General features: G+C 44.2%; 1 protein-coding gene and 1 long non-coding RNA gene across 5 annotated transcripts; one reads left to right on the top strand and one right to left on the bottom strand.

Moving 5' to 3' along the window:
• Window positions 1-18,605: 18,605 nt before the first annotated feature.
• On the top strand, window positions 18,606-35,814 carry si:dkey-8e10.3 (serine/threonine-protein kinase SBK1). 3 transcript variants are annotated; one of them, XM_046343810.1, is made up of 4 exons: window positions 18,606-18,791; window positions 22,024-22,209; window positions 33,528-33,730; window positions 33,954-35,814. In XM_046343810.1, the coding sequence occupies exons 2-4, from the start codon at window positions 22,047-22,049 to the stop codon at window positions 34,617-34,619; spliced, it is 1,032 nt and encodes a 343-aa protein (XP_046199766.1). In that variant the 5' UTR covers window positions 18,606-18,791; window positions 22,024-22,046; the 3' UTR covers window positions 34,620-35,814. The 3 variants fall into 3 exon arrangements, with proteins under 3 accessions (XP_046199766.1, XP_046199765.1, XP_046199764.1); XM_046343809.1 differs by having other exon boundaries at window positions 18,607-18,796; XM_046343808.1 differs by lacking the exon at window positions 18,606-18,791 and adding an exon at window positions 18,807-18,980.
• A 9,287-nt stretch (window positions 35,815-45,101) lies between these two features.
• On the bottom strand, window positions 45,102-47,461 carry LOC124022064. Of its 2 annotated transcripts, XR_006836342.1 has the most exons (4): window positions 47,393-47,461; window positions 46,751-46,917; window positions 46,470-46,647; window positions 45,102-46,175 (listed from the first exon to the last, which is right to left on the bottom strand). It is a non-coding gene; the product is annotated as an uncharacterized LOC124022064 (long non-coding RNA). The 2 variants fall into 2 exon arrangements; XR_006836338.1 differs by lacking the exon at window positions 47,393-47,461 and having other exon boundaries at window positions 46,751-47,054.
• Between the last annotated feature and the right edge of the window lie 13,487 nt (window positions 47,462-60,948).

A 60,948-nucleotide genomic window follows, 5' to 3' on the forward strand; every position in this document is an offset into this window, starting at 1 on the left:
ATGACCTGTCCGTCAAGGCTGAGAAATGCATGTTCTTTCAACAGTCTGTCTCCTTCCTAGGGTATCACATTTCCACGTCAGGGGTGGAGATGGAGAGTAACCGCATTGCAGCTGTGAGTAATTTGCCGACTTCCACCACGGTAAAGGAGGTGCAGCGATTCTTAGGGTTTGCCAACTACTACCGGAGGTTTATTACATTTACATTTACATTTAAGTCATTTAGCAGACGCTCTTATCCAGAGCGACTTACAAATTGGTGCATTCACCTTATGACATCCAGTGGAACAGTCACTTTACAATAGTGCATCTAAATCTTAAAGGGGGGGGTGAGAGGGAATAATTATCCTATCCTAGGTATTCCTTAAAGAGGTGGGGTTTCAGGTGTCTCCGGAAGGTGGTGATTGACTCCGCTGTCCTGGCGTCGTGAGGGAATTTGTTCCACCATTGGGGGGCCAGAGCAGCGAACAGTTTTGACTGGGCTGAGCGGGAGCTGTACTTCCTCAGTGGTAGGGAGGCGAGCAGGCCAGAGGTGGATGAACGCAGTGCCCTTGTTTGGGTGTAGGGCCTGATCAGAGCCTGGAGGTACTGAGGTGCCGTTCCCCTCACAGCTCCGTAGGCAAGCACCATGGTCTTGTAGCGGATGCGAGCTTCAACTGGAAGCCAGTGGAGAGAACGGAGGAGCGGGGTGACGTGAGAGAACTTGGGAAGGTTGAACACCAGACGGGCTGCAGCGTTCTGGATGAGTTGAAGGGGTTTAATGGCACAGGCAGGGAGCCCAGCCAACAGCGAGTTGCAGTAATCCAGACGGGAGATGACAAGTGCCTGGATTAGGACCTGTGCCGCTTCCTGTGTGAGGCAGGGTCGTACTCTGCGGATGTTGTAGAGCATGAACCTACAGGAACGGGCCACCGCCTTGATGTTGGTTGAGAACGACAGGGTGTTGTCCAGGATCACACCAAGGTTCTTAGCGCTCTGGGAGGAGGACACAATGGAGTTGTCAACCGTGATGGCGAGATCATGGAACGGGCAGTCCTTCCCCGGGAGGAAGAGCAGCTCCGTCTTGCCGAGATTCAGCTTGAGGTGGTGATCCGTCATCCACACTGATATGTCTGCCAGGCATGCAGAGATGCATCTGGGCTTTTGGTCATGTAGCAGCTCTCATTACTTCACTGCAGAAGGGGGCCCGGTGCGCTTGCAGTGGACAGGTGAGGCAGACAGGGCTTTCAGTCATCTGAGGGCTTTGTTTACCTTGGCTCCCGTGCTGGCCCATCCGGATCCCTCTTTGGCGTTCATAGTGGAGGTGGACAAGTCCGAGGCTTGGATAGGAGCTGTGCTCTTTCAGAGCTTGGGTACGCCACCAAAGCTCAGCCCGGCGGAGGGAAACTATGACATGGGGGACGGGGAGCTGTTGGCTGTCGTCAAGGCCCTGAAGGCGTGGATACATTGGCTTGTGGGTGGACCACCGCAATCTGGAGTACATCCGGGTGGCGTGGAGACTGAACCCTCCAGGCAAGGTGGGCCATGTTTTTCACCCGTTTTGTGTTTACCCTTTCTTACAGACTAGGCTCCCAGAACGTTAAGGCAAACGCATTGTCCCTGCACAATGACACAGAGGAGCGGCCCATGGATCCCACTCCCATACTCCCCGCCTCTTGTTTGGTGGCGCCGGTAGTGTGGGAGCTGGACGCGGACATTGAGCAGGCATCACGTGCAGAGCCCGCTCCCCCTCAGTGTCCAGCTAGGCGTCTGTACGTTCCGTCTGCTGTCCGTGACCGACTGATCTATTGGGCCCACACGTCACCCTCCTCTGGTCATCCTGGGATTGGTCGGATGGTGTGCTGTCTTATTGGGATGTACTGGTGGCCCACTTTAGCTAAGGATGTGAGGGTTTATGTTTCCTCCTGCTCGGTGTGTGCCCAGTGCAAGGCTCATAGACACCTGCCTGGGGGACAGGGTCTGGCTCTCGACCCGAAAACTGCCCCTCCGCCTTCCCTGACGGAAGCTGGGTCCGCGGTTTGTGGGGCCATTTAATATCCTTAGGAGAGGGAACAGGGTATGTTATAGGTTACAGCTTCCCCCTGATTACCGCATTAGCCCCTCGTTCCATCTCTCTTCAGGCCGGTGGTGGCTGGCCCACTCCAGGAGTCTGAGGTGTGGGAGGTTTCTCCATCCCCTCTGGACATCGAGGGGGCCCGGGCGTACTCTGTTCGTTCCATGCTGGATTCGAGAAGTCAATGAGGGGCCTTCAGTACCTCGTGGACTGGGAGGGGTATGGTCCGGAGGAGAGATGCTGGGTTCCGGTGAAGGACGTGTTGGATCCTTCTATGCTGCGAGATTTCCACCGTTTCCATCCGGATCGCCCTGTGCCTTGCCCTCCGGGTCGTCCCGGAGGTCGGTGCCGACGCGCAGCTGGATCCGCACGTCAGGGGGGAAGGGGGGTACTATCACGACTTCCGCCAAAGTCGGTCCCTCTCCTTGTTCGGGTGGTGTTCGGCGGTCGACGTCACCGACCTTCTAGCCATCATTGATACATTTTTCATTTTCCATTAGATTTGTCTTGTCTTCCTACACACCTGGTTCCAATCCCATTCATTACATGTTGTGTATTTAACCCTCTGTTTCCCCTCATGCCCTTGTCAGAGATTGTTTGTTGCATAGGGGTGTGTATTTTTTGCTAGTGTGCGTCGGGTTTTGCACCCGATTATGTTATTTTTGTATACTTTGGTTTTCTGAGTTAAAAAAAGTTTATTAAACAGCTCCGTTTTTACCAAGTTCATTCTCCTGCACCTGACTTCCCTGCCCTCCACCCACCGCATTACACAACGTCAACAGTGAAGACGCAACTCCGGGATGCTGGCCTTCTAGTTTCTCTGTCCAGCGTCTGTGTTCTTTTGCCCATTTTAATCTTTCCTCTTCATTGGCCAGCATCCCGCATTCTTTGTTCTCATACACTGCTGCATAAAGGATGTAATATGCCAGGGAGAGACGTATACTGTAGCTAAGAAATTAATGCTAAGTGTATGTTGTGTAGTAAGCTGTTTGTTGCCCATGTGCCTCACCCTAATACTTTTGTCTATTTTCAACTCTTAATTTCGCCTAACGTTACTGTTCTGTCTCGATGGTGCACATGTAGCCTATAACCTGTTTTTGAGAAATGTCATCATCTAATATTGTAAGAGCTTTCTTTGTCTGCTTATATACCCCCTTTATTTATCCTACGTTTCTGACTTGTTGTACAGGGCAAATACTGTCAGAGCAGCCCATGTTCTGTATTCTTTCGTTGTCCATTTCAAATGTGCTCAACACACATATATATTGACTGCGTCCATCTTAGCTTGCTCATTAATGTCTTAATCGAAATTACAGAATGCCTCTTATCCGGGCATCATTCCATTACACCATAGTTTGTACATCTCAATTATCAGTAGAAGCTACATTTGTTTAAGCAAGTCAGCCATATCAGCTATGTTTTTTAATAAGGCAGGAAAACGAGGCTGAATGAATTGTTTCGCTGCCAGACAAGGCTCCGCTGATAGCCAGGTGTACTGTGGTAAGGATTCACCCCATGGTGCTGAAATGAAAGCTCTGCTGTTGGGACAGCTTTATGTAGGCCCTAACAGTTTGTGGGAACCGCTTGTTGCCATTATAGTGCAATTAATGTATTATTTAGTGTTGTGTTGTTTTGTGGCTTTGCTGGCATGCATCTAAAAAAAATAATGTTTTGTTTGCCTCACCAAGATTTGCTCACCAGACTTTGTTTGCTGAAATTAATAAAAGGTAGCAGTGGAGTGGTTTAAAGAGAAGGTTGTAAAGAGAAGATCAACTCTTGTGAAAACTTCCTAGTTCACTTCCTTGGCTGTGACCCTGTTGAATCCCACCCACAATGCCTTGTTGGAATGCCTGACGGGTGGGCGGAACTCTGCTGCCGGCAGCATTCCTTGGTTGGGATGGTTAGGCAGGCAGCCCTGAGAGATGAAAGGTGTAGGGGGAGGTGCTTCTGGGCTGGGTTTCATACATCTTCTCATGGCCTCTCTGGACACGGGAGCCCACCAGGCCCCACACTCACACGCATTGGGGAGACCATCCGTCACTACCCATTACTGGTGATGGGGGGTTCCCAAAGAAAGCTAGATTGCAGGATGAAATTGGGGTCACAGCGAATTTAGAAGCATGTGGTGAAGGCCATGAGGTTATGGAGTATATTGTAGTGCACAAGACTACTGGATACTGTTGTCTGTCTATTGCAATGGCACTTGTAACGAAACCTTGCGCTGTAGCATATGAATTAGCTTGACAACATTATATTTCAGATGAAGCATTTTGAAAAGGAGCTTTTTTTAAAAGGCTTTGGTACATCGCTTCCATGAAGCTTAGCACAGTAAGTTCAGTTTATTTCCTAAAATACAAATGATATCAGAATCGGAAGGCTGTTATTTTTTTAAGCCCTTAGAAAGCAAAGCCAGCAGAGGAGAAAGACATGTGTCTTAGGCGCAGGTAGGGTAAGGGGGGCCTCCTGCACGTGGGGGCGACCATGTGGCTGCTATCTTCTTCCCCGCAGAGCATGGCTGCAGACTTGAGGAGACTTCAAGAAGCTCTCCAGAAGAGACAGGCCTTACAAAAGAGCAAAGCTCGCATTCAAACGGAATACCAAATCATCCTTAGCGTTACACATTTTTAAGATCTCAGAGGCACTGTGATGTTTTTAGAATGGTAATAGATTAGTAATAGGGTGTATTGTGGTATGCTATAGCACTAAGGCAGTCCCAGAAACTACAGTGTTTCTGGGCAATTAATGCTCAGTCGACGCAGGGGACTTTCCCTGCTATGGGCCTCACTCACAAGGTTACAAAAGGTTGTGAAACCACAATGCACAATCTGGCCATCAATGCTTTAAATTAGACGTCCAAGTTCATGTTTGTAGCCAAAACCTTGCACCATTCCATGCATCATCTATCCATAGATAGCAGAAACAGAACCCATGACAGAAGTCCACAAGGTGGTTACATTAATTAAACATTCACAATGAAGAGAAGATATGTTATATAATTTGTACTTTTGAATTCCTTTACTCAGGCAGTGGCACCACTACTGTAGGCTTGGTAAAACATGTTTTATTTTGGGCTGTCCATATTCAAAATGAATTAATGATGCTAACTCACACTGCGTGGCATACTGACTCCAGCTATGGCATCAGCAGCACACAACCCCACAACCCCAGACCTTCATTGCCCCAGATATTATAATTACTCCCTGTGCCCACTACATTATTTTATATTATATAAATTATGATGTCTGGACCACACAAGATGAGAAGAATGCATAAGGTGTGTGTGTGTGTGTGTGTGTGTGTGTGTGTGTGTGTGTGTGTGTGTGTGTGTGTGTGTGTGTGTGTGTGTGTGTGTGTGTGTGTGTGTGTGTGTGTGTGTGTGTGTGTGTGTGTGTGTGTGTGTGTGTGTGTGTGTGTGTGTGTGTGTGTGTGTGTGTGTGTGTGTGTGTGTGTGTGTGTGTGTTTGATAATGGATGTGAATGTGTTACGTTGAAGTAAAGTGTGTGGGGATATATTTAGGCTGGTTTCTATGCAGTGACACTCTGCACTGCAGGGTCTGGTTTCAAGCCAAACTCCTCTGTTACCTTGGAAACATGCTGAAGCATGGCATCAGTGGAGATCAACCCAATTTTAAATAAAATGTGAGTTTGTCTCTGACTCCAAAGCACATCACAGAGCACTCTCCCTACTACACAGCCAATCCTATTAGTACTGCTCTGCTTACCTTACAAATCAAAGTATGTCATTATGTCATTGTAAGTGGATCAATTCAACAAATCAATTCCTTGCTAATTTCCTTAATTTTTAATCCTTTGCCACTCCCCCCTTAACCGCTTGTACCTACAATGGAATGTGTTATTTTGTCCATGGGGATGCACATTGGAAACAAGTTTTCAATTAATAAGGGAACAGACTTCTATGTAAAGACAACTGACTTGGAGAAGACTACCATATAAATTGTATTTTATAGATCAGGAAGTTCTGTCTCCACCAAAACACCCCGGATCTCAGTGCAGAAAAAGAGTTAACATTATCAGTGTTAACGATACAGACAACTGAGTTGCAGACATTATAGTTTTTAGTTCAAAGCCCTGTGGCAAAATGTATGGTCAGAATGAGTTCCTAGAAAAGAATGTGACCAGTCCTATGGCTAAATAGGAAGCACAATGCTGAACTTTTAAACAACAGTGACTGCTGTAGCCACTGAATGAGTGATAAGAGGCAAGTTGTAAGGACAGTGGTGTTCCTGACTTCCACAACATGACAGAAAGAGTGGATCACAATATAAGTGGATAGAATCAAATCATATGATGTCCTCAATAAGTCTGCTATTGTAATGGTTTTGATTAAAATGTTGATGATTATGTTACATTCATGGGGTGTATTTTGTAAGGGGGAGACCAATTACACCTCTGACTGCACACTGGTTTATGTTGTTAATGAATGATCTATTAATGCCCCCTACTGGCTACATTTGACTTCCACACAGCCCCACACTTGCATAGCATTTTCTTCTTGATCATACAAATGTTTGATAGAGGAAATCCTACTGAAAGTTATTCTGGTCTTTGGTTTTATGAATGTACTAAGTACAAGAAAATAACAAAAAAAGAGGCACTATGAGGAAGCAGGCAGACCCTTTCCAGTAACCGGCTCCAGGACTTCCTCATTCTTGTTAAGACAACCCCTCATATTTCACTTTCCAAACATGAGCAACCTACTTCCTATTTTTACAATGTCTCACGCAAAAACACACACACGCACACACACACACACACACACACACACACACACACACACACACACACACACACACACACACACACACACACACACACACACACACACACACACACACACACACACACACACACACACACACACACACACACACACACACACACACACACACACACACACACACACACACACACACACACACACACACACACACACACACACACACACACACACACACACACACACACACACACACACACACGGAAGGTCAGTACAGGTTAACTGTTAAAGATGATTGTGGTGAGGTGATAGTGGCAAAAGCTGCACCGCCCATAAAGCTTTCACACCGTAGTCCATGTGTCAGGGAACTGAATGATAGTCCATGTGTCAGGGAACTGAATGATAGTCCATGTGTCAGGGAACTGAATGATAGTCCATGTGCCAGGGAACTGAATGACAGTCCATGTGCCAGGGAACTGAATGATAGTCCATGTGCCAGGGAACTGAATGACAGTCCATGTGCCAGGGAACTGAATGATAGTCCATGTGTCAGGGAACTGAATGATAGTCCATGTGCCAGGGAACTGAATGACAGTCCATGTGCCAGGGAACTGAATGATAGTCCATGTGTCAGGGAACTGAATGATAGTCCATGTGCCAGGGAACTGAATGACAGTCCATGTGTCAGGGAACTGAATGATAGTCCATGTGTCAGGGAACTGAATGATAGTCCATGTGTCAGGGAACTGAATGATAGTCCATGTGCCAGGGAACTGAATGACAGTCCATGTGCCAGGGAACTGAATGATAGTCCATGTGTCAGGGAACTGAATGACAGTCCATGTGTCAGGGAACTGAATGACAGTCCATGTGCCAGGGAACTGAATGACAGGAGCGTCTGCTAAATGACTTAAATGTAAATGTAATGTGTCAGGGAACTGAATGACAGTCCATGTGTCAGGGAACTGAATGACAGTCCATGTGTCAGGGAACTGAATGATAGTCCATGTGTCAGGGAACTGAATGATAGTCCATGTGTCAGGGAACTGAATGATAGTCCATGTGTCAGGGAACTGAATGACAGTCCATGTGTCAGGGAACTGAATGATAGTCCATGTGTCAGGGAACTGAATGATAGTCCATGTGTCAGGGAACTGAATGATAGTCCATGTGCCAGGGAACTGAATGATAGTCCATGTGTCAGGGAACTGAATGATAGTCCATGTGCCAGGGAACTGAATGATAGTCCATGTGTCAGGGAACTGAATGATAGTCCATGTGTCAGGGAACTGAATGATAGTCCATGTGCCAGGGAACTGAATGATAGTCCATGTGTCAGGGAACTGAATGACAGTCCATGTGCCAGGGAACTGAATGATAGTCCATGTGCCAGGGAACTGAATGAAAATCTGTGTCAGGGTGGGCCTCAGTGAGCCAGTCTTTACCTCTGATCCTCACATCAGAAGACACAATCAGGGACTAGTCTCAAGCCAGAGCAGAAAAGCTGTTGTTTCACGGGACATTGCCTCAATCATCTCAGAATGGAACTCAAGAGCCACTCAGTCACCTGAGCGGAGATGGGATTGTCAAGGAGAAAGGTCTCAAGCAGAGGTGTCGTTGCTGGAGGCAGGGCAAGGCAGCAGGCCGTGTCACTCCCATCACTGTGACTCCTTTTGATTGAGCTGAATATGGGCACCAGCCAACAGACACATGCTGGCACAACTTCAATTTACCAACTAGGATGGTCCTTCCAGGGCCCCCTGCCTAGACCTCACTCAGCATGGGGCCTATAGTTTATCATAAGGCTCACTGGAGGTATGTATGACCTCAGCAACATCAGGGCCAGACAAGTGACAGGTCAAAACAGTGGAGTGATTTTTTTTCTTATTTTTTATTTTTTTATTGAACCTTTATTTAACTAGGCAAGTAAGTTAAGAACAAATTCTTATTTACAATGGCGGCCTACCCCGGCCAAACCCGGTCGACACTGTGCGCCGCCCTATGGGACTCCCAATCGCGTCCGAATGTGAAAAAGCCTGGATACGAACCAGGGACTGTGATAAACAGCATATGTCCACTTTTGATTAACACATAATAAATCAAGATAACATACATCAGAGATGTTATAAGCCATGCAGAGCAAAACATCAAATGTACTTGTACCTAGCACAACAGCCACCTTTTTCAAAGTAAGAAACTATAATTACAGTGTGTAAACTGGTGATTTTTAGGGAATTCAAAGCTGTGGAATGCAGCTGACGAAACAAGAGAATGTCGTTGAGCACATCATCACTGGTCATGGAAATAGAGCAGCTAGATTGAAATGTAGACCTATAAGCATAGAACAAAACACACACATAGGCCTACTGAATGTACTGTAGGCATAGGCTTCCTGCTTGTTCAGAAGAACATTTTGCTAGGGAACAAGACACTTTTTCAATCTTCAGTTTTTGGACCTCTTGATTCTTGAAGAATAAAACATAGAAATGCCTAATGAACTAAGTAAACTGTGGTCCAATCAGAACACAACATATAAGCTTGTTTTAATCCAATGTTTGTAAACTAAATAAATGTACACAAACACTATATGGTTAAAACGATCATTTTGACACATGAATTTGAGAGTGATTACATCCTTCCAGCCCCACCCCTCAGTTTTTTTACCAAAACAGGGGCAGAAATTGTGCTTTGTTATTGTTTCGATGCGGATTGACCCTTTAAGAAATCTCTTTCCACAAATTGGAAAAATATGATATTACCTGCTTAGGTCAAGATTCCGTGCCCTGAATCAGTTCAGGCCTAATCAGCTCATTTTATCACTGGGAAGTAGCCTAGCCAATTGAGCCAACGCATATAACCTACACATTGATTTATCAACCAAAAAAACGGAGCATGAATGCACCCTAAATCATAGGTAGCCTATACGTTTATTTGGAGCCAATGATGAATTTAAACTTTGACATTGATCTCTATGATACTCTTGTCTCATACTGTGTTGGAGGGTCAGAGAGTGGAACCTCAATTATAATCAAAATGATGACTAAACAGAGGCTGAATACAGGAGCTCATAAAACGTGACTTTGTTCTCTTGAAGAAGTACAATTGCAAACAGTTCACGTGACATGCAGGAATTTATAGACACAGGTCAGACATTAGCCTACCAAATCAATGGTCATCAACTCCAATTTCCACATCATAAAATCCTGTATAGATAGATAGGTCGGTAGCTAAATATCCTACCCACACACCAAATGCTGAGTGCCTGTTATGTGAAAAAGGGTTATATTAGCAGGAAAAATATTAGTGTAGCACAATCTCATGATCAAAACATTTCACAGGGTGAGATGATAATCCCTTTAAAAGTGTCCATAACGACACAAATCTTAATGCTACAGCAGAAGTTTTTTTTAAATATATTGCATTGTTATATTGTTATAATGCATTGCCGTGTTCAACACGTTAGGGAGTGTAAGAATAGCACACCAACTGCTCCCGTTAAAATCATATCACTGTAGTCTTTAAATCAAGGATAGGTTCAATCAAGGGCCTCAAGGGACTAGGGTCAACCAATGATGTATATAAAACAGGGGAGAGTGACTGTTCCCTCTCACTGAAGCCACTGAAGTTCAATGCCGACCACAGTACTGCAGGCATTGATTTGAAAAACATGATCTCCCATTACAGTGAATGGAAAAATATCCATGTTCATTGGCCATTCTTTGTGTAAATGTCTTGTTTTTTTGAAGACAATCATGGTACCAATAATTGCTTTTAATACACCAGATGTATGTCCTTTATCTGATTATTTTACAATCACATAGAAGAACTTATGAAGATAATTTTGTGGCAGCCTGCAGTACCCCGCTTGGCCTTCAACTTGATTTACTTAGTAAGAAGGGGCAGCACTGAGCTAGCATGCAATTTGCTAGAGTAGATCAAACTGCAGATGTTATGTCTCCATGAGACACCATCTTAACTGACTTTTTGACATTTGGCTTCAATGCGCTATTGAGTCTTCACATAGGAATGCATGGTGTCATGTGATAGGCAACTACACATCTGCCACGCTGATTCTCAACACGGGGGCAGCTCAGGGGTGCGTGCTTAGTCCCCTCCTATACTCCCTGTTAACCCACGACCAAGCACGACTCCAACACCATCATTAAGTTTGTCAACGTCAAAATGGTGGTAGGCTTGATCACCGACAACGATGAGACAGCCTATAGGATGAAGATCAGAGACTTGGCAGTGTGGTGCCAGGACAACAGATCCTCAAAAAGCTATACAGCTGCACCATCGAGAGCATCCTGACTGGTTGTATCCCCGCCTGGTATGGCAACCGCTCAGACTCAGACCTCAAGGCGCTACAAAGGGTAGTGTGTATGGCCCAGGGCCAAGCTTCCTGCCATCCAAGATCTCTATACTAGGCGGTGTCAGAGGAAGGCCCTAAAAATTGCCAAAGACTCCAGCTACCATAGTCATAGACTGTTCTCTCTGCTACCGCACGACAAGCAGTACTGAGGGCCAAGTCTATGGCCAAAAGGCTTCTTAACAGCTTCTACCCCCAAGCCATAAGACTGCTGAAAAGCTAATCAACTGGCTACCCAGACTATTTGCATTGACCCCCCCCCCCCCATTTGTACACTGCTGCTCCTCGCTGTTTGTTGTCTATGCATAGTCACTTTCACCTACCTACATGTACATATTACCTCAATTTCCTCAACTAACCTGTACCCCCGCACATTGAGTCAGTACCGATACTCCCTGTATATAGTCCTGTTATTGTTATTTTATTGTTACTCTTTATTATACTTTAGTTTAATTAGTAAATATTTTCTTAACTCTCATTTTTCTTAAATCTGCATTGTTGGTTTTGGGCTTGTAAGTAAGCATCTGTTGTATTGGGCGCATGTGACAAATAAACTTTTATTTTATTTTACTTGACCGATGGCTTTGTCCATTCATATATACAGTCATTGATATAAACCCTGGATTGCTGATGCTATGTATTGACCAATGAGAGAATTTGAAGCCACCGGGTGGCCCTATTGCCACTCCTCAGAAGAAGTACTCCATAGGAATAAATGGGTTTTCTACAGTGTTTCAATTAAATGTTTCAAGGACAAAATTACAAGTATTTTTTGTTGTTGCTGTAGTACATTAGTACTTTCCAAAAATTATATTTTAACGGAAATATATATTATATTTTAACGGAAAAAGTATGCATTGATGTGCCTGTAATGGAATAAACAGATGTAGATAAAGATGTTAATAAATACCTTTCTATAGCTTCCAAAATATGTCTTTCAATGGAGAAGGAGAGTACCAAGATGGAGGTGCTGTGACTTCAAAACAGTGCCCTATGTCAGTCATCTAGTGTATATATAAATCATTGGGGTCAACATATCAAGACCACATATATTGAGTGATGTTTTGATCAATATGTTTTTACCCAGGATACAGTAATATGTCTCCAGTTGGCACTGTAGAGATTACAAGTTCAAAGAAGGGTTAGTTTCACTAGATGGCAGCATTTACTGGCAGTCTGACATCGCCAGTCTGACATCGCCTCTAAGCAAGGGGAACTGCCCCTTCCTACCTTCAGGCTATGGTCAAACCCTACACCCCAACCCGAGCTGGTTGGTCTCTCGGCCCTAACACCCGAAGGGCAGTTCCCGCCGGGCCCAGTCAAAGATTTTCTCTGTCCTGGGACCCCAATGGTGGAACAAGCTTCCCCCTGAAGCTAGGACAACAGATTCCCTGCCCATCTTCTGAAAATGAGAGTCTTAGACATATCCCATGAGCTTTTCCAACTAGCACTGACTTTGATGATAAAATGTACTTGCTACGACTTTTATATGTTGATGTCTCACCTAGCTATCTTAAGATGAATGCACTAATGTAAGTTGCTATGGATAAGAGCGTCTGCTAAATTACTCAATTATAAATGTAAGCAAATGCTCCATGAGTTTGTGTTCAAGTGTGTGTGTGTTTGTACTTGTGTTTGTGTGTTGTATCTGTAAGAGAGGGAGGGATGGAGGGAGGGAGGTCACTACTTTGCCAATGTCATCTATTCAACAAAGAAAGACAGAGATAAATGCAGGAATCACCACTGTAAGGATTACAGTAAATACCTTTGTTGTCAACATGTCATCATGCCATAGGTTACAGTGCTTTGCACATCATTACCAAAGCTTGTAAAATGCAGCAGTCCAATGCTATAAATATTCACTGGAGCCACTGTGCTCTAGAAATGTGGATTCAGTGACTTCACAGTGTAATGACCATGGAGTTTGAATGCATATAATGCTTGTACTGTAAGTAATAAAAGCATTTTACAATTGTTTGTGGGCTTTGTAGTAGTGAGGATTGGGGCCGGGGTTGAACAAATTCAGCTTCATCTACTGGTGAGCTAAAAATAAAAATATCTGGAATTGAGAACCATGAACTTTCAACCCATTCCAGGTATTTAGAAATCTATATGCATTATTTTAAAAGTGTCCTGATACTACAATGGAGTCAATAGCAACTTGGGGAAACTCCAGAATCACCATTACATTTTGATTTGTAAAAATTAGCACAAAGATGAATAATTGTATCCTGCTGTTTTTAACTTACATGAGAGGATTAAAATTGTCTGCTCCACTAGTTTGTAGTACATGTCATTGAACACGTTGAGAGAGTATTGCCAATTTGACAAGCTATTCATAGACAGGCCAGTGGTAAGACAAGTCCCTGCCATAACGCTCTTTGTTGACAAAACAAAACACTGTCTCTGTCACATGGAAGACAGAGAGGAAATGTTTCAGATACCCTCACGCCCCTGAATCCCCCAAGGAATCCTACTGCCACCCTGTTACTCCATTATAGGAATAACTCCACAAGGCCCGGCAGCAGGCAGCCTCATGCCTCACAATTACCCCAATTAACACTGCTGCTACGACTCCGACTGTAGCAGGATTAGGGCTGTGTGGATACTGTAGGGGCTGGTATTAAATAGAAACAGAGCGTGATCACCAGCTACATAGCCTTACTAATACCAATGTCGTGCCATGTGCCACATAACGCAACCCTGGTTCCTGCTCCACTGATATTTTCCTTGGCTGTGCCAGGCAATAATAAAACACACACACTGAGCATTTTGATGCCCATTTATTAACCAGCATGGCTAAACCCACCGGTCAACTTTTGCCCTCAGTCACCTGCAACTACTGTACAGCTCCATTTCCTACACCAAAAGGAGCAAGGCATTGCCAAACAAATTGATTGGACTAAAATAATGATATCTCATTGATGCATGGACGTACATGACTATTCTAAATGTGTCACATGGGACAGATCCCTCAGATCCCGCATGGGCCATGCTCACTGAGATGAGTGGCATGCCAGGCTGAAACGATATCTCACTCGCCTGTCTTCACCCACTCCATCTGCAGTGGGCACTGTGTAACCCATCTCCTTCAGAATGACTCTTCATTCATCTTTCTATATTAAGCAGAACAGTTTCCTCCGTTCATTCCCTTACTTTGTGTCAACCAGCAACAATTTATACTGCAGACAGGCATTAGAAATATGCTTTCGTAAACGCATGCCCTTGCCTGAGCATGCTGCTCTTCTAGGAAACACTGTTCGTCAGTCCCCATTAGGCGCTACTTGATAAGTAGCATATTATTTTGTCTTCAAGACAAAAGTCATTATGTGTATGGGTATTTGTTTATATAACAAAGCATGTATGTGTAAATAAATGTCCCGCAGGCATATTTCAAAAGTTGCCAGGAGCTCCATGTCAACATTCGTTGAGGGTTTTTCTCACACTTGGTGTGATGTGATGATGCTGAGGCCTTGGGTTCAATAGTTCCTGCAGCAGGCAGGCCAGGCCAGGCAGCAGCTGAGGGCACAGAGCGGTGAGGTGGCTAGTGGAGCTGTCAAGCAGTATGGCCTATATAAGACCATGTGTCACTGAGACTTGGACAGTAAAGCTGCAGTTTATCACGATCAAGATACCTGATACCCTGAATAATTATAAACAATTAATACATATTTTCTCTTAACAGCAGGTGGCCTGGAAGGGGTGCGTGCGTGTGTGGTTTGAGATGAATTGGTTCATTCTCTGAATGGAAAGACACTCAGTGATCCCAAGGTTTGTTACACATGTACAAATCTGATAGCTAGTATACATTGTTGATCTTCTGAAGAATCATATGCTGCATAAGTAAACTCAGTGCGCATGCAAAACTATACCTCTATCTTTCTATGGGACGAATGTCCAGAACAGCTGGGAGTTATTAACTTTTAGTGTAGCACCTATTTGGAAATGTTAGCCTAATTGCAGCTGTGTTGAGCTGGTTGCCTTTCTACACCACTCTGTAATTCCATTCCTGACAGACTCTGGGGACAGGTTGGAAGGGAGGGACACCAGGACCTCTGTCCTACCATGTCATAGTTCCAAAACATGACAGCCTGGGTCAACTCTGACACTGAAATGTGATGAGCAACATTTAGACACTACACAATTGTACACAAAATCATGCATGGCTCAAAGTAGTTTGTCATGGCCCACAAAGGAGCTATTATTGATGCTGTTCAAAATGACAGTACATTTAAATGATAAAACAGTTGTGCAGACAAATAATATTCAGTACCTGACCCAATACACTGATAGGAAATCAGGAATTGACATTGAAATCGACATAACATTAAACATAACCAAACTGAATGTGTATCTGAGCTGGGGCAGCCTGGGACAACATATCGGCCCTGGCACTTTATTCACACACAGCCCACATTACTGCATGCACTGCCAACTCCCTGTCAAAATAGGACTCCATCATTTCCTTATTATTATATATGTTTCATAGAGATTAATTACATACATCTTTATGTACATTAATATCATAGGCTAATTTGTTTGCGCTTCAAAACCTGAGGAAGTGGGGAAAAACACGTTAACTCGATTGTTAACTGTAAATATAATACCCACTGCTAGTCCTAAAAAACACGTTAACTCGATTGTTAACTGTAAATATAATACCCACTGCTAGTCCTAAAAAACAAGTTAACTCGATTGTTAACTGTAAATATAATACCCACTGCTAGTCCTAAAAAACACTTTAACTCGATTGTTAACTGTAAATATAATACCCACTGCTAGTCCTAAAAAACACTTTAACTCGATTGTTAACTGTAAATATAATACCCACTGCTAGTCCTAAAAAACATGTTAACTCGATTGTTAACTGTAAATATAATACCCACTGCTAGTCCTAAAAAACACGTTAACTCGATTGTTAACTGTAAATATAATACCCACTGCTAGTCCTAAAAAAAAGTTCTAGTTGTAGGCACATCACTCAATATCTCAAAGCCATATAAAATATTTTGTTTGCAAAATAGTTGCTATTAAGTGTATTATTGAGAGTTGAGAAATAAATATATACCTACAGGAAGCTGAGAACCTCCTCTCTTCAACAGGGACAACGGGACAAAGCTTTCAAAGCTGTGTTTTTACTTCAATTGCATTTTGAAATGTTATATGTTCAGAACGCATTTCTCTCTCGAACGCATGGGAGGAGAGGAGAGTGGCTCGCTCATCACAGCTGCAGGCCCCAGCGAGGGCACAGGCACAGGCACAGGGGCAGGAGCAGGGTAATGCACCAAATCATGGTCAATTATATTTAAGTGAGGTGACAACGTAGAATGTGCTCTTTCTACGTTTATAGGCACCCTTTCCATTTTTTACGATCCATGATCTTGACTGTCTGATGACAGAGTCAGAGCAGGTCTCTTTGCTGATGCTGAATTTACATTTGAATTTGAATTTGTGTAACCTCAGCTCAGAACACCAGGCTGGCCCATCTTGGTAGGGAGGCCGGCTGTTGCTCCCTGATCAGCCAAAGGCTCATTACAGATTAGTATATCGGAGTAATTGCCCCAAAATGTATCTAAAAACAATCTTAACAGGCCCATGGGCCACCGGCCATTTCACCTTTTTCATTGTTTTATTTTTTGAAATATAAAAAAAAAACATATTGTGTGTGGCAATTTCGACCAGCCCATCCAAGCAAAATAATCGTCCAGCCGATCTGGCAATTACCAGAATTGCCAGATAGCCAATCCACCCCTGTATCTGAGCAGCCTATAGACCCCAGAATAACTAGTGTCAGGGGTGATGAGTGAGGACTCTGAAGACCACCACTCTAGTCCAGGTTGCTTCATACATATCCCTGTGGATATGTTTGTGTGTGTGAGTGCCACTGCTTGAGTGCATTCATGGCCGGCACTTCGGGCTCTGCAGATAAGCCCCCTGTTGCACTGGACCTGGATCCATTTCAGCCTGGACAATCTAGTAGTGACCCAGCTGGCCAAAGGTCAATAGAAAGCTGGATGCAACAGGCCGGATGCTGGATGCAACACCAGTAGCTATATATGGTTTGCCAAATAGAGTTTTTCAAATCTGCTTTAGATTCTTTAATGAGATAAAGAATGCTTTCCTGAGTTCTTATGAGTTTTCTTCATCTCAGCTTAACCACATGCTGTTTAACTCAGTTGTGGTGCTGTGTGGTGAGGTAAACTAGTCAGAACGTCATACAAATCTGATCCATAGTTATTGGCACAGTTGATAAATATGAGCAAAAATGACTGCATAAAATAAATACTACAAATACTGAGCTATATTGCATGCAACGAAAAAAGGAAAATTATATTATTTTGTACCAATGCAATTGTTCAGAGAAAGAGTTGTTGTTTAACAAGTAAAACAAAAAATACAAAAATGTATAGTGTTTCCAGATCCTTGATGTCCTTCGCCTACCCTTATGGACTTCCCTCTTCAATTCAAACCACAGGTTTTCAATAGGGTCCAAGTCCAGAGACTGAGTTGGCCATTTTACTGGACAATTAACATTTCTTTGATGTTTGCTTGTGGTTATCGTCTTGCTGGAAGATCCACTTGTGGCCAAGTGTCAGCCTCCTGGCAGAGGCAACCAGGTTTTTGGCTAAAATGCCCTGGTACTGGGCAAAATGTTTACTTGTTAAACAAAATCTCTTTCTCTGAGAAATTGTATTAGTATAAAATAATATCATTTCATTTTTTTTTTGGAGCATACAATATACTGTAGCTCAGTTTTTTGTATAATTTATTTTATACAGTCTTTTTGCTCATCTTTATCAAGGGTGCCAATATTTATGGAACTGACTGTATGTGGTGTGTTCAATCAGCACATTCTCAGGGTACATGGGCTTGGTTACAGGGCAAGGAGGACGTAAATACAATGTGGTTGAATGAGGAAATATCAGGAAACAACTTTTTTTTCCCCTTTTACATTTGTGACTGGAGAGATAATACACCATACTACTGTATAATAATATAAATAAATATATGCCATTTAGCAGACGCTTTTATCCAAAGCGACTTACAGTCATGTGTGCATACATTCTACGTATGGCTGGTCCCGGGAATCGAACCCACTACCATGGCGTTACAAGCGACATGCTCTACCAACTGAGCTACAGAAGGACAGTATCTGCACTGTGCTCAACTCTTTATTCAAGATAAGCATGCATGACTGTGTGTTTAAACACACCTGCACATTTGTCGTTTAATAGACACAGTCCTGTTAGCACTGAGAACATTGGGAGGTTGTAGTGGTATTAGCACATGTACTTACTCGTAGTTCCCTAGGGGGCTGTATTCGTGTGTATTTGTGTGAGTGTGCGAGCGTGAGTGTGAGTGTGTGGGCATGTGCCCATATTGGTACATCCAATAGTGACAGAACCTTTAATCTTCCAAGAGCAGTTAAGGTGCTTCTGCTTTATAAAGCAGCATGTGTGTCAGTGTGTGTGTCAGTGTGTGTGTAAGAGTGTGAGTGCCCTTTGCAGCAGCCAGTTTTGTAATCAGCTGTCGAAGTGGGCTCCGAGTCTTAGCTGTAGCCGAGTGGTAGCACTCTCCTCTAACCCTGGTCCACTCAGCCAGCCACACAGCCCTGTGATCCACAGCACAGCTGCAGTAAGGTGATGGAAGGACAGAGGGACACTCGCTAAACCTGAGCTTCACCACCACGCTAACTGGCACATGCATGCAAGTTGCATGCAGGTTGTGCGTATGTTTTTTTTTTGTGTGTGTGTGTATTGTGTTTGTTGCAACATATGTGTGCATATTTATTGATTGAGACCATTGTGATACTCTACTATAAAGGTAAGATAACCATCAGTCAGTTCTCTGATCATTTTGGTTGATGCAATGTTTTGTGCTTGAGTAAGATCAATGTCGATTCAAATGCAATGAAATCATTGTTTTTGTTATGCATGTCATATGGGTATGAGATTTCTATATGTACTTAAACACCAATTTTATAGTTTATGTACACCTACAAAATGTGCATTAATACATCTGGCAGAGAAGGCTTGTGGTATTGGCAAAAAAAGTATTATTTGTAATGATAATGCGTGATATATCATATGATGACAAAAACCCTAAAAGTGTTCCAAATTGATCAGTTTACAACTGATCAATATTGAATGTTTACATTTAAAAACAATCAATAGCGATTGTGAAACCCGCATTGCTTCCTTTTGCTAACTATTTTATGATTGAACATTTCTGTAAATATAATTACCTTGGAAATGAGTTCCAATGTAATTTAATTGTGTAAATTCATAGCGAGATCTCGTTTAATGTTTAATGTTCTCGTTAAAATAAACTACTGTATACATACATCCACTCCAGAATATTATATTATACAGTTATTCCAAATAACTAATTTCGGGAACTAATTTCAAGTCCAAAGGAATTAGATTTTCTTACTGTAGTAGTTGACATCATTCAAACAGGAAATTATGAAAGAGGATGTTTAAAATAAATGTTGGAACATTAATTCCATGTAGCCCATCTTTATTGTCAACATTTTAATTATGCATTTACACTATAATGTTACTGCTACAATTACAGCAACATGTTCTGTCACTACACAGTACTTTGTGGGATAATAACACTGATTGGGTATGTTATTAACCCGTGATGTTGTGTTTTTAGCAGTTTGTGTGATTATTTGCTTTTTTGTCTGACCTCAGCCTACACAAACGTAACAATCTTTGAGAAGTATTGAAGCTGTCACATAATAAGATAACCAGGCCATACAGAATGCATGTTCTGACTCCAAGTAGCCCACCTTGCCATACTAATACGCCACGGATAATTCAAAACACCTGCAACATGTCTTCATGTCATCTAATGCCGTCAATGTGTTTCACACCATGTGATACTGTAAAATGTTTGGTTTTGCAGTGAGTGCTGAGTCTGTCGTATTAGTGTGTATGAATGACTGTGGTACAGAGAGAGTGCTGGGTGGGCCGGTGCTTCTCAGCTGAAATGAGTCGACCGAGGTAGAGGGGCATGCATAAAGTTACAGTAGTAAGACTGGCTATGGATGGATCTCTTTTCTGGAGATTGCGATTGTGATTCACCCTTTATTAACGGTCAGATTCATTATTAGGAATGGCTCGATAAATACATTTGTATTGTGACCACCAAAAACGGTGACCTCAAAATGAAGCTCTGTTGCCTTGGTACAGTATAATCTTGGTACAGTGCATTTGGAAAGTATTCAGACCCCTTCCCTTTTTCCAAATTTTGTTACGTTAATTAAAGCATTATTCAAAATGTATTAAACAATTCCAACATCTATCTACACAAAATACCCCATAATGACAAAGCGAAAACAGGTTTTTAGAAATGTGTGCAAATTTACTGAAATACCTTATTTACATAAGTATTCAGACCCTTTGCTATAAGACTCAAAATTGAGTTCAGGTGCATCCTGTTTCCATTTATAAACCTTGAGATGTTTCTAGAACTTGACTGGAGTCCACCTGTGGTAAACTTAATTGATTGGACATGATTTGGAAAGGCACACACCTGCCTATATAAGGTCACACAGTTGGCAGCGCATGTCAGAGGAAAAAACAAGTCATGAGATCAAAGGAATTGTCCGTAGAGCTCCGAGACATGATTATGTCGAGCCACATATCTGGGTACCAAAAATGTCTGCAGCATTGAAGGTCCCCAAGAACACAGTGGCCTCCATCATTTTTAAATGAAAGAAGTTTGGAGCCACCAAGACTCTTCCTAGAGCTGGCCACCCGGCCAAACTGAACAATTGGGGGAGAAGGGCAATGGTCAGTGAGGCGACTAAGAACCCGATGGTCACTCTGTAGGAGCTCCAGAGATCCTCTGTGGAGATGAGAGAACCTTCTAGAAGGACAACCATCTCTGAAGCACTCCACCAACCAGGCCTTTACGGGAGAGTGGCCAGACGGAAGCCAATACTCAGTAAAACAGCCCACTTGGAGTTTGCCAAAAGGCACCTAAAGGATTCTCAGACCATAAGAAACAAGATTCTCAGGTCTGATGAAACTAAGATTGAACTATTTGGCCTGAATGACAAGTGTCTCGTCTGGAGGAAACCTGGCACCATCCCTACGTGAAGCATTGTGGTGGCAGCATCATGCTGTGGGGATGTTTTTCAGAGGCAGGGACTGGGAGACTAGTCAGGATCAAGGGAAAGATGAATGGAGCAAAGTTCAGAGAGATCCTTGATGAAAACTTGCTCCAGAGCGCTCAGGACCTCAGACTGGGGCGAAGGTTCAACTTACAGCAGGACAATGACCCTAAGCACACACACAAGACAACACAGGAGTAGCTTCGGGACAAGTCTCTGAATGTCCTTGAGTGGCACAGCTAGAGCCCGGATTGAACCCGATCAAACATCTCTGGAGAGTCCTTAAAATATGCAGCAACGCTCCCCACCCGACCTGACAGAGCTTGAGTGGCTCTGCAGAGAAGAATGGGAGAAACTTCCCAAATACAGGTGTGACAAGCTTGATGCGTCATAGCCAAGAAGACTCGAGGCTGTAATCGCTGCCAAAGAACTGAGTAAAGGGTCTGAATAGTTAAGTAAATTTGATATTTGTGCTATTTATTTTAAATAAATGCTCTGTTATTATGGGGCGTTAGATTGATGTGTAGATTGATGACGGGAAAAAATGATTTAATGCATTTTAGAATGAGGCTGTAACGTCACAAAATGTGGAGAAAGTCAAGGGGTCTGAATTCTTTACGAATGCACTGTATAGACTGTATACTGTGTTCGCATCCGTGCATCTCCAATAATTGTTTGTTGTGAATTGTGCAGAGGCATTGGATCATTACATTCATTAACCCATGTCTCTCTGACTGTCAGATTTGAGACAGAGAGAGAGAGAGATGATCGAGCTGGGCCTTGCAGATGGCAGTCTGATCGATGAACTGATTGCACTGACGGCTCAAAGCATAAGCCACTTGGAGATCAAAGAGCACTTCAACATTATCAAGGAGATCGGCCGGGGGAAGTATGGCAAGGTTCTGCTGGTCACCCATCGCTGCAGGGGTAAGAAGCCAACTCATAGTTTAAAAGGCTGAAATACTAGGGGCTTTCCTTTGGTTCAATGACACAATAAAATATTTTATTGATTTCACGTAACTTGAAAAGTGTCAGTAGTTTTTGGTATCAAATTACCCTTATAATTATTATTATTATTATTATTATTATTATTATATTTATTTAACCAGGTAGGCCAGTTGAGAACAAGTTCTCATTTACAACTGCGACCTGGCCAAGATAAAGCAAAGGAGTGCAACAAAAACAGCAACACAGAGTTACACATGGGATAAACAAACATTCAACAGTCAATAACACAATATAAAAATATATATACAGTGTGTGCAAATGTAGTAAGATTAAGGAGGTAAGGCAATAAATAGGCCATAGTGGCAAAATAATTACAATTTTGCATTTACACTGGAGTGATAGATGTGCAGATGGTGATGTGCAAGTAGAGATACTGGGGTGCAAAAATAAATATTATATGGGGATGAGGTAATTGGGGCTATTTACAGATGGGCTGTGTACATGTGCAGTGATTGGTAAGCTGCTGTGACAGCTGATGCTTAAAGTTAGTGAGAGAGATATGTCTCCATCTTCAGCAATTTTTGTAATTCGTTCCTGTCATTGGCAGCAGAGAACTGGAAGGAAAGGCGGCCAAAGGAGGAGTTGGCTTTGGGGATGACCAGTGAAATATACCTTCTGCAGCACATGATATGGGTGGGTGTTGCTATGGTGATCTAAAATAAAGCGTGGCTTTACCTAGCAAAGACTGGAGCCAGTGGGTTTGGCGACAAATATGTAGCGAGGACCAGCCAGAGCATACAGGTCACAGTGGTGGGTGGTACATGGGCCTTTGGTGACAAAATGGATGACACTGTGATAGACTACATCTAATTTGCGTGTGGGAGGCTATTTTGTAGATGATATAGCCGAAGTCAAGGATCGGTAGGATAGCCAGTTTTAAGAGGGTATGTTTGGCAGCATGAGTGAAAAAGGCTTTGTTGTGAAATAGAAAGCCAATTCTAGATTTAATTTTGGATTGGATTTTGGATTGGAGATGCTTAATGTGAGTCTGGAAGGAGAGTTTACAGTCTAACCAGACATCTTGATATCTGTAGTTGTCCACATATTCTAAGTCAGAACCGTCCAGAGTAGTGATGCTAGTTGGGCAGGCGGGTGAAGGCAGCGATCGGTTGAAGAGCATGCATTTAGTTTTACTAGCATTTAAGAGCAGTTGGAGGCCACGGAGGGAGTGGTGTATGGCATTGAAGCTCGTCTGGTGGTTTGTTAACACAGTGTCCAAAGAAGGGCCAGAAGTATACAGAATGGTGTTGTCTGCGTAGAGCTGGATTAGAGAATCACCAGCAGCAAGAGTGACATCATTGATATATAGAGAGAAAAGAGTCAGCCCGAGAAATGAACCCTGTGGCACCCCCATAGAGACTGCCAGAGGTCCGGACAAGAGGCCCTCCAATTTGACACACTAAACTCTATCTGAGAAGTAGTTGGTGAACCAGGCGAGGCAGTCATTTGAGAAACCAAGGCTGTTGAGTCTGCTGATAAGAATGTGGTGATTGACAGAGTCGAAAGCCTGGGCCAGGTTAATGAAGACGGCTGCACAGTACTGTCTTTTATCGATGTCGGTTATGATATCGTTTACGACATTGAGCATGGCAGAGGTGCACCCATGAACAGCTCGGAAACCAGATTGCATAGCGGAGAAGGTACGGTAGGATTCTAAAAGGTTTGTTGATCTGTTTGTTAACTTGGCTTTCTAAGACTTTAGAAAGCCAAGGGGGGTGCAGAGCAGTTGGCCAGGGTTGTGTGGTAGCCATTTGGAACGCATGGCCAGCCGTAGAAAAATGCTTATTGAAATTCTCGATTATCATGTACAGTGCCTTGCGAAAGTATTCGGCCCCCTTGAACTTTGCGACCTTTTGCCACATTTCAGGCTTCAAACGTAAAGATATAAAACTGTATTTTTTTGTGAAGAATCAACAACAAGTGGGACACAATCATGAAGTGGAACGACATTTATTGGATATTTATTGGTGGCGACAGTATTTCCTAGCCTCAGTGCAATGGGCAGCTGGGAGGAGGTGCTCTTACTCTCCATGGACTTTACAGTGTCCCAAAACTTTTTGGAATTTGTGCTACAAGATGAAAATGCTAGCCTTTGCTTTCCTAACTGCCTGTGTATATTGGTTCCTAACTTCCCTGTTGCATTTCATGGGGGCTATTCAATGCTAATGCAGTACGCCACGGGATGTTTTTGTGCTGGTCAAGGGCAGGCAAGTCTGGAGTGAACTAAGGGCTATATTTGTTCTTAGTTCTACATTTTTTAAATGTGGCATGCCTATTTAAGATAGTGAGGAAGGCACTTTTAAAGAATAACCAGGGTGCCCGGGCCAGGTTGATTAGAATGGCCTCATCGCTGAAGTGTTTTAGGGAGCGTTTGACAGTGAGGGGTGGTTGTTTGACCGCGGACCCATCACGGACGCAGGCAATGAGGCAGTGATCGCTGAAATCCTGGTTGAAGACAGCAGAGATGTATTTAGAGGGCAGGTTGGTCAGAATGATATCTATGAGGGTGCCCATGTTACCGGATTTGGGGTTGTACCTGGTAGGTTCCATGATAATTTGTGTGAGATTGAGGGCCTCGAAACTCAGCAAAAAAAGAAATGTCTTTCAAAGATAATCCAAATGACTTCACAGATCTTCATTGTAAAGGGTTTAAACACTGTTTCACATGCTTTTTCAACCATAAACAATTAATGAACATGCACCTGTGGAACAGTCATTAAGACTCTAACAGCTTACAGATGGTGGGCAATTAAGGTCACATTTATAAAAACTTAGGACACTAAAGAGGCCTTTCTACTGACTCTGAAAAACACCAGAAGAAAGATGCCCAGGGTCCCTGCTCATCTGCTTGAACATGCCTTAGGCATGCTGCAAGGAGGCATGAGGACTGAAGATGTGGCCAGGGCAATAAATTGCAATGTCCGTACTGTGAGACGCCTAAGACAGCATTACAGGGAGACAGGACGAACAGCTGATCGTTCTCGCAGTTGGAGACCACGTGTAACAACACATGCACAGGATCGGTACATCCGAAGATCACACCTGCGGGACAGGTACAGGATGGCAACAACAACTGCCAGAGTTACACCAGGAACGCACAATCCCTCCATCAGTGCTCAGACTTTCCTCAATAGGCTGAGAGAGGCTAGACTGAGGGCTTGTAGGCCTGGTCCTCCCCAGACATCACCGGCAACAACATTGCCTATGGGCACAAACCCACCATCGCTGGACAAGACAGGACTGGCAAAAAGTGCTCCTCACTAATGAGTTGCAGTTTTGTCTCACCAGGGGTGATGGTCAGATTTGCGTTTATCGTCGAAGGAATAAGCGCTACACCAAGGCCTGTACTCTGGAGCGGGATCGATTTGGAGGTGGAGGGTTCGTCATGATCTGGGGCGGTGTGTCACAGCATCATCGGACTGAGCTTGTTGTCATTGCAGGCAATCTCAACGCTGTGCGTTACAGGGAAGACATCCTCCTCCCTCATGTGGTACCCTTCCTGCAGGCTCATCCTGACATGACCCTCCAGCATGACAATGTCACCAGCCATACTGCTCGTTCTGTGCGTGATTTCCTGCAATACAGGAATGTCAGTGTTCTGCCATGGCCAGCAAAGAGCCCATATCTCAATCCCATTGAGCACGTCTGGGACCTGTTGGATTGGAGGGTGAGTGCTAGTGCCATTTCCGCCAGAAATGTCCAGGAACTTGCAGGTGCCTTGGTGGAAGAGTGGGGTAACATCTCACAGCAAGAACTGGCAAATCTGATGCAGTCCACGAGGAGGAGATGTAGTGCAGTACTTAATGCAGCTGGTGGCCACACCAGATACTGAATGTTACTTTTGATTATGACCCCCCTTTGTTCAGGGTAACCATTTCTGTTAGTCACATGTCTGTGTAACTTGTTCAGTTTATGTCTCAGTTGTTGAATCTTGTTATGTTCATACAAATATTTACACAAGTTAAGTTTGCTGAAAATAAACGCAGTTGACAGTGAGAGGACATTTCTTTTTTTGCGTCTATCTTATATTGTAGGACGGCCGGGGTGTTAAGCATATCCCAGTTTAGGTCACCTAACAGAACGAACTCTGAAGATAAATGGGGGGCAATCAATTCGCATATGGAGTCCAGGGCACAAATGGGAGCTGAGGAGGGTCTATAGCAAGTGGAAACATTGAGAGACTTAATTCTGGAAAGGTGGATTTTTAAAAGTAGAAGCTCAAACTGTTTGGGCACAGACCTGGATAGCATGACAGAACTCTGCAGCCTATCTCTGCAGTAGATTGCGACCCCGCCCACTTCGGCAGTTCTATGTTGGAGGAAAATGTTGTAGTTGGGGATGGAAATCTCTGAATTTTTGGTGGCTTTCCTAAGCCAGGATTCAGACACAGCTAGGACATCAGGGTTGGCGGAGTATGCTAAGGCAGTGAAACAAACTTAGGGAGGAGGCTTTTGATGTTAACATGCATGAAACCAAGGCTTTTACAATTACAGAAGTCAACAAATGATAGTGCCTGGGGAATAGGTGTGGTACTGGGGTCTACAGGGCTTAGCTTAACCTCTACATCACCAGAGGAACAGAGGAGGTGTAGGATAATGGTACGGCTAAAGGCTATAAGAACTGGTTGTCTAGTGCATTGGGAACAGAGAATAAAAGGAGCAGATTTCTGGGCGTGGTAGAATACAGTTGATTCAGGGCATGATGTTATGCTGGTGAATGAGGACCCAAAAGCGACTTAACAGAAACAGAGTTTATTCCAGTTTTAACAAAAAACGATTAATCCTGAATTCTTTCACTGGTAATGTCCAAACAGGAATAACTGAAATCCTCTAGTCAGTAGAGGGGAACAACAGGAGATGCGACCACAGACCGCAGGTCACTTCGGGTTGGCGCAGGCCGTAGCTGATAGAGACACCTGCTCACACGCAGCATCTGAAGAAGGCAAAAACACGACAGGACGGAACAAGGAAACAGTACAGCAAACAAGGATCCGACAAGGACAGAAGCGGAAACAGAGGGAGAAATAGGGACTCTAATCAGAGGGCAAAATAGGGGACAGGTGTGAAAGAGTAAACGAGGTAGTTAGGAGAATGAGGAACAGCTGGGAGCAGGAACGGAACGATAGAGAGAGAGAGAGAGGGAGAGAGATAGAGAGAGGGAAAGAACCTAATAAGACCAGCAGGGGGAAACGAATAGAAGAGAAAGCACAGGGACAAGACATGACAATCTATGACAAAACATGACAGTACCCCCCCACTCACCGAGCGCCTCCTGGCGCACTCGAGGAGGAACCCTGGCGGCAACGGAGGAAATCATCGATCAACGAACGGTCCAGCACGTCCCGAGATGGAACCCAACTCCTCTCCTCAGGACCGTACCCTCCCAATCCACTAAGTACTGGTGACCACGTCCCCGAGAACGCATGTCCATGATCTTCCGTACCCTGTAAATAGGTGCGCCCTCGACAAGGACGGGGGGAAGGGGGGAGACAAACGGGGGCGCGAAGAAAAGGCTTGACACAGGAGACATGGAAGACTGGGTGGACGCGACGAAGATGTCGTGGAAGAAGAAGTCGCACTGCGACAGGATTAACGACCTGAGAAATACGGAACGGACCAATGAACCGCGGAGTCAACTTGCGAGAAGCTGTCGTAAGGGGAAGGTTACGAGTGGAAAGCCACACTCTCTGACCGCGACAATACCTAGCACTCTTAATCCTACGTTTATTGGCGGCTCTCACAGTCTGCGCCCTATAACGGCAAAGTGCAGACCTGACCCTCCTCCAGGTGCGCTCACAACGTTGGACAAAAGCCTGAGCGGAGGGAACGCTGGACTCGGCGAGCTGGGACGAGAACAGAGGAGGCTGGTACCCAAGACTACTCTGAAAAGGAGATAGCCCGGTAGCAGACGAAGGAAGCGAGTTGTGAGCGTATTCTGCCCAGGGGAGCTGTTCTGCCCAAGACGCAGGGTTTCGAAAAGAAAGGCTGCGTAATATGCGACCAATCGTCTGATTGGCCCGTTCTGCTTGACCGTTAGACTGGGGATGAAAACCGGAAGAGAGACTGACGGAAGCACCAATCAAACGACAGAACTCCCTCCAAAACTGAGACGTGAATTGCGGACCTCTGTCCGAAACGGCGTCTAACGGGAGGCCATGAATTCTGAACACATTCTCAATGATGATTTGTGCCGTCTCCTTAGCGGAAGGAAGCTTAGCGAGAGGAATAAAATGAGCCGCCTTAGAGAACCTATCGACAACCGTTAGAATCACAGTTTTCCCCGCTGACGAAGGCAGACCGGTAATAAAGTCTAAGGCGATGTGAGACCATGGTCGAGAAGGAATGGGAAGCGGTCTGAGACGACCGGCAGGAGGAGAGTTACCTGACTTAGTCTGCGCGCAGTCCGAACAAGCAGCCACGAAACGGCGCGTGTCACGCTCCTGAGTAGGCCACCAAAACCGCTGGCGAATAGAAGCAAGCATACCCCGAACGCCGGGGTGGTCAGCTAACTTGGCAGAGTGAGCCCACTGAAGAACAGCCAGACGAGTAGAGACAGGAACGAAAAGAAGGTTACTAGGACAAGCGCGCGGCGACGGAGTGTGAGTGAGTGCTTGCTTTACCTGTCTCTCAATTCCCCAGACAGTCAACCCGACAACACGCCCTTCAGGGAGAATCCCCTCGGGGTCGGTAGAAGCTACAGAGAACTGAAGAGACGGGATAAAGCATCAGGCTTGGTGTTCTTAGTACCCGGGCGATAAGAAATCACGAACTCGAAACGAGCGAAAAACAACGCCCAACGAGCTTGACGCGCATTGAGTCGTTTGGCAGAACGGATGTACTCAAGGTTCTTATGGTCAGTCCAAACGACAAAAGGAACGGTCGCCCCCTCCAACCACTGTCGCCATTCGCCTAGGGCTAAGCGGATGGCGAGCAGTTCACGGTTACCCACATCATAGTTGCGTTCCGACGGCGACAGGCGATGAGAAAAATACGCGCAAGGATGGACCTTATCGTCAGAATGGGAGCGCTGGGACAGAATGGCTCCCACGCCCACCTCTGAAGCGTCAACCTCGACAATGAATTGTTTAGTGACGTCAGGAGTAACAAGGATAGGAGCGGATGTAAAACGCTTCTTGAGGAGATCAAAAGCTCCCTGGGCGGAACCGGACCACTTAAAGCACGTCTTGACAGAAGTAAGGGCTGTGAGAGGGGCTGCCACTTGACCGAAATTACAAATGAAACGCCGATAGAAATTCGCGAAACCGAGAAAGCGCTGCAACTCGACACATGACTTAGGGACGGGCCAATCGCTGACAGCATGGACCTTAGCGGGATCCATCTGAATGCCTTCAGCGGAAATAACAGAACCGAGAAATGTGACGGAGGAGACATGAAAGGCGCACTTCTCAGCCTTCACATAGAGACAATTCTCTAAAAGGCGCTGGAGTACACGTCGAACGTGCTGAACATGAATCTGGAGTGACGGTGAAAAAATCAGGATATCGTCAAGGTAAACGAAAACAAAGATGTTCAGCATGTCTCTCAGTACATCATTCACTAATGCCTGAAAGACAGCTGGAGCATTAGCGAGACCGAACGGCAGAACCCGGTATTCAAAATGCCCTAACGGAGTGTTAAACGCCGTTTTCCACTCGTCCCCCTCCCTGATGCGCACGAGATGGTAAGCGTTACGAAGGTCCAACTTAGTAAAGAACCTGGCTCCCTGCTTATCTCGAAGGCTGACGACATAAGGGGAAGCGGATAACGATTCCTAACCGTTATGTCATTCAGCCCTCGATAATCCACGTAGGGGCGCAGGGTACCGTCCTTCTTCTTAACAAAAAAAAACCCCGCTCCGGCGGGAGAGGAAGAAGGCACAACGGTACCGGCGTCGAGAGAAACAGACAGATAATCTTCGAGAGCCTTACGTTCGGGAGCCGACAGAGAGTACAGTCTACCCCGGGGGGGAGTGGTCCCCGGAAGGAGATCAATACAACAATCATATGACCGGTGAGGAGGAAGGGAGGTGGCTCTGGACCGACTGAAGACCGTGCGCAGATCATGATATTCCTCCGGCACTCCTGTCAAATCACCAGGTTCCTCCTGAGAAGAGGGGACAGAAGAAACAGGAGGGATAGCAGACATTAAACACTTCACATGACAAGAAACGTTCCAGGATAGGATAGAATTACTAGACCAATTAATAGAAGGATTATGACATACTAGCCAGGGATGACCCAAAACAACAGGTGTAAAAGGTGAACGAAAAATCAAAAAGGAAATGGTCTCACTGTGGTTACCAGATACTGTGAGGATTAAAGGTAGTGTCTCACATATGATACTGGGGAGGAGACTACCATCCAAGGCGAACATGGGCGTGGGCTCCCCTAACTGTCTGAGAGGAATGTCATGTTTCCGAGCCCATGCTTCGTCCATAAAACAACCCTCAGCCCCAGAGTCTATCAAGGCACTGCAGGAAGCTGCCGAACCGGTCCAGCGTAGATGGACCGACAAGGTAGTACAGGACCTTGATGGAGAGACCTGAGTAGTAGCGCTCACCAGTAGCCCTCCGCTTACTGATGAGCTCTGGCTTTTACTGGACATGAAATGACAAAATGTCCAGCAGAACCGCAATAGAAGCAGAGGCGGTTGGTGACTCTCCGTTCCCTCTCCTTAGTCGAGATGCGAATACCTCCCAGCTGCATGGGCTCAATACCTGAGCCAGTGGGAGGAGATGGTTGAGATGCGGAGAGGGGGAACACCGTTAACGCGAGCTCTCTTCCACGAGCTCGGTGACGAAGATCTACCCGTCGTTCTATGCGGATGGCGAGTGCAATCAAAGAATCCACACTGGAAGGAACCTCCCGGGAGAGAATCTCATCCTTAACCTCAGCGTGGAGTCCCTCCAGAAAACGAGCGAGCAACGCCGGCTCGTTCCAGTCACTGGAGGCAGCAAGAGTGCGAAACTCTATAGAGTAATCCGTTATGGATCGATCACCTTGACATAGGGAAGCCAGGGCCCTGGAAGCCTCCTTCCCAAAAACTGAACGATCAAAAACCCGTATCATCTCCTCTTTAAAGTTCTGATACTCGTTAGTACACTCAGCCCTTGCCTCCCAGATAGCTGTGCCCCACTCCCGAGCACGTCCAGTAAGGAGTGATATGACGTAGGCGATCCGAGCTCTCTCTCTTGAGTATGTGTTGGGCTGGAGAGAGAACACAATATCACACTGGGTGAGAAAGGAGCGGCACTCAGTGGGCTGCCCAGACTAACACGGTGGGTTATTAACTCTTGGTTCCGGAGACTCGGAAGACCAGGAAGTAGCTGGTGGCTCGAGACGGAGATTCTGAAACTGTCTTGAGAGGTCGGAGACCTGAGCGGCCAGGGTCTCAACGGCATGACGAGCAGCAGACAATTCCTGCTCGTGTCTGCCGAGCATTGCTCCCTGGATCTCGACGGCTGAGTTGCGAGGATCCATAGTCGCTGGGTCCATTCTTGGTCGGATCCTTCTGTTATGCTGGTGAATGAGGACCCAAAAGCGACTTAACAGAAACAGAGTTTATTCCAGTTTTAACAAAAAAACGATTAATCCTGAATTCTTTCACTGGTAATGTCCAAACAGGAATAACTGAAATCCTCTAGTCAGTAGAGGGGAACAACAGGAGATGCGACCACAGACTGCAGGTCGCTTCAGGTTGGCGCAGGCCGTAGCTGATAGAGACACCTGCTCACACGCAGCATCTGAAGAAGGCAAAAACACGACAGGACGGAACAAGGACACAGTACAGCAAACAAGGATCCGACAAGGACAGAAGCGGAAACAGAGGGCGAAATAGGGACTCTAATCAGAGGGCAAAATAGGGGACAGGTGTGAAAGAGTAAACGAGGTAGTTAGGAGAATGAGGAACAGCTGGGAGCAGGAACGGAACGATAGAGAGAGAGAGAGAGAGAGAGGGGGAGCGAGATAGAGAGAGGGAAAGAACCTAATAAGACCAGCAGGGGGAAACGAATAGAAGAGAAAGCACAGGGACAAGACATGACAATCTATGACAAAACATGACACATGATGTACAGACAAGGGTATGGTAGGATGTGAGTACAGTGGAGGTACACCTAGGCATTGAGTGACGATGAGAGAGGTTTCGTATCTGGTGGGACCAGTTTAGCCAGGTGAGGTCTTAGCGTGTGTGGGGGGTGGGACAACAGAGCTATCTAAGGCAAGGTGAGCGGGACTGAGGGCTCTACAATGAAATAAAACAGTAAGTACTAGCCTAGACAGCAGTAGACAATGCATATTGATTTTAGAGAGAGGCATATTGACATTAGAAAGAGGCATAAAGCAGTCACAGATGTTGATCAGGAGAGCTAAGACAACAATGGGTAAATGGCGATGAATGGGCAGAGCAGGTCAGTTAGGAACATACAGGACCTGAGTTTGAGGCTGGGGCCGACAGATAAACAAAATGAGGTACTGTCTTATTGAAACTGTCCAGGGGACATCAGCTGTGTAGACGAGTGATCATAGGGTCCAAAGAATAGCAATATTGGCAAAAGAGATATTGTACCCCTAGAATTAGCTAGTATATGGGCCTAGCTCGTGGCTAGCTCAACGCTAACTGGTGCCTGCTTCGGGCAACGCTAACTGGTGCCTACTTGGTAGCAGCTAGTTAGCTGCGATGATCCGGTGTAATGATCCAGAGTGGCAGGAATCCGGTGATGTGGTAGAGAAAAGCAGTCCGATCTGCTCTGGGTTGATATCGCGCTGTGCAGACTGGCATGTATTGTCCGAGTTAAAGCTGGCGGTATCCAAGCTAAAAGGTGAAGACTGCTAGCCGTGTCTAACAAAGACTAGTAGCTAGTTAGCTGGCTAGCTCCTGACGGAGGGTCCAGTTATAAGGAATAGAAATAGCCGTACCACATTGGGTGAGGTGGGGTGCAGGAAAGTATATTTAGTTCATAGGTAGAAAGTGAGATTAAAATGTATACGGGAAACAAAAACAGGCTATTTACACAGGATAAGACACGGGTTAAGACAAAGACAAACACAACACACGACCGACTGCTACATCATCTTGGAACAGCAAATTTCATAGAGTACTGCCAATACTGGATCTAATGCTGCTGCTAATATCATTTATAACATCTGCTATCTCTTGTGTTTTGGTCATAAACATCTCTTATGGTCATAACATTTTGCCAAGTTGTTATAAAACATAACAAATAGGAATGTTTTACAGGAACACCGATGGCTCTTAAAGTGATGCCAAAAGCCTCCACCAAGCTCCAGGGATTCTTACGGGAGTACTGCATCTCCTTGCACCTATCCTGCCACCCCTGCATCGTAGGTCTCTTCGGAATCGCCTTTCAATCTAATGAGCACTATGGCTTTGCCCAGGAGCTTGTCATTGGGAGGGACCTTTTTGCTGTCATCCAACCAAAAGTAAGATTGTGTTTGAGTTTGATATAGTAAAACTGTGACCTAAGTACAAATTGTTTTAGAATTCAATCAAGAGGATTGGTGAATATTGTCAATCTATACCATTTTGAGTTTCCATGAGTGCAATGTACTGTTAAAAATGGTCCAAATCTACAGTCTTCTAATTCACCTTAGACAAGTCTCAGGGCCCACAAAGCCTTAACAGTTTCCAATCCTCTGCTCCCAGGTGGGTATCCCAGAGAGTGCAGTGAAGCGCTGCGTCCTGCAGATTGCCAGTGCCCTGGAGTTCATCCACGAGCACGGCCTGGTCCACCGCGACATCAAACCTGAGAACATCCTGCTGCTGGACAGCCACTGCTGCCGGGTAAAGCTGGCTGACTTCGGCCTGGCTCAGACGAGAGGCACTCTGATTCGCTTCATCTCCGGCACGCTGCCCTACATGGCCCCAGAGCTGTGTGCCGTTGCCCTGGAGGAGGGCCAGAAGGAGGTGACGGCGCCCCCGCTCAGCGTGGAGCCCAGCCTGGACACCTGGGCCTTCGGAGTGGTCATCTTTTGCATCCTCACCGGCTACTTTCCCTGGGAGCGCTGTGTGACCTCAGATGACTTCTACCAGGAGTTTGCTGATTGGTGCCAGGCACCCACCGTGGAGGAAGTTCCACCCTTGTGGAAGAGATTCACCCCGGCTGCCATGGAAATGTTCAGCAGGCTGTTGGACCTCAATGCTAACAACAGATGCACAGTAGGGGAGGTCAGGTCCTATGTGGAAAAGGACTGGTTGATGCCGACGCTAGTGGACACAAACGAACTGCAACCGGAGAATGGCAAGGTCAGTGCCACCTGCTCCACCCCTAGTGTGTGTAGGAGTAGTCCTGTCCACCAGGAGGTGGAGTAAATGTCTTCAGTGGAACGGTGTCTGAGGTATCTGTGTACACCTCCAGCTCATGGTATCAACTATCCAATTTACAGGGAGCAAGCACAAGGTGTGCATTTGACCCCACTCTTACCATGCACTGATAGGTAGGGTAACTGAATTATACTCAACGTCAGTCCAGAGAGCCACACAAGGGAAAAAAGCTCTGATACGAGTGTACTGTAAAAGCAGCACTATTTGAGTGTGAGTGAGCTCGTACTATTCTGTGTGTATGTACACAATATTGGTAACCTGATAAATTTAGCAATGTTACGAAATAGTTTGTATCTACTGTAGCACAGGAGCAGCTTATGCTATATTGTGTGTAACTACACAACGTTGGTGACCTGAGAAATATACTGTAACATAGAACTTGTACCTAGCATAGGAGCAGCTATTTTCAGATCAATGCTTTATATTCTGTGTTTTAGAATCTCTCACTGCACAGAAGACAAGCATTATAATAATTTCATAGAGGGAGTGTGTACACTGTGCGTTCAAGCTGGCTTAGTGGCAGTGTTCACTTTGGCAGTGCTCAATGTTCTCTCAAATGTTTTTGTAGTGTGTCACACTGTACAGGCTGTTCCGTGAATGAGGCTACCTCAGTTTGTCTATTTCTGTGCATACTCTCATTGTTCATGAAAGATTCATACTCAAATATAGACATACAGAAAATACATTAACTGTATAATGAATGTAATGTAATAGACTGAATATGAAATGGGTATGGGTAAATATCCAGAGTGTAATTTTTTAGGTATTCCACAACTGACCCCAAAAAATGACTGTCACACTGAAAGCTGTTTCAAGTTCACATTGTTTCAAATCAACTTAATTTAAAGCAAAGGCAACAAATTGGGAGCTGCTGTATAACAATTAACTCTGTCTCCCTAAATAGAAATTGAAGTTCAAAACATCCTTTTTGTGCACTGTAAAAAAAGAAAAAGGTTGTTTTTACGGTATCTTATTGGCAAACAGGTACAGTATGTTACCGTAAATACCGTAAACTTTACAGTAGTGTACTGTTAAACCAAAGTTTCTTTGAAATTTATGGAAACATATTGTAACTTTGTTTTATTCGAATCAAGTACATAATTATTGTGTATAGGTTGCACGTAAAGGTTTTGACACAGTGTTTGAGTATGCCTTTTGGTATGAACAAATAAACATAATCCATCTCTTCTGTCTGCTTCTTTTCATCCACTCTCGAGGGCATATCATATTTCTTTCTTTGAAGCTCCGTCCATAACCTAAGTGATTCATAGTCGCACCTCTCTCCCTCTCCTAACACAACCCTCACTCCTCACCACTCTCCCTCTTCTGCCACAACCCTCACCCTTCACCACTCTCCCTTTCCTACCACTCCCTCACCCCTCACCTCTCTCACTCTCCTCACCTCTCTCCCTCTCCTATAACACAACCCTCACTCCTCACCACTCTCCCTCTTCTGCCACAACCCTCACCCTTCACCACTCTCCCTTTCCTACCACTCCCTCACCCCTCACCTCTCTCACTCTCCTCACCTCTCTCCCTCTCCTACCACAACCCTCACTCCTCACCACTCTCCCTCTCCTGCCACAACCCTCACCCTTCACCACTCTCCCTCTCCTACCACTCCCTCACCCCCCACCTCTCTCCCTCGCCTCACCTCTCTTCCTCTCCTACCACAACCCTCGCCCCTCACCACTCTCCATCTCCTACCACTACCTCACCTCTCACCATTCTCCCACTCCTCCCTCACCCCTCACCTCTCTCCCTCTCCTACCATTCCCTCACCACTCTCCCTCTCCTACCACAACTCTCACTCCTCACCTCTCTTCCTCTCCTACCACAACCCTCACTCCTCACCACTCTCCCTCTCCTGCGACTACCTCACCTCTGTCCCTCTCCTACCACAACCCTCACTCACCTCCTTCCTCTCCTACCACAACCCTCTCCCACCTCCCCTCTCCTGCGACTACCTCACCTCTGTCCCTCTCCTACCACAACCCTCACTGTCCCTCTCCTACCACAACCCTCACCCTCCTCACCCCTCACCCTCTCCTACCACTACCTCACCCTCTCCTACCACCCTCTCTCCCTCCCTCTACTCCCTCACCACAACCCTCCCTCACCCCTCACCCTCTCCTACCACTCCCTCACCCCCTCACCCTCTCCTACCACTCCCTCACCCCTCACCCTCTCCTACCACTCCCTCACCGCTCAACTCTCTCCCTCTTTTACCTAATTGAATCAAATAAAATGCTATTTGTCACAAGCTTCGTAAAACAATAGGTGTAGACTAACAGTGAAATGCTTACTTACGGGCCCTTCCCAACAATGCAAGAGTAAGAAAATAGAGAAATAATAGAAAAGAAAAACACACATGTGCAGGGGTATGAGGTAAGTAAGGTAGATATGTACATACAATGCCTTGCGAAAGTATTCGGCCCCCTTGAACTTTGCGACCTTTTGCCACATTTCAGGCTTCAAACATAAAGATATAAAACTGTATTTTTGTGGAACGACATTTATTGGATATTTCAAACTTTTTTTAAACCTCTTTTTTTTTATGCTATGGAGAGAGTGATCACACAGTCGCCTGGAACAGCTGATGCTGTCATGCATGGTTTATTGTTGCTTGCCTAGAAGGCATTATTAAGTTTGTCTGGTAGGCCCGCTTCACTGGTTAGCTCTCGACTGGGTTTCCTTTTGTAATCTGTGATTGCAAGCCTGCCACATCTGACGAGCATCAGAGTAGGATTCAATCTTAGTCCTGTATTGACGCTTTGCCTGTTTGATGGTTCGTAGTGGGATTTTTTAGGGTACAGATAAGTGTCTCGCTCCTTGAAAGTGGCAGCTCTAGCCTTTAGCTCAGTGCAGATTTTTCCTGTAATCCATGGCTTCTGGTTGGGATCTGTACGTACGGTCACTGTGGGGACAAAGTCATTGATGCACTTATAATCAAGCCAGTGACTGATGTGGTAAACCCCTCAATGCCATCGGATGAATCCCGGAAGATATTTCAGTCTGTAACAAACTAGTCATGTAGCTTAGCATCCGCTTCATCGGACCACTTACACTTTTACTTCCTGATTGAGTTTTTGCTTGTAAGCAGGAATCAGGAGGATAGAGTTATGGTCAGATTTGCCAAATGGAGGGCGAGGGAGAGCTTTGTATGTGTTTCTGTGTGTGGCGTAAAGGTGATCTAGAGGTTTTTTGCTTATTGTTGTACAGATGAAATTCTGGTAGAAATTTGGTATTTCAGTTTCCCTGCATTAAAATCAATGGTCCCCAGGAGCGCCACCTCTGTGTGAGCATTTTCTTGTTTGCTTTTGGCTCTATGCAGCTCGTTGAGTGGGTTCTTAGTGCCAGCATCACTTTTTGGTGGTAAATAGACAGCTACGAAAAATACAGATGAAAACTATCTTGGTAAATATTATGGTCTACAAATATTACAGTTCTTCAGGTTCCGTTCATAGGTTAGTCTCGAATGGAGCTAATCCAGTATGTTCTCCAGTGATTGTACGTTCTCTTTTAGGTTGCCTTTTTTCCTGAGTCTCGAAGATTAGGGATTACCCCTTAACCACTCACCCCGCTCCTACCACCCCCTCGCCACTCACCACTCACCCCGCTCCTACCACCCCCTCGCCACTCAGCACTCACCCCGCTCCTACCACCCCCTCGCCACTCACCACTCACCCCGCTCCTACCACCCCCTCGCCACTCAGCACTCACCCCGCTCCTACCACCCCCTCGCCACTCAGCACTCACCCCGCTCCTACCACCCCCTCGCCACTCACCACTTACCCGGCTCCTACCACCTCCTCGCCACTCACCACTCACCCCGCTCCTACCACCCCCTTGCCACTCACCCCGCTCCTACCACCCCCTCGCCACTCACCACCCACCCCGCTCCTACCACCCCCTCGCCACTCACCACTCACCCCGCTCCTACTACCCCCTCGCCACTCACCACTCACCCCTCTCCTACCACCCCTTCACTCACCACTCACCATTCATCCCTCTCCTACCACCCCTTCACTCACCCCTCTCCTACCACCCCTTCACTCACCACTCACCCCTCACCTACCATGCCCTCACCACTCGCCCCTCTCCTACCACACCCTCACCACTCACCCCTCTCCTACCACCCAGTCACCACTCACCACTCACCCCTCCACTCACCCCTCACCTACCACGCCCTCACCACTCGCCTCTCTCCTACCACACCCTCACCACTCTCCACTCACCCCTCTCATACCACCCAGTCACCACTCACCCCTCCACTCACCCCTCTCCTACCACCCTCTCACCACTCACCACTCACCCCTCACCTACCACCCCTCACCAACCACCCCTCTCTTAGCACCCCCTCACCACTCACCCCTCTCTTACCACCCCTCACCACTCACCAGTCTCCCTCTCCTACCCCCCTCACCACTCACCACTCACCCCTCTCCCACCACCCCTCATCACTTACCCCTCTCCTACCCCCCACACCACTCACCCCTCTCCTACTACCCCCTCACCCTTCTCCCTCTCTTACCAGCCCCTCACCATTCACCACTCACCACTCTCTCTCTCTCTTACCACCCCCTCACCACTCACCACCATCCCACTCCTGCCCCCCTCTCACCACTTTCCCTCATCTACCACCCTCTCACCCCTCACTCCTTTACATTGAATAAACCCCTGGCACCTGCTGCAGCTGGCCCTGTACTGACGGACGCCCAGCCTTTGTTAGGTTAAGAGCGGCGGGCGCAAGCACGGCTGTTTCAGGGAGGGAGAATGTGGTGTCCTGTGAGCTGGTGGCAGGAGGTTACTTGGCACTAGGCATGAACCTGCCTGCCCTCATGCTTTGCAGCATATTTAGGGTGTTACACTAACCAGGGTCATCTTTCACCAGATCCCAGGGCCCCTGACACACAGTAACACGGCCAATGTAAACTCACACTATGGTGCACGCTATGACATTTGACTTCTAAACAATCTAAGCTGCAATTTTCTTCACATTGAAAAGCCTTTAGAAAAATTCAGCCTTCACATTATATTACATTAGTGGGCACATTCAGACCTATGTGCCCTAATCTAAATGTTGATTTTACTATTTTAAAACTCAACAGTTTTGATTTTCCTGCACATTACATAGCAACCTTGATAGCAACACATGTGTCTTCAGAATGTGATTTTCAACCTCGCAATCCAACTGGTATAGTAAGTATATACACAGTGCATTCGGAAAGTATTCAGACCCCTTCCCTTTTCTACATTTTGTTATGTTACAGCCGTATTCTAAAATGGATTTAAAAAAAAAGAAGTTTATCAGTCTACACACAATACACCATAATGACAATGTGAAAACAGGTTTTTAGACATTTTCCCAAGTATTCAGACCCTCAAAATAGAGCTCAGGTGCATCCAGTTTCCATTGATCATCCTTGAGATGTTTCTACAACTTGATTGGAGTCCAACTGTGGTAAATTCAATTGATTGGACATGATTTGGAAAGGCACACACCTATCTATATATGGTCCCACAGTTGACAGTGCATGTCAGAGCAAAAACCAAGCCATGAGGTTGAAGGAATTGTCCGTAGAGCTCAGAGACAGGATTGTGTCGAGGCACAGATCTGGGGAAGGGTACCAAAGCATTTCTGCAGCATTGAAGGTGGTCTCCATCATTCTTAAATAGAAGAAGTTTGGAACCACCAAGACTCTTCCTAGAGCTGACTGACAGGCCAAACTGTGCAACCGGGGGAGAAGGGCCTTGGTCAGGGAGGTGACCAAGAACCTGATGGTCATTCTGACAGAGCTCCAGAGTTCCTCTGTGGAGATGGGAGAAACTTCCAGAAGGACAACCATCTCTGCAGCACTCCACCAATCAGGCCAGACGAGTGAGACGGAAGCCACTCCTCAGTAAAAGGCACATGACAGCCCGCTTGTAGTTTGCCAAAAGGCACCTAAAGGACTCTTTGGTTCTTTAGATTCTTTGGTCTGATGAAACCAAGATTGAACGCTTTGTCCTGAATGCCAAGCGTCACGTCTGGAGGAAACCTGGCTCCATCCCTACGGTGAAGCATGGTGGTGGCAGCATCATGCTTTGGGGGTATTTTTCAGTGGCAGCGACTGGGAGACCAGTCAGAATCGATGAAAATATGAACAGAGAAAACTACAGAGAGATCCTTAATAAAAACTTGCTTCAGAGCGCTCAGGACCTCAGACTGGGGTGAAGGTTCACCTTCCCACAGGACAATGACCCTAAAGCAAACAGCCAAGACAATGCAGGAGTGGCTTCTGAATGTCCTTGAGTGGCCCAGCCAGAGCCCGGACTTGAACCAGATTGAACATCTCTGGAGAGACCTGAAAATAGCTGTGCGGCAAAGCTCCCCATCCAACCTGACAGAGCTTGAATGGATCTGCAGAGAAGAATGGAGAGAAGAATGGGACAGACAAAGTACTGAGTAAAGTGTCTGAATACTTATGCAAATTCGTTTTTTTTATAGGCTGAAATTTCATAAAACCTGTTTTTGCTTTGTAATTATGGGGTATTGTGTGTAGATTGATGAGGGGAAGAAACTATTTAACCAATTTTAGAATAAGGCTGTAATGTAACAAAATGTGGACAAAGTCAAGGGCTCTGAATACTTTCTGAATGCACTGTATATTACATGCAAGAACATGAATCTTTGTGGCAAACAAGCTAGTGCGGTGTCACTTCCAGGAAACTATTTTATCAAATGACAAATGGTTGTTCATCTGTTTGATGAACTACGTTCCGATACAGAATATATATAAAACATGTGTGAACAAAAATCATCATGTGAAATGACTGGTCAGCTCATTTATGTTCTATAATAATTGGATTCTAATGGAGACAAGGCGTTGCAAAAATGTAAAGCTTGTTAAGCCAGTCTTTTCCATTTGTCATCTGAACACGACATAACAGTACAAACCATTTGGTCATTCAATACTTTGGCAGATTCCTCAACCATTAGACAACATATATCAATTTACTTTACAGCATGCCACTGATCAATGTTTGAACCAAGCAAAAGTTGTAATAGGCAGCAAATGAGGAGTCTTGTCAGGGATATAGTGTAGACATTACTGTAAGTAAGTAGCCTGGCTCGAGCCTTGGCTTGTGTGAGCTGGAACGGCTCATGGGAGCAGGAGCCTATCTCCTGTTTCTGTAGCGTGAGGCAGTTTGATGTAGAAGTACAAACCCTGAACAGAACGCTAGTCTATCGCATGGCCCCAATTCATTTCCTTACTGTAATATTTAATACATTCATATCTGAATACCCATCACTAAAACATGCATATACTCTTAATTAGTTAGTAAACAGTATCTCCTATGATGTCTGGCAACCATTTTTTATTATTATTACTCCAATGTCATTATCAAGCCCATGTGTGAATATGGTAGAAGTCTGTCTGTCATGTGATTTGTTACTGCCATGTGTGTGGAAACAAAGGAGAGCTTGCATTAAGATGTCATGTGTTGTTCATTGGAATTACATCATTCTCCAGGGTCCCACTGAGCATTCAGTCCAACAGATGCTTTAGATGTACAGTAACACCAGCAGGCCAAGATAGGGAAGATAGGGCCATCTTAATGGAACCAACCACTGGGGAGCAATACCTATTAATACATCTCCGCTGTTGTGGAAAATCACCACAACTGGGCCTTTCGCACAGCTACAGTCTGCCCCATTACACCAATCAAAAGGCACGTGTGTGATGAGGTAAAGAAACATTGGGATTTCACAGCAGTTCGCTCCACCAACCTCGATCCACGGCAAACAAAGCTGTCTGTGAAAACCACAGCAAATGGCCATGGCAGGCTAGTGATGTCAGAGCTGTTGTTTTGAATGTCTAGTAGATGAGGTCATGAACATTTGTCCAAGGTTAGGTGGTTGACAGTGCCGCAGTCAGTTCTAGAAATGTAAAGTAAAAATTGTAATCAAATTCAGGAAAATAAATTGTTTTATAATAGCTTTATTCATAAGTTGAATTATTCAATTCACTCTTGTTATTCAATTCACTCTTGTTATTCAATTCCCTTCCAGACTCTAAATTTACTCTAATCCCCCCAAAAAGTTTTATAAAACACACTGTTGATGTTAGAGCCGTCAGAAAGACTATTTACTATCAACAAGATAGTGATAAACCAGGTTATCATGACTATGGCCTCAGTGGTGTGAGACAATGCATTCAATGTAAAGAGATACACTGCAAACTGTTGATATCTTTAAGAGCATGATTATATTATGCAATCAAAAAAGTCCAATTTAGATCCATGCCAAGATACATAGGTAACAGGGATTGCTGTAAGATAAATTCCTCTTTGTATTATGGAGACAAAATCAAACCCAGAGTGAACATTTTATCCCCTCTCTAAAATATTGGTATGTACTCTGTTCTATTTATGTCTCCATCCCTGCAGACTTTTTAATCCTGCATCCCTACCCTTACAAGAGCCCCCTGGTAGAGTGGGAGGCTGGGTGTGAGGTTTACATATAACACTCGAACCACAACTTACAAATTAGTCCCGCTGGGTATATCCTCAGTCCTGGGACCGCAATTGGCCCTGAATAACTCCTGGCAACATATAAAGCTCTCTGAAGGTTGACATTCATGGTCACGGGATGCTGCTGTGCTGTATGTTTCTCCCGTGAAGGGACATTATATCAGTCTTCTCATAAGAAACAGCATATTTGGAAATATTTTTTGTTGGTGTCCCATAATTATTTTAGTTTGCCTGAGAGAATGTGATGTGATGGTAAATGGCTTTTATGCTGAATATCAAACTATAGAGGTTTAAATACATACAGTTTAATACACAACACAAAAGCAATCTCCTGTGTCTCGAGCAACTGATCCTGTTTGCAGTCAGTGTGCACAGTAGATAACAATATAAATCTAACACAGATTTATTGTTATTTTTCACAGTATTGTTAAATTGTATTTATTTTATTTATTAACCTTTATTTAACTGGACAAGTCAGTTAAGAACAAATTCTTATTTACAATTATGACCTACACTGGCCAAACGGATGACGCTGGGCCAATTGTGCCCAGCCCTATGGAACTCCCAATCACAGCCGGTTGTGACACAGCCTGGATTCAAACCAAGGTGTCTGTAGTGACACCTCTAGAACTGAGATACAGTGCCTTAGACCGCTGTGCCACTTAGGAGCTCTCGAGAGCCCTGGTTAAAGGTCCAATGCAGCCGTTTTTATCTCAATATCAGATCATTTCTGGTCAACAATTAATTACCTTACTGTGATTGTTTTCTATTAAGAGAGTCTAAAAGAAGCAAAAATGGATTCTTAGCAAAGAACAATTTCTCAAGCAAAATTTAGCTCGGACTGTCTGGGAGTGGTCTGAGTGGGGAGGGGGAAACTGAAAAGTAGTTGTTATTGGCAGAGGGGTTGGGAACTCTATGTTATTTAAGTGATAATGATAGAGAAGCCAATGTTTTGAAGATAGATTGGCACAGGTGTTGTTAGGGCTGAGAAAAAGTATATTCTTTCATTAAAAACTATATTTTGATCAATTTATTCATACTATTTCCTCCTGCCACAAGATATAGTCCCGACACAAATCTAGGGTTGCTACCCAAGCCAATACAGTTTGTTCTATCGGTTCTGTTGCCATGATGGCTGGCAACGTTCTCATCCCTTCTTTGCTAGCTAGCCAACTTTGGCTAACACAGTCACACTATTGTTCAGAAGAGATAGCCAACTACACAGCTAACAAAATCACTTCAAGCTGAAGTTGTAATGACAGCAAACTAGCTGCATTTAGTGTTTTTCTATTGAAATGTCTTTGTATATATCCATAAAAATGATGCTGATTTACGATTTCGACTGGCTGAGAAAAGCTGCCAGCCTGTCTGTCTCATCCCGACTCCTGACACGTTCATTACCACATAGGACAGCTGGAGATTGAATGAGAGACAGCAAAGTTATTACTGTTATGCTGTTGAAAACCAAATGCTAGTCTAAAAGAAATGGGAGAAAAGGTCTAAATGCTTTTCATAGTGTAGATCAAGTTTATAAATTGCCTGGCTGAGCTGATGAGACAATGGATTTCTCAGTTAGATGGAACAGAGTAAATAGGCATTTCAACATCATAGATTTAGCCGGTGGTAACTTGTGGAATAGACACAGGCTGGAATGCGGTTTTAACCAATCAGCATCCAGGATTAGACCCACCCGTTGTGTAATGATGTCACCCTGCTGGCCATAACTCCATCCCACCAGGCAGGCCAAAACTCCATCCCACCAAAACAGGCAGACATTTCAGGCAGCTCTTACACTAAAAGGGCATTATCATAATTTTCACTATTTCACAGTATAGTTCCAAACTCACAGTGTGAAAATATATATAAAACACAGGAAAAAAAAGACAGTTTAATCTTCACTGTTTTTACTTGTCTAAAATGTAATATTGTTAGGCATTGTAAACCTTCAAAATATGCAGATCAGTATTGTTTTTTTATTACCACCATTTGAATAATTTCATAATGTAAAATGTTACATTAACAAGACAGCATCAATAGAGCCAATAATTTAGTCTCCTTACAAAAAACATTACTGACAGCACAGTACATTATTAAAGCAGTATATTTTCATTTTCTTCAATTGCGAATTACATAATAAAGAAAATCTGACACTGTACATCAAATAATCATTGGAAGTATTCTTAATTGTAATTCATTTTATACCTCTCATCATCATCTCAATTTGTTTCATTTTTCACATTTAAGTTCGTTTTCTAATTTACACTGATTGTTTTCCCCACTATTGACAATATTCTTAAAATTCCAAACACCAAATCTCAAACATGATTTCATAGAGAAAACAAAACTCTAAACAAACATGTTTAAACAAATAAAATACATAGCTATGAGATAAACCCTGTGAACTAATACTTTCATATATTATAAACCTTAAAATCTAATCAATTCAAACGGTAAAAAAATCATTGAAATGATTATTGTGTAAGAACTTTCATAAACACATACATACTGAGAGGTTGAAGAGGAGAATAAAAACAACATCATTTCAGTGCACAATGTTATTGCATTTAATAATACAAATGTTTCAAATTTTGCATTTATAAATGGTAAAAGTAGCAACAACAAAAAAACACGATAAAAGTCATTGAAAAACAGCTGTTGGCTATGAGCTTTGACGCATAAAGAGCAATTAAGAATTTTCACATGCTGTTCTTTATGGAAGGAACTACCACATAGCAAGATCATGTTTCACTAATACATGTGTTGTTGTAAGACAGACACCATTGATTCTGTTCTGTGTCAATCAGTTCTGCTTTACAGGCCATGGCACAGCAAACGAATCGAAACATGTCAAATGAATCAAAACATTTGAAACAGTATCAAATGTTAGAGACAGAAAAGGGTCAAGTAATTGTAATAATTGGATCCTCACATATGAAAAAGAACCAGCAATATTATAAGTGAACCGATGAAAAGGGAACGTGAGGTTCTTATGCAGATACCCAGATTTTTGACGCCAACTTTGGGATCCTAAAAAGAGATGTCACAAGACATTTGAAATGGCAAGTTTACTGAATACAAAATATTAGAAATAATTTGATGCGATAACATGTTTTCTCTATTTTGTAAAAATTAATAAACCATGCCGTTCTAATTTTACATGAAAAAAGTGCCAAATTGCTAGGTAATTACTAGATACGGAAATACGGGTATTTCTCAAATGCGTGAGATCAATGCAAAGTGCCAACGTAAAAACATCATCAAAACACCCCCTCACATACTTCTGTTTGACAACAGATCATGTCAAGCCTCCATGTTGCTCACCCCTGTCCATTAGGCTCCAGGTCACCCTCCTCATCATCGTGGACATCCAGGTCCTTGGGTTTGGGTCTCTCAATGACTTCTGCAACCTCCTCTCTTGTCTCCTCAGCTGGCGTGGTCATCGACACCACATCATCGCAGCCCCTCTGTGGATCTTCCTCCACCTCGTAGGTAGCATGTCCTGCAAAACATTTAGTTCAGAGCAGCACATAAAGGAACAACACATGAATGTATGCACTGTATATACACTGCATGTATGGAACTGAGCTGTGACTTTATCGTACCGTGGTTAGCAGCAGCTCCTGCCTCTGGGCTTCAGGCTACTGGTTCCATATCTTTCACTTGGTTAAGGGTTGAGCTGGGACGCTCTCCTCCTCAGCAATGTCATCGTAGGACAGAGAAGACACACAACATCGCTGGCAATTCTCCTTGTCTCCACCACTCTCTGATCCTGTTGGAACGACGATACAGAGAACGTTGTGATGGTACAGTACAGCAAGACTGCCCTGCACAGTGGCTGGGCTGGTCTAGCAGTAATGCCGCAGCCTCCAGCACACGTCTATGGTGTCAGCGTGAGTTTGAATCCAGCCTACTGCCCTTTGACACAACTTCTCTTTATCTTTCCCCACTGTCGTCCACTATCTGTTCAATTAAGTCAGAAAATACCTTTAAAAAAGTGCACTGCATCGACAATTCTTCTCTTCTTATCATTACTATAGTAATCCTTTCTGTCACCTATCTATCTATCTTTTGACAGGGTACTCTCTCTGCTACACTAAGCAGTGAATATAAATACTTGATCATATTAAATTGATCTATATATATATATATATATATATTGAGTTTTCTTAATAAAAATGTTGATCATTTTAATGGGTGACATGCACATTTGTGGTGTTGTTTTAACAAAAAAGGATTGCACTCACTATGTTTATTCAAGTCTCTCGTTTCCGTTGGTCTGAGCGTTTCATTTCCATTGGTCTCAACATCCTCACAGTCTCCACTCTCAAAAGCAGACTCTTTTCTCACTGAGAATCTTGCTGTATCCAAAATATGACTCCAATCAAAACCTTCTCAGTGTCTCTCGTAATGCACACATATTACAAAAACATGAGTTTTTGTTTTCACATATTACAGAACATTTCATTCAATGCCACAGGATGCTACTATTGCTGTCAAAGTGTTCACTGACTGCCCTCTGGTGGCGGCTCAATTGTACAGAAGCATTTGTCATGTGTTTAGGATCTCCAGGGTATACCACTTTAGGGTAATTTCATATTTTATTTACAAAAAACGCTGTTGCGACATAGACACAGATAATTGTTTACAAAAGTGTCCTTTGATTTGGCTATTGTACCTTAGTGACTTAAGTCCCTACAGTATTATTTGTAGGTGTTGAAATTACATACGTGCAGTTACTCTTGACCCTGTTTACAAAGTGTCCTCGCAGTCAGAGAAAGAGAGCAACAACCATGGGCTGAAATGAACAGAAATAACGTGCCAAGGGACAGACAAACAATGAAGTTGATGTGATGGGGATCTGAGCAATGGGCTGTTTGACTAGATCACCGGCAATCATGTTAAATTATTGGGGAGAAATACACTATATATACAAAAGTATGTGGATTTGTAGATTTGGCTATTTCAGTCATACCCGTTGCTGACAGGTGTACAAAATTGAGCACACGGCCATGCAATCTCCCTAGACAAACATTGGCAGTAGAATTGCCTTATCAAAGATCTCAGTGACTTTCAACGTGGCACCGTCATAGGATCAAATCAAATCAAATCAAATTTTATTTGTCACATACACATGGTTAGCAGATGTTAATGCGAGTGTAGCGAAATGCTTGTGCTTCTAGTTCCGACAATGCAGTGATAACCAACAAGTAATCTAACTAACAATTCCAAAACTACTGTCTTATACACAGTGTAAGGGGATAAGGAACATGTACATAAGGATATATGAATGAGTGATGGTACAGAGCAGCATACAGTAGATGGTATCGAGTACAGTATATACATATGAGATGAGTGTGTAGACAAAGTAAACAAAGTGGCATAGTTAAAGTGGCTAGTGATACATGTGTTACATAAGGATGCAGTCGATGTTGTAGAGTACAGTATATACATATGCATATGAGATGAATAATGTAGGGTAAGTAACATTATATAAGGTAGCATTGTTTAAAGTGGCTAGTGATATATTTACATCATTTCCATCAATTCCCATTATTAAAATGGCTGGAGTTGGGTCAGTGTCAATGACAGTGTGTTGGCAGCAGCCACTCAATGTTAGTGGTGGCTATTTAACAGTCTGATGGCCTTGAGATAGAAGCTGTTTTTCAGTCTCTCGGTCCCAGCTTTGATGCACCTGTACTGACCTCGCCTTCTGGATGATAGCAAACAGGCAGTGGTTCGGGTGGTTGATGTCCTTGATGATCTTTATGGCCTTCCTGTAACAACGGGTGGTGTAGGTGTCCTGGAGGGCAGGTATTTGCCCCCACTGGTGATGCTATAAGTTGTGCAGTCCTCACTACCAGCTCTGGAGAGCCTTACGGTTGAGGGCGGAGCAGTTGCCGTACCAGGCGGTGATACAGCCCGCCAGGATGCTCTCGAATTGTGCATCTGTAGAAGTTTGTGAGTGCTTTTGGTGACAAGCCGAATTTTTTCAGCCTCCTGAGGTTGAATAGGCGCTGCTGCGCCTTTTTCACTCTACGTTGTCAGTGTGAGTGGACCAATTCAGTTTGTCTGTGATGTGTATGCCGAGGAACTTAAAACTAGCTACCCTCTCCACTACTGTTCCATCGATGTGGATAGGGGGTGTTCCCTCTGCTGTTTCCTGAAGTCCACAATCATCTCCTTAGTTTTGTTGACGTTGAGTGTGAGGTTATTTTCCTGACACCACACTCCAGAGGGCCCTCACCTCCTCCCTGTAAATAGCCGTCTCAACGTTGTTGGTAATCAAGCCTACCACTGTTGTGTCCAGTATATGACAAAAGTGATGATTGAGTTGGAGGCGTGCAGGCCACGCAGTCGTGGTGAACAGGGAGTACAGGAGAGGGCTCAGAACGCACCCTTGTGGGGCCCCGTGTTGAGGATCAGCGGGGGCGAGAGGAGATGTTGTTGCCTACCCTCACCACCTGGGGACAGGCCCGTCAGGAAGTCCAGTACCCAGTTGCACAGGGCGGGAGTCGAGACCCAGGGTCTCGAGCTTGATGACGAGCTTGGAGGGTACTATGGTGTTGAATGCCGAGCTGTAGTCGATGAACAGCATTCTCACATAGGTATTCCTCTTGTCCAGGTGGGTTAGGGCAGTGTGCAGTGTGGTTGAGATTGCATCGTCTGTGGACCTATTTGGGCGGTAAGCAAATTGGAGTGGGTCTAGGGTGTCAGGTAGGGTGGAGGTGATATGGTCCTTGACTAGTCTCTCAAAGCACTTCATGATGACGGAAGTGAGTGCTACGGGGCGGTAGTCGATGCCACCTTTCCAACAAGTCAGTTTGTCAAATTTCTGTGCTGCTAGAGCTGCCCCGGTCAACTGTAAGTGCTGTTATTGTGAAGTGGAAACATCTAGGAGCAACAATGACTAGGTCACATAAGTTCACAGAAAGGGACCGCCTAGTGCTGATGCGCGTAAAAATCGTCTGTCCTCGGATGCAACCCTCACTATCGAGTTCCAAATTGCCTCTGGAAGCAATGTCAGCACAATAACTATTCCTCAGGAGTTTCATGAAATGGGTTTCCATGGCCGAGCAGCCGCACACAAGCCTAAAATCACCATGCGTAATGCCAAGCGTTGGCTGAAGTGGTGTAAAGCTCACCACCATTGGACTCGGGAGCAGTGGAAATGTGTTCTCTGGAGTGATGAATTATGCTTCACCGTCTGGTAGTCCAACAGACAAATCCAGGTTTGATGGATGCCAGGAGGATGGTACCTGCCTGAATGCATAATGCCAACTGTAAAGTTTGGTGGAGCTGGTATATTGGTCTGGGGCTGTTTTTCATGGTTCAGGCTAGGCCCCTTAGTTCCAGTGAAGGGAAATCTTAACACTCTCTGGACACAAACCTGCAAACAAGCTTCAATGCCATACAACACTCCTTCCGTGGCCTCTAACTGCTTAAACGCTAGTAAACCTAAATGCATGCTCTTCCACCGATCGCTGACCGCACCCGCCTGTCCGACTAGCATCACTAATCTGGACGGTTCTGACTTAGAATATGTGGACAACTACAAATACCTAGGTGTCTGGATAGACTGTAAACTCTCCTTCCAGACTCATATTAAGCATCTCCAATCCAAAATTAAATCTAGAATCGGCTTCCTATTTCGCAAAACAAAGCCTCCTTCACTCACGCTGCCAAACACACCCTCGTAAAACTGACTATCCTACCGATCCTTAACTTTGGCGATGTTATTTACAAAATAGCATCCGACACTCTACTCAGTAAACTAGATGCAGTCTATCACAGTGCCATCCATTTTGTCACCAAGCCCCATATACTACCCACCAATGCGACCTGTATGCTCTCGTCGGCTGGTCCTCGCTACATATTCATCGCCAGACCCACTGGCTCCAGGTCATCTATAAGTCTTTGCTAGGTAAAGCTCCACCTTATCTCAGCTCACTGGTCACCATAACAACACCCACCCATAGCATGCGCTCCAGCAGGTACAGTATATCTCACTGGTCATCCCCAAAGCCAACATCTGCTTTGGCCACCATTCCTTCCAGTTCTCTGCTGCCAATGACTGGAATGAATTGCAAAAATCACTGAAGTTGGAGACTTATATCTCCCTTACTAACTTTAAGCATCAGCTATCTGAGCAGTTTACCGATCGCTGCAGCTGTACACTGTCACGCCCTAATCTTAGAGAACTTTTTATGTCTCTATTTTTGTTTGGTCAGGGTGTGATTTGGGTGGGCATTCTATGTTATTTTTTCTATGTTTTTGTATTTCTTTGTTTTGGCCGGGTATGGTTCTCAATCAGGGACAGCTGTCTATCGTTGTCTCTGATTGGGAACCATACTTAGGTAGCTTTTTCCCCACATGGTTTTTGTGGGTAGTTGTTTTCTGTTTAGTGTTTTGCACCTGACAGGACTGTTTCAGTTTCGATTATTCACTTTGTTATTTTTGTTTAGTGTTCAGTTTAAATAAAAAGTAATGAACACTTACCACGCTGCGCTTCCGGTCCGATTTCTCTTCTTCAGACGACGACACCCGTTATATACACAGCACATCTGTAAATAGCACATTCAACTTGTTATGCTGGTGAATGAGGACCCAAAAGCGACTTAACGAAAACAGAGTCTTTATTCCAGTATATGACAAAAGTAATAATCCTGGAAAAATCAAGAAGAAAACAAAACAGGAAAAAACTTAAATCCACTCGTAGTAACGAGGACAGACTGGAGACTCGACCATTGACTGCAGGTTGCTTCGGGAAGGCACCGACCGTAGCAGACTAAGACACCTGCTCACACGCAGCATCTGAAGGAGACAAAACACGACAGGGCGAGACAAGGACACAGAACAGCGAACATCATACAAGGATCCGACAGGGACAGAAGCGGAAAACAAGGGGAGAAATAGGGCTCTAATCAGAGGGCAAAATAGGGGACAGGTGTGAAAAGAGTAAATGAGTGAGTTAGGAGAATGAGGAACAGCTGGGAGCAGGAACGGAACGATAGAGAGAAGAGAGAGAGGGAGGGGGAGAGAGAGGGATAGAAAAAGGGAACGAACCTAATAAGACCAGCAGGGGGAAACGAACAGAAGGAAAAGCACAAGGACAAGACAATATATGACAAAACATGACACAACTACCTACCTCATCCCCATATTGTTCTAATTTACTTTTTTTGCTCTTTTGCACACCAGTATTTCTACTTGCACATCATCATCTGCACATCTATCATTCCAATGTTAATTTTCTAAATTGTAATTACTTCACTACTATGGCCTATTTATTACCTTATCTCATTACTACATTTGCACACACTGTATATAGACTTTTTATTGTGTTATTGACTGTACATTTGTTTATCCCATGTGTTTTTTGTTGCACTGCTTTGCTTTATCTTGGCCAGTTCGCAGTTGTAAATGAGAACTTGTTCCAAACTGGCCTACCTGGTTAAATAAAGGTGTAATTAATAATAAAATACAGCATATAATGACATTCGAGACGATTCTGTGCTTCCAACTTTGTGGCAACATTTGGAGAAGGCCATTTCCTGTTTCAGCATGAAAATGCCCCCCTGCATAAAGGTCCATACAGAAATGGTTTGTCAAGATCAACCCCATCGAACACCTTTGGGATGATATGGAACGCCGACTGTGGGCCAGGCCTAATTGCCCAACATCAGTGCCCGACTAATGACTACTTTTGTGGCTGAGTTGGAAGTAATACCCTGCAGCAATGTTCCAACATCTAGTGTAAAGCCTTCCTAGAAGAGTGGAAGCCGTTATAGCAGAAAAGGGGGGACCAACTCCATATTAATGACCATGATTTTAGAATAAGATGTTTGACTAGCAGGTGTCCACATACTTTTGGTCTTGTAGTGTATTATAAGACACTATTTAAAGTCCGTAGAAAGATTTCAGAAAGATGACAAAAGCATTTCTGCCAAGTGAGAGAAATCTTTTGCTTTTCAATAGCTAGATAGAGCCCCACAGTCAGCAACATATCTGAAAACAAGGTTACCTCACACATCCAGCTATAGCTACTTACAACATGAAACATTGGAAATTAGTACTTTTAACAACTACAGTACCTTCACAATAGATTTCACCAGTTTTGTCCTTCTGATGTACAATGACGACCTAGGAACAGTGGATTTAATGGCCTTGTTCAGAGACAGAATGACATAATTTTACCCTGTCAGCTCGGGGATTCGATCTAGCAACCTTTCGGTTACTGACCCAACGATCTCACCACTTGGCTACCTGCCGCCCCCATATCATATTCACTACTGTATTAACAGAATGAACATCTTCAAAGTTAACTTTTAACTCTTACCTGCACAGGACACAGAAACCAATCCCCCACAACACATTCCCTTTGTTATTTTGCACTGCTGAAGTTTCGACTTGGAGCCTATGCGTCTGGCAAAATGTGTGTCATCAGGACTTATTTGTTGGTTGCTTTCATTGAGATGCTGTTGCTACACTCCTGCTCGTTACATGCTAAATAAAGTATTCACACACCTCAACTTTTCCCACACTTTGTTGTGGTATAACTTGAATTCAAAATGATTAAACTGAGATGTTTTTTTCACTGGCCTACACACAATATCCCATAATCTGAAAGTGTAATTACGTTTTTCATTAATTTTGGATATGAGTCAAAAAGGAAGAGCTGAAACGTCCTGAGTCAATAAGTGTTCAACCCCTTTGCTGTGACAAGCCTAAATAAGTTCAGGAGTAAAAATGTGCTTAACAAGTTGCTTAATAAGTTGCATAGACTAATAGTGTTTAACAGTTGTTTTTTTTACTACCTCATCTCTGTACCTCACACAAACAATTATCTGTAACGTAACTCTGTCGAGCAGTGAATTTCAAAAACAGATTCAACCACAAAGACGAGGGAGGTTTTCAATTTCCTCGCAAAGAAGGGCACCTATTGGTAGATGGTGAAAATAATGAAAAGCAGACAATGAATATCCCTTTGAGCATGGTGCAGTTATTAATCACAGTTCGGGTTGGTGTATCAATACAACCTGTCACAACAAAGATACAGACATCCTTCCTAACTCAGTTGTTGGAGAGGAAGGAAACTGCTCAGGGACTTCACCATGAGGCCAGTGGTGACTTTAAAACAGTTACAGAGTTTAATGGCTGTAATAGGAGAAAACAGGATGCATTAATAACATTGTAGTTACTCCACAATACTAACTTAACTGACAGAGTGAAAAGAAGGAAGCTTGTACAGAATACAAATATTCCAAAACATTCATCCTGTTTGCAACAAGGGAACTAAAGTAATACTGAAAAAAATGTGGCAAAGCAATTAAAGTTTTGTCCTGAATACAAAGTGTTATGCTTGGGGAAAATCCAATATAACACATTACTGAGTACCACTTTCCATATTTTCAAGCATAGTGGTGGCTGCATCATGTTTTCGGTATACTTGTAACCATTAAGGACTGGGGAGTTTTTCAGGATAAAAAATTAACTGAATGGAGCTGTGCACAGGGAAAATCCTAGACAAAATCCTAGACGATCAGTCTGATTTCCACCAGACACTGGGAGATACATTTTCCTTTCAGCAGGACAATAACCTAAAACACAAGGCCACATCTACACTGGAGTTGTTTACCAAGAAGACAATGAATGTTCCTGAGTGGCTGAGTTACAGCTTTGACTTAAATCTACTTGAAAATCTATGGCAAGACATGAAAATGGTTGTCTTGCAATGATCAACAATGAATTTGACAGAACTTGAAGAATTGTTCAAATAATAATAGGTAAGTGTTCCACAATCGAGGTGTGAAAACTCTTAGAGACTTACCCAGGAAGACTCACAGCTGGAATCGCTTCCCAAGCTGCTTCTGCAAAGTATTGACTGGTGTAGCTCAACAAAGTCACTTATATATGATTATAGTCAACTAAATCATGGATTGCTGTTATATCGTGTCCACAGACTGCTTACAAGGCAGGGAAACCAATATGTAATTTTGTAATTTGGCTGAACTATCCTTTTAATGTTGGGGAAATTAACTACAATTTTAGCATTACTTTTTTTATGTATTGGCATTTTGCTCTAGTTAAGGACAAACTTTGATTTATTGTTAAAAGCTTCAAATCAAAATCAAATCAAATCAAATTTTATTTGTCACATACACATGGTTAGCAGATGTTAATGCGAGTGTAGCGAAATGCTTGTGCTTCTAGTTCCGACAATGCAGTGATAACCAACAAGTAATCTAACTAACAATTCCAAAACTACTGTCTTATACACAGTGTAAGGGGATAAGGAACATGTACATAAGGATATATGAATGAGTGATGGTACAGAGCAGCATACAGTAGATGGTATCGAGTACAGTATATACATATGAGATGAGTGTGTAGACAAAGTAAACAAAGTGGCATAGTTAAAGTGGCTAGTGATACATGTGTTACATAAGGATGCAGTCGATGATGTAGAGTACAGTACATACATATGCATATGAGATTAATAATGTAGGGTAAGTAACATTATATAAGGTAGCATTGTTTAAAGTGGCTAGTGATATATTTACATCATTTCCCATCAATTCCCATTATTAAAATGGCTGGAGTTGGGTCAGTGTCAATGACAGTGTGTTGGCAGCAGCCACTCAATGTTAGTGGTGGCTGTTTAACAGTCTGATGGCCTTGAGATAGAAGCTGTTTTTCAGTCTCTCGGTCCCAGCTTTGATGCACCTGTACTGACCTCGCCTTCTGGATGATAGCGGGGTGAACAGGCAGTGGTTCGGGTGGTTGATGTCCTTGATGATCTTTATGGCCTTCCTGTAACAACGGGTGGTGTAGGTGTCCTGGAGGGCAGGTAGTTTGCCCCCGGTGATGCGTTGTGCAGTCCTCACTACCCTCTGGAGAGCCTTACGGTTGAGGGCGGAGCAGTTGCCGTACCAGGCGGTGATACAGCCCGCCAGGATGCTCTCGATTGTGCATCTGTAGAAGTTTGTGAGTGCTTTTGGTGACAAGCCGAATTTCTTCAGCCTCCTGAGGTTGAATAGGCGCTGCTGCGCCTTCTTCACGACGCTGTCAGTGTGAGTGGACCAATTCAGTTTGTCTGTGATGTGTATGCCGAGGAACTTAAAACTAGCTACCCTCTCCACTACTGTTCCATCGATGTGGATAGGGGGTGTTCCCTCTGCTGTTTCCTGAAGTCCACAATCATCTCCTTAGTTTTGTTGACGTTGAGTGTGAGGTTATTTTCCTGACACCACACTCCGAGGGCCCTCACCTCCTCCCTGTAGGCCGTCTCGTCGTTGTTGGTAATCAAGCCTACCACTGTTGTGTCGTCCGCAAACTTGATGATTGAGTTGGAGGCGTGCGTGGCCACGCAGTCGTGGGTGAACAGGGAGTACAGGAGAGGGCTCAGAACGCACCCTTGTGGGGCCCCCCGTGTTGAGGATCAGCGGGGAGGAGATGTTGTTGCCTACCCTCACCACCTGGGGGCGGCCCGTCAGGAAGTCCAGTACCCAGTTGCACAGGGCGGGGTCGAGACCCAGGGTCTCGAGCTTGATGACGAGCTTGGAGGGTACTATGGTGTTGAATGCCGAGCTGTAGTCGATGAACAGCATTCTCACATAGGTATTCCTCTTGTCCAGGTGGGTTAGGGCAGTGTGCAGTGTGGTTGAGATTGCATCGTCTGTGGACCTATTTGGGCGGTAAGCAAATTGGAGTGGGTCTAGGGTGTCAGGTAGGGTGGAGGTGATATGGTCCTTGACTAGTCTCTCAAAGCACTTCATGATGACGGAAGTGAGTGCTACGGGGCAGTAGTCGTTTAGCTCAGTTACCTTAGCTTTCTTGGGAACAGGAACAATGGTGGCCCTCTTGAAGCATGTGGGAACAGCAGACTGGTATAGGGATTGATTGAATATGTCCGTAAACACACCGGCCAGCTGGTCTGCGCATGCTCTGAGGGCGCGGCTGGGGATGCCGTCTGGGCCTGCAGCCTTGCGAGGGTTAACACATTTAAATGTCTTACTCACCTCGGCTGCAGTGAAGGAGAGACTGCATGTTTCCGTTGCAGGCCGTGTCAGTGGCACTGTATTGTCCTCAAAGCGGGCAAAAAAGTTATTTAGTCTGCCTGGGAGCAAGACATCCTGATCCGTGACTGGGCTGGATTTCATCTTGTAGTCCGTGATTGACTGTAGACCCTGCCACATGCCTCTTGTGTCTGAGCCATTGAATTGAGATTCCACTTTGTCTCTGTACTGACGCTTAGCTTGTTTGATAGCCTTACGGAGGGAATAGCTGCACTGTTTGTATTCAGTCATGTTGCCAGACACCTTGCCCTGATTAAAAGCAGTGGTTCGCGCTTTCAGTTTCACGCGAATGCTGCCATCAATCCACGGCTTCTAGAAACAGGTTAGGATTAGTCCCCAAAACCAAGCTTTGATAACAAAATCCAATATAATAACTCAAGAACTATTAATAACATAACTTTAGAAATATAATGTATTTACAAATTTAGAACTAGACCCAGAGACATTTGTGATATTTACACAAATACATTGTAGGTCTATGAAGGGATATTTATTGTGTGACAATTTACTTCCAGTAATGACTAAAGTTAAACCATGGTTTTCATATCATCATAAAATCTGTTTTTCATGAATGTTTCATGACTGCAAAGTAAGATGTAGTATAGCAAGGTTAATATATTTACAGTAAAGGTACATGCATTAATGTCACAGCGCTTATAACTACTAAAAGAAGAATGAGAAGAGTACAGGTTATCATCAAGTTTTGTAAATGCCAAATACAACTAATATTATTCTCAATAACTGTTAACACACACTTAACATATACAGTAAGAAATGGCAAACTTCAACATCGTATCATATATACACTAAAATAGTTGTACTTGACAACTATGTTTTCCATGAGCAAGAAGTTGTTCTGATGCCTGCAGCTAGATGACAGTGTTGGCAGTCTGTGGCTGAGATAGGAGATCTGCCAGCTTAGCGGAAGAGTTGAGCGAGCTGTCTGTGGCTTTGTGGTCTGTACACTTACTGAGAAAGATGCAGCATGTTGTCTTATCTCCCACCATCTCAGGAGAGAGAAGGGTAGGGCCACTTTTATAAAGTTAATCTTTGCATAGGCATTTTCAGTAGTACACACTATCTGGATTTCTTGGTATCCGACCGCAAGACTCTTCAGGGGGTAGTGTGTATAGCCCAGTACATCACTCCCATCACTCCCACTCCCTGCCATCCAGGACCTCTATACCAGGAGGTGTCAGAGGAAGGCCCTAAACATTTTTAAAGACCACACACTCACAAATACTACACTGACACTCCAACACACACACACACACACACACACACACACACACACACACACACACACACACACACACACACACACACACACACACACACACACACACACACACACACACACACACACACACACACACACACACACACACACACACACACACACACACACACACACACACACACACACACACACACACACACACACACTTTTACTCCTATCTACATGTACCTATCTACATGGAAATTTGACCTTTCCGAAGAGGGGCCCACTGGGCACAGATGCCAATTCAATGTCTATTCCATGTTGGTTCAACGTCATTTCATTGAAATGACGTGGAAACCACGTTGATTCAGCAAGTGTGTGCCCAGTGGGAGGACACGTCATCAGATTATGAGTAGGCCTATCAGTCATCAAGTGTACTTTTAAAGAACAGGTGTACTCTGCAACTTTCCCCTTTTGCCATCAGGTGATTGATGATTTCAATGAATGCATCATGAGTACGTTCATTCGTTATTCACTTTTGATGTAACATAGTGGCCAACGTGTGTAAGAGAAATGCTTGGACGTCTACTTGGATGATTATCTTAGTACTCTTGTGCAATGAACAGTTTGCTTACATTTGATGAGAAACCACAGACCACAGAGGGATATCTTTGCTAACAGAAAGCATAGCTTCCATCTTAGTAAGCCGACGTACTGACAGTTTATTTCACATACGCTACAGTTCAAAATTTTGTGATCACTTAGGAATGTCCTTGTTTTTTGAAAAAAACAACACTTTTTTTGTCCATTAAAATAACATCAAATTGATCAGAAATACAGTGTAGACATTGTTAATGTTGTAAATGACTAGTGTAGCTGGAAACGGCAGATTTTTTATGGAATATCTACATAGGTGTACAAAGGCACATTATCAACAACCTTCACTCCTGTGTTCCAATGGCACGTTGTGTTAGCTAATTGGGGCAGCAGGGTAGCCTAGTGGTTAGAGCGTTGGATCAGTAACTGGAAGGTTGCAAGTTAAATCCCGAGCTGACAAGGTACAAATCTGTTGGTCTGCCCCTGAACAGGCAGTGTTCGTAGGCCATCATTGAAAATAAGAATTTGCTCTTAACTGATTTGCCTAGTTAAATAAAAATCCAAGTTTATAATTTTAAAAGGCCGATTGATCATTAGAAAACCCTTTTGCAATTAAGTTAGCACAGCTGATTCTGATTAAAGAAGCAATAAAACTGGCCTTCTTTAGACTAGTTGAGTATGTGGAGCATCAGCTTTTGTGGGTTTGTTTACAGGCTCAAAATGGCCAGAAACAAAGACCTTCTTCTTAAACTCGTCAGTCTATTTTTGTTCTGAGAAAATGCTATACCATGCGAGAAATTGCCAAGAAACTGAAGATCTCATAGAACGCTGTGTACAATTCCCTTCACAGAACAGGGCAAACTAGCTCTCACCAGAATAAAAAGAGGAGTGGGAGGCCCCGGTGCACAACTGAACAAGAGGACAAGTACATTAGAGTGTCTAGTTTGACAAACAGCCACCTCACAAGTCCTCAACTGGCAGCGTCATTAAATAGTACCCACAAAACACCAGTCTCTTTGTCAACAGCGAAGAGTCAACTCCGGGATGCTGGCCTTCTAGGCAAAGTTCCTCTGTCCAGTGTTTGTGTTCTTTTGCCCATCTTAATCTCTTATTTTTATTGGCCAGTCTGAGATATGGCTTTTTCTTTGCGACTCTGCCTAGACTCTGCCTTTTCACTGTTGACATTGAGACTGGTGTTTTTCTTTTAAAAACAAGGACATTTCTGTGACCCCAAACCTTTGAACGTTGGTGTAAGTATTGTAAGTGCATAAATTGAACTTGTAGTTTAGATGAACTCTTATAATAAATACGTCTCGATCTTTCCATGTATTTTTTGTTTGTTATTGATTTACTTCATTTAAAAGGTTTAGGTATAATATGAAATATGAGGATATATAAAATAGGCTATACTGACACCACAGTAAATATGGTGGCACTGAGAGTCTCGTTGTTAAGAGCGTTGGGCCAATAATCCTGATTGCTTCAGTAAATCGCTCTGCATTTGCTAAAATGTTTATGTAACAAGGGCTGACCTTAGGGATAAGAACTTGAGGCTTAGTCTCTAGCTATTGTGAGGGCTAATACTGTGGAGCAAGTGCAATATGAGTGAAGCCGTAAATCCCATTCAGCCATTCTCTAGCTAGCTACCCTCTGATGGCAATACCACAAATCAGATTAATGATGTCATTTTACACAGGTTAGTGCCACTACAAAAGTCAGATTCAATGTCAGGAGGATTAAGACAGACATACAGAGACAGAACGCTGTTCCGGTCCATACACGCAGAGATGGACAGGGCCCACACAGTGGGCTAAAACTAAGCATACCGTACTTGAGATTTTCACCGCAATGTATTTATTCTGCACTATCTATGAAAACAGACTGTTGATAATTGAAATGAATCAAT

This window comes from Oncorhynchus gorbuscha, linkage group LG03 (genome assembly GCF_021184085.1).
Source record: "Oncorhynchus gorbuscha isolate QuinsamMale2020 ecotype Even-year linkage group LG03, OgorEven_v1.0, whole genome shotgun sequence".
Classification (NCBI taxonomy): Eukaryota; Metazoa; Chordata; class Actinopteri; order Salmoniformes; family Salmonidae; genus Oncorhynchus; species Oncorhynchus gorbuscha.

Coding starts and splice junctions, on each gene's coding strand:
- si:dkey-8e10.3 (XM_046343808.1), top strand. CDS start 18,932: ATGTGTGCATATTTATTGATTGAGACCATTGTGATACTCTACTATAAA. Junction 18,981..22,023: donor TGTGATACTCTACTATAAAG/GTAAGATAACCA, acceptor TCTGACTGTCAG/ATTTGAGACAGAGAGAGAGA. Junction 33,731..33,953: donor TTGCTGTCATCCAACCAAAA/GTAAGATTGTGT, acceptor CTCTGCTCCCAG/GTGGGTATCCCAGAGAGTGC.